This window comes from Heteronotia binoei, chromosome 3, assembly GCF_032191835.1.
Source record: "Heteronotia binoei isolate CCM8104 ecotype False Entrance Well chromosome 3, APGP_CSIRO_Hbin_v1, whole genome shotgun sequence".
Classification (NCBI taxonomy): domain Eukaryota; kingdom Metazoa; phylum Chordata; class Lepidosauria; order Squamata; family Gekkonidae; genus Heteronotia; species Heteronotia binoei.
The window spans coordinates 39,512,137-39,581,070 of record NC_083225.1 but is presented as its reverse complement, the minus strand read 5'-3'; the positions used below and the strand labels follow the sequence as shown (position 1 = coordinate 39,581,070).

General features: G+C 44.5%; 1 protein-coding gene across 1 annotated transcript; it reads right to left on the bottom strand.

Moving 5' to 3' along the window:
* Positions 1-8,917: 8,917 nt before the first annotated feature.
* EDNRB (endothelin receptor type B) lies at positions 8,918-39,256 on the bottom strand. The gene is made up of 7 exons (XM_060233635.1): positions 38,804-39,256; positions 24,193-24,308; positions 23,040-23,244; positions 20,269-20,418; positions 19,281-19,414; positions 15,649-15,757; positions 8,918-9,547 (listed from the first exon to the last, which is right to left on the bottom strand). Exons 1-7 carry the CDS (start codon positions 39,254-39,256, stop codon positions 9,416-9,418), a joined length of 1,299 nt encoding a protein of 432 aa, XP_060089618.1. The 3' UTR covers positions 8,918-9,415.
* Positions 39,257-68,934: the final 29,678 nt, after the last annotated feature.

The following is a 68,934-nucleotide window of genomic DNA, read 5'->3' as shown; positions in this document are numbered from 1 at the left end:
CTCCTGCTTGTTCAACTTTAATTCCAGTAGCTCACAAAGCAGAATTTTTGCTCACAGGACTCTGCAGCTTAGAGGGAACATTGGTGGTAACTAAGAGGAAGGTTTATCGTTTAAATCAAATCTGGTTCCCCAAAATCAAGGGAGGCTGCATGAGTCCCCTCAGATGGCAGAAAGGCCTGCCACAGAAGCTATTTGCATTTTGTCATCTAAATATGCCCTTGGGTTCCCAACAGGAGGGTAAAGAAAAGGAAGGGAAGAAATCTTGGCATATCCTCTAATGAGGATTTCAGCATTCTGGGGTCTCTCATAAACCTATGCAATAATAATATCCACAATAAAGGCCAGGCTTGTGTTTAGAAACACCCCAGGAAATACCCCCCCCCCCAGGAAATAGGCTGCCCCCTTTTAACAGCTCTTCAAAACCTGTTTCAAGTCAACTATTTTCCAGTAAAGAATAACATTCAATGCATGATAACAGACTCTTAATCATAGATTAGGTCTATGGCAAGCAATACACAAATGTTTACATTTCTAAAAAGAGAGCCCAGATGCCTGGATGCAGATTGATCGATTCTTCTGCATACACTCAGAGGCACTCTCTTCAAGTTTTGCAAGAAATAATCTTGCAATTGAAATTATGTTTAGCCCAAGGAGGCCCAGTCTCAAATTAGTCCCTTCCTGTAACATCCTATATGGAATAATAGGACTGCATCTATTCCAATGTAATGCAATATGATTTAACATAATTTATTGCTCCGCTATCCTGTCATGAAGGCCAAAGACCCTGCACTTGATTAAACTGCCTTTGATTGTTCAACTCATCTGAGATGTAAAAAAAAAAAAAGCCGAACAAACCCTGATTATCTGACTTCTCTCTCCTTTTATCAGAGTGGGTTATCTGTTCCTAAGGTAAAGCCTAAGAAACAATTGTCTTCCCTGACTTCTTTGCTTGGGCAATTCAACCCTGGCCTCAAACATGAGCTTGGTTACAGCTGGTCTTTGCTCTTCTCTGCAAATATGTACACCTTAAAGGAGTGCCAATGAAACCCCCAACAACATCTTCACCTCCTCACCTGGTGAGTTTTGGGCTTTCGAGGCTTTTAGTGCCTGCAGTTTCCTCCTGGTCTCACTCCCTTTGAGCCAATAACATGTGAGAGGTTGGTTTGGGTAGAACTCCACTTACTAGGGCGCTTTCACGCAAGCTATATAATGCAGCTTCAATCCATATCAGTGACCATTTGCAAGTGGATTTGCCATTTCACACAGTAAAATCCAGTTGCAAAGTCTATTGAAAGTGCGTTATTTAGTATTTGTGAAAGGGCCACTATAGTACCTCACAGTGCTCACTAGTTTGCCCCGTCTTCCTTGTACTTTCCAACCCCTACTGAACTTGCCTATTATAATTTAATACCTGAAGGCCTACCTACTCCCATAGAAACCTACCAGACTGTTATGATAATCTCCAGGGGCCCTGCTTTGACCATCGATATTAGCACCAAAATGAAGAAGTGATGAATCACCAGAGTGAAGAATCAAACCTGGTTCTCCCAGATAAGAGTCTGCACACTTAACCACTACACCAAATGGGCGGAGCAAGTCACACACAAAAAACCAAAACAGCTGCAACAAAATGACACAATAATAATGTAATGGAAAGGTTATGGTGGAACGGAAGAAGTACTGCCTTAACATCTTTTGCTATTATGTTCCTTAAAGAATTCCGGGGTTTCTTCCATGTTCTTAAGTGGCCGACTTAAGTCATTGCCAGAAACTTACATCACATTTGAGGCGAAAGTATTCAAGCATGAGATCAAAGGTGCAGCAAAGGAAAGGCATGGCTTGAGTCCTGCTGCTTCTTGTAAACTCCACACTGGTTGGCAATAGATCCTAGAATGCCCAAGTGCTGCTATCACAGGAAATGTGAGTTTGTGTCAGCAGAAGAAAGGAGAGTCGAATGGAAGGAAAAGCATCCCTGCGGGTATCATGATAACTCAAGATGTTTGGATTTGGCAGTTAGGTGTGGCTTGGTCTGCAGTTTCTCTTCTTGAGCAAAAGAGGATGTTTGGATATGATGCAACAGAGAAGATGAGGTTCAACAAGGAGGAAAAAATGCAGGAATGTGGAAGTACTTTGGGAATGCGAGATAAAGAAAGGGTGTTTACTTTATTATTAAAACCAGCTGACCCCTGAAGTGAGAGCTTACCCTGAGGGTTCCCTTTACCTCCACCCTAACAAAACAGTAGAAGTGACACATTTTGTTAGCACCTTTTCAATTAAGATCAAAAGTCTTAAGTTATAAGTGATATGGGGCGCTCCTGTTCATTTAGCATCTTTTGTCACCCTTATTCTGATAGCATTGCCAAATAAGCAGAATGACAACTGTAATTTTCATATACTATCTAAATAATTCCTGGCATCATGAAAAATACAGAGACCATTTACACTCCAACATACATTAGTGAATAAAACATAAATTAGTGAACTTGGTGTAACTAGTGAATGGACTTCGTGTTTTTCCTGATTAGGTCTGAATTTTATTTATTTGCTTAACCATACTAATGAGGTACATCCCCCGTTTTCCAAATCTCCTATATAAAATGACTGGATTTCCTCACAGCATCTGATGAACTTTAGTCCTCAGAACCTAATGCTGAAATACATTTTTAATTTTTTCATGGTGACACAAGATTTCTGCTATTGTTCAGTTCCTTTAAAGGCCACATTTAACCTAAAAAGTCTCCGAGGCAGTTTACAACAAAATAAAACAGAGTATTTTCAACTGCTCTGGAATTATTGAAGTAGATGGTCTTTGTACTTTAATCTGTTTTCTGGTAAGGTAAAGCAGATCTTTTTTTCTTGCATGTCAGTTTTCAGATAACAGAAATCAGACTCAATCTGGCCACCAGCAGGCATTGTTTAAAAAAAACCCCAAACCAGCTACATCATGCGTCATGATAACACGTTCCTTTTCAGATTGACACTGTTTACCTTTTTAATGAATACCCCGCAAGGGCCATACAACAGTATTGCAGGATATGTTATCTAAGGATCACAATGCCTGGAAGACATCAGACAGTTCCAGAGCAGTGAAGACGGCTTAAGGGAATGAGCTGAAGAAGGAAGTGAAGAAAGGGCTCTTCACTCCCATAGAATTTCTAAGGCAACAGCCATGTACTTCAAAAATGCTCAAATGGTTATGGTACAAGACTTCCTGGAGTTTCAAGTTATCTACGTGTAAGCTAAAGTGGTGCCAAATGTGTTTGATGATAGCTGTTATTGCAAAAATGTCAGACACAGAACAAGTCAACCCCTGTTGTGTATGGAGCTCCAGAAGCCTATCATAGCCCTAATAAAACTGCGATGGTGTGATAACCAAGTCTAGTAACATAAACATGGAGTTTGCCTACCAACAGGAGAATCCTAAACAGAGTCACAATGTTCTAAGCCCATATCAATTAATCAACTAAACTTCAGTTGATTAATCTATTAATCCTATTGACACAAGTTAGCTGCCCTTTATAACAGTAATAAGTAATTTGGCTGTTACGTAGCAAATTCCTCATCCCTTATTTCAGTAATAAGCTTCTTTGCTTAAGATACTGAATTCTCTTGGATACCACCATCAGAACGAATCTGCTTTAATAAACGGAGTGAAAAAGAAACACCTTAGGCTTTGATTTAAAAAGAAACCATTTACAATATCTTTATTGAGAACTCAATTTGCTTACATTATGGTAACCCTAACAGTTATTTTTAAGTGAACAAAAAACAACAAAAAAATTTACAAATATTTTTACACATTTATAAAATAATCATAAAAAGAGGATTAGCTACAAAGAGCCCATACTAATCAATCTACCTTGGAATGAATTGTAAATTGAAGCTACTATTGTTCCAAAAAGTAATAACAATGTGTCCATGAATGCTCCTCATATTTCTGATTCATGGCAGGTGGGTTTGAGTGTTAATGAAGGGTGATCTCAAATCAGTCAGTCAAGTTTATTACGATTCAAGATCAGAGAACATAATCAAAATCATCAACGAACATTACCTTAATTACATTTGTTACATTGGGTGCATGACATAAATATACTGGGCTTACAATACAATGCTTGGTAAAAATTTGTTAAAACAAACTATATTCTGTCTAAGTAGACATACTTGGGCACAAAATCTGGCTACTTTGAAAATAATTTCATTACAGCAACCTCCAAATGGTTAGATCTACCTGGGGTACTTGGATGTAATTGGAATAATGTATACATGTTGAAAGTTCTGGTAAAATTGGCAATGGACAAAGATGCTTTTCATACAGAATATGGGCATATTTCCCTTCAAGGAGGGCAGAGTGAAGGACATTTAGTCAGATAAAAGTAAAAGCTATGTGGCATTTGGGGAATTCCAATGTATAGAGGTATGTAGATGGAACGAAGTTTTGTTTGCCATTCCCCACTGCCACAACGAGATGGGCTCGAGTTCTATCCAACTGAAGGGAGGTAGAATCTTAAATCAAGAAGCATGATATAAAATACATTTTAATCCCTTCCATGCTTAGCTAACGTCTACATGTCTTTTAAAACACAGCCTGGCCACATTTTACACAGCTCTTGTTTACTGCACTACCATTTGCTGCAGTCAACATATAGGGCCCAATAATAAAGTTAGATTCACTTTAACCAGTCTATTTCCCTAGGTTTCAGCATTCCTGATTCTGTACTGAATAGTACCCACAAGATGTGCAAATCTCCAAATATACAGTAGACTGCATGTTAGAGAGCCAAAGCCAGTAGTTGCTCTCAGGCATATGTCACTTGCATATCCCCAGAATGTGCATATCCCCAGAACATTTGAACATACAGGATTTTCCTTGATAATATGTTTACTGGCACAACCAGCAGTACTATGAGAAATGTGAAGTGGCCCTTAGTAGCATAGGGCATTGAAATCCAGGATTTCAGAGTCCCCCATTGATCTCTTATTACTTTGGTATTTCATTGCAGGGAGTTCTTTAGAGCATTAGAGACACTTTGCTGCACAGGAATATTCATTTGCAGCATTTCCCAAACTTCCAACAATGTAGGAACATTTTTTAAAAAATCAAGTAACATTGGAGCTATACCTCATGCTTACATCTGGACAAGTTTTTTTTTACTTTTAGCAACAGATATTGTCACTTTAGTCACTTACATGGAAATGGTGCCTTTCTGAATTCCATCACCAGATGTTTCCTAGAAAAGTTCACAAAATCTGACAGAACTCTGTATCCAAATTCAGGAAATTTACACAAGCAAAGTTAAAAGGAGAGAGAGTTCTTTCTCAATAGCTGCTTGACTCTGACATTACAGCTGGATACAGATGACCAGTTTAAGCTGCCTCAGGAACCCCCCACGTCCAGACCAAAAAGGCCTGTTCAAATGTGCACATTTGGCTTGGGTCCTTACCCATCTTCCTGTGGCTTCAAAAAGCTACCACTAACAAAGTGATAGCAATTCCCCCAAGCACTTCCCTGCCACCTTTCCTGGCCATCTGAATGGCTGAGGAGTGCATGGGAAGTGTGTCAAGCATGAGAGCGGGTTGACCACTCCTCTCTGGCATGCACAGCCCGTCTCTCTCCTGACAGTGGGGCGCGCACCATCTGACCGCCCTGGCGGCACTTTCTCCTCTGTCGGCTTACATACGGGACGGGAGGCAGCCGCCCCAAGCCACCCATCTGTATCCAGCCTACCTCTTTAGATTGGAAATAGACAGCAAATACAGTATTTATTGTGGCTAAGTATTTATTTTAAAGGCTGCTAGAAGCCAATCCCACCAGGATTGCATTACCTGCCCATCAGCTTGAACTGGACAGATTAGAAGGGAAATATTTTCACAGTATTATCAGCTTCTATGGCATGTGGTAGCCCAGGCTAGCCTGAGCTCATCAGCTCTTAGAAACTAAGCAGGATTGGCCCTGGCTTGTACTTGGATGGGAGACCACCAAGGAAGTCCAGGGCTGCTATGCAGAGTCAGGCAATGGTAAACCACCTCTGAATGTCTCTTTGCCTTGAAACCCCTATGGGGTGACCATAAGTTGGCTGCAACTTCACAGGACTTTCCCCCACAATTTTATTGTGTAGATTACTTAGACAGGAACCATAGGTTCTGGAAAAAAGTTATTCCTATAATATTTTAAAATATTAAAGTGTGAAATTGATATATTTACTACGTGTAAATGCCTAAACATTAGGAAATATATACTCTGTGTCTGTAATATACATCTGGATAAAAGACACTTCACAACCACCACAACCCTACACAGTATCTGGAGGGGAAAAAACATGTTTTGGTTCATTGTATGGCAGGATCTAAAGGTGGGTTTCATATAAGAATTTGTGTGAAATGGCCCTACGCGGCTGACATAACAGTATACTCAACAGGGGAGCAGAATGCCTCCAATACAATACATAATTATTTGGCTGCTTGGTTTTATGCAGTCTATCTCAGGTAACTTTGATTTTTTGGGAAAGCAGTGGTTGAAATAGTGAAAGGTGAGCATCTTAGGGATCAAGTTTGTGCTAAGTTTTAATACTTTCCGAAAGAGAGATAGGAAAAAAATATTATTACACAGTACAAAAGTAGGAAAATCCCGAGGAAGTTATTAAGGCCATTGAATCAGTCCTTTGACCAAACACCAAATGCTAACAAGTGCAATCTTTAGCACAGTTATGCTTTCTAAGAACATTTTCAATGAATTTAGAACAATGTAACTCTGCTAAGGACTGTGCTGGAAAAGTCCTAATCTACTGTCAGTGAAAAACAGCTGAACAGTGGCATCCATTAATGGTTGATCAATTAATGGTTGATCAACTGTTTTGATCAAAACATAATAGCTGAAGTTATAAAGAATCTAGAAAATTCCCAGTTTCTAGAAGTATCTCTTTTTTTGCTGTTTTCTGTAATACTGTTGAACTTCCTTGATATTCATGTTTTTATTATGATTGTATATCATATAAAACTATACATTTCAATCAATATTTAGGGCACAAGACATTTGACTACAGCTATTTCCTTCCTAACAGCCACTTTCAAAAGTTTGTATAAAAACCCCCACAATTATTTCATTGAAATTTTATCTGTAGCAGATCAGTGTATGAAATGAGTTCCCTCTGGTTTTTAAAAGGACATTCCTCACAGCTCCTGAATGGCTGTGGGGGAAATAAGTGGGGTTTCATATAAGTGGGGACTCAAATGTAGTATCTAGTTTGGCCTCAAATGATATTGCCAATAGGAATATAAACCGCCATTGCTCCACTGAAGCCAACAAAATATGAGGTCAACTGCTTGTTTAAAACAGTAACAACCTCGGTGTTTTAAAGGCACTTTATGGGCAAAGTATCTTTTAACAGAAAGGATTGTTCCTTTTTTCCTTGCTGCTTCATAATACAGATGAGAAGGGCCTTTGAAAGAATTGAATACACATCTGGCAGGGACACGGCAAAGGTAACTCCCATGACATTGTGAAATAACAGTAAACCTGTGACAATTGGCCAACTTTTAAAGGCACCCAAAATTTGCTGCTTGAGCCAGTTACGGCATTCAGCTTAATGAGAAAATTACCAAAGATGCCTTCACAATAGTGGATTCTGCCACAGTGTGAGCCACTGACTGACCTTGAACGTCCTATAGACCTTCCTAGTTCTAGTACTTTATAATCTAGAACACCCTAATAGCTTTTAGTATTGGTAATTATTTGTAGTGCTAAATGCTACACCTGTGTTTACTAGCACAGTTTTTAAAAAGAACAAAGAAATCTTCTGTGAGGCACATTCAAAAACACGACCCACCATATTTCATGTTCACTACGCATTCTCCTCTCAATTGGTTATTCATACAGGCATGAATAATGGGACCTGCCCACACTTTATTACTTACTATTCTATGTTAGGTATACCTTACCTAAATATATACAATGCTCCTTAGAAGAACAAGGCCTATGATCTGCTACTCTTGCATACAGATAACTGTAACTGTCCGCCAGATTTCTTCGTATAGGTAACTTCTCTGCCATAGCACTGCCAAGGATGTTTTTGCTTTGTTACACCCCAACCCCCCTTCTGCAGCTGTTCTTTCTGAAGCTTCCTCATTATGTGCAGTTGTCCACCTTTCGGGTTTTCTCCAGCTCCACTGCATGTTTTCCCGAAGCTGTGCTTGTGCAATCTTTTCTGAAAGATTGTTACACCTTACCTGAATCTTTCTTGAAAGACTGTACCCAAAGTGGGGTTGCAGGGTTGCCCCTGCCACTAGGCAAACTAGGCAATTGCCTAGGACGCTGGCCTTCAGGGAGCACTGAATTGGGTGCCCCCATGTGACCCAGTGACGTTATCAGCGTGAGGGGGGGAAGGCGCCAGAGGTTAGCCTTGCCTACAGTGCCTATAGGGCTGGCCATGGGTTGGGGAAAGTGTAGATCTCTGTACCTCCCCCCCCCATGACATCTGGCACCATCCTACCACCACTGTGCCTTTTGCTAGCTATTTTGTAACTGGTAGTAGATATGTTGCTATACTGCCTTAAAAAAAAAACACCTCAGTGGTAAGGGTGGACAGAAAAGGAAGGAATGAGGGGATACTGCAGGGAATCTCTGGTGTGGAAGCTCCATTGCAATGGTGAATGCCGAACGAGATCCTCTGACAAGCAATCGGTTTGACTTACAACCTTCCTTCTGAACCATGCAGCTGAGTTTTTATGAATGACTGAAATGCTGATGGGTCAAGAACCCTTCTGGCAATTAAAAAAACCCCCAAAACACATTTGCAGCATTTCTCCTGGTCCCTACTCCATTCCCTGTTAAATACCTATATTTCCTTACTTAATGGGAGCTAAGAACTAATTTGGTCTTTAGTCTGACAGTATCCTTTTAATTTTGCTCTCTGTTACATACTTTTTTTTTTTTAAATGTGTTTTTACTAAAGATGTGATGCAGAAATAAACTAAATACCGGATTATATTTTAGACGGATGTACTTGTCTCTGTATTTTTACAATAAAAAAAGAGGATACAGTGATTTATAGACAATGCTGGCTCTGTTCTGCCAACTATCATACTATGCTATATATGAAAAATCATTACGCAGCCTTCCAGGGCTGCTCCAATGAATACACAGTAATTTATGAGATTTGTGGACGAGCTGGAAGTGCTCATTTCTGAAGAATTTAAGTGCTTTAACAATGGTTTTTTTGTTTCTCTCAGTGATGCTCCAATAGTTTCAGACACCATGCACAGATTATGAGAGGTACAAACCCACTTGCTTTGAGGTGCAAATGTCAAACATAAGGGTTTTAGAAACCCAAGTGTTTTTATTCTTCACAGTTCTTGTCACCCCCGTCCAGAGGAAAGCGCTGGAAACAGCACTCAAGAGCAGAGGGTAATGCCACCTCGTTTAAGATGAGCTGTACTTGTTACTGGAGCGGAAATTGTCATATCCGTGATCATTAGCTCTGAACTTTAGGCAGGACTGTTTCTCTTCCAAGGACAGCATATCTTTGGACTGACACCAACAACACAGGCACAACTGTGGAAATAGAAGAGAATCCCCATTAGAAGGCTCTCAATCGGCGCAACACACCAAAAATGCAGAACTGCTCCTGTTTATTTCTGACACAGAATTCGGAGCCATTTTTCATTCAGTCCCACAGCAAAGGCTATTATCTGCCTGTCTATCCAAGAGCTACAAATGCATCTTCCCCCATGCGCTGATCAAAGAATTCACACAATGGGATCAGGGTACAGATTTCCACAAATCTGTGCGAAACATCCAGTTTGCATAAAAATATGAAAAGCTGAAAGTAATTGGGAGCGGGGACTATGAAACTCTCAAATCAGTGAAATATGTAGATGTTGGGAGGGGGGGGGGAAAGAACTTTGGTGGCATTTAGGGTTTTCACAGCAACCCAAAATGGTATGAAGATCATGATATTAGATTTATATCCTGCCCTATACTCTGAATCTCAGAGCAGTCACAATCTCCTTTACCTTCCTCCCCCACAACAGACACCCTGTGAGGTGGGTGGGGCTGAGAGGGCTCTCACAGCAGCTGCCATTTCAAGGACAACTCCCGCGATAGCTATGGCTGACCCAAGGCCATTCCAGTAGCTGCAAGTGGAGGAGTGCGGAATCAAACCCGGTTTTCCCAGATAAAAGTCTGCGCGCTTAACCACTATACCAAACTGGCTATGCAGAAACCAGGGCTGCAAACAGGAGGAAGTAAGATTGGAAGATACTAGGAGTGGGGAGAGAATGAGGGAGGAAGAGATTCTGTGGAGGCTGCAAAAGTGTGTGTGTGTGGGGGGGGGGGCGGGGGGAGAGCCAGCAAGAGTGTATTGGAAGGAAAAGAGCAAGAGGCCAGAGGGAAGAGAAAGACCTCCTGGTGGCAGCGCTGGTGTGTGTGTGTGTGGAGCCAAATCATAGGAGGGGCAGAGCAATTGGGGTGGAGTCGGGGCGGGGGAGGAGTGGGATTCCCCTTTGCTGTGAGTCCTCATGGGTCACGAGTCCCGACTCATGCTCTCTTGAGCCTTCTAATACAAAAGTGGCTGCCCATGATTACAGCCACACTAGCAGCAAAACTAAGCATTCCCAGAAGGTAGAATTTTCTTGGTCTGTAGGCAAATATGAATTTGTACATTAACCAAAAATCAAGCTACTCCAAGACTCAGAATTTAGAGAGCCGCTGTTAAAGGGGAGAAAAAGAGGATGAATTTCTAGACACCTTGTAGGACCCAGCTTGTCTCATAGAGGGGACTACTGAAGGGCCAAGCCAGGTACAGGGGTGGTTCACACTCCCTGACTCCTCTTTGGAGGAGATTGTTGTGTGGGTTCCAGATTGGTACAGGAATCCCTTGTGCTAGTCAGCAAGCCAAAACATTCTGCCTGGTTGACTTGTGCTCAGGGGTCACATGGACAGCCTCTGAGCTTCACAAGCCCACTGCTTGCCTTAGTGTCTTACCCCCTGGACCCAGGGATGCCTCCAGAACAACTGTGTTTGAATGATCTGTAATGGAATATCATTCAAGGAAGGTGCATGATCCACAGCAGTAGTTACTGTTTGCTTGTTACATAACAGTCTTTAACAGACTTTGAATGATTGTATTAGATTAGATATAGCAATGTCTCTATTTATGTTTCCATTGGTTTTCTGTTTGACTTTTAAATGTAATACTGTTGGAATAAAAATTTAATTTAAAAAAAGTTACTGTTTGCTATCAACTGGCTGGATTTTTTTTCGTTTAAAGCTCATGCCTTATGATAAATTTACATAACTTTTGAGGGATCAGAAGCATTTTCGATTGTTGTTCTGTCCCTCTACTATAATTGAAGTTCCTTCCTTCCTACCTGCCTGCAGCACTGTGTGCCTATTTACACAGACACTACCACTTTAATCTTCTACATCCTTCTAACATAGCCTGGCTACTTCATGACCTTAGGACCTGCATACATCTCAAGATCCACTGACACCGCAACTCTTTTATTTTATGACTCTTTATCAAAGACACGGGGATTCAGGAAAATGAAGCTGTGTAGATTCAGCATTTATTAAGAACAAGAAAAAAATAGAGAAGGGGGAAAAGCTATCAGACATATAAGATTAATGGGACTGCATGGGACAGAATCTTTCTGCACTATGATTGTGGCTGAGAAGCGTCAGCAGCACAGCGCATGCGTCAAGGAGGGGGGGGGAAGACTGTTATGCACACAGCAGGATGCAGCTGGGCTGGGGAGTGAGTTGCTCCTTCCTTCTTCCGGTGCCGCTTGCCTTGTCTCTTTCCACGCGCACATGGGTGCCAACACACATGCACGCCTGAGGGAGGAAGTGAGGTGTGTGTGAGAGAGCTGGACAGGAGCCAAGTGGAAGAGTCAGGAGCGGGAGAAGTTCAATTGGAGGAAAGACAGGCGTGGCCTAACACTTCCTTGCATGCCCGAAGCCTCTCTGGGGGGTTATGTTCGCTCAGGACAGGGCAAAGACAAGTGAGCGGTTTCCCTATCAACACATGCACAGATGGAGAGGCTGCTCCGTCCCCTTCTGGCCTCCTTTCAGATCAGAGCAGGGGAGCTGCAGTTGCCATATCGGGAGGCGAGAAAGAAGATATGAGAGCACACGCGATGTGCACCATAAGTAGCTACTCCCCTCTGCTCCTTGCGTTGCTTAGCTCAGTCCAGACGAATAATCCTATATGCCTTTCCATAGTCCGTTAGCTTGCCTAGTTTTTCCCCAGCCAATCCATTTGCCCATCTGTGGCAGTCAAAAGGCTCTTTTTCACTCTCTCCCCAATAAGATTCTGGAACACCACAGATTTATCTTTGGACCCAACATAAAAACAACAGGAGTTCTTGCTTGGGAGCCTTTGGCTCTAACGAAGCAGGATAAATAGCCCACAAGAAAACAGGTCTGAAAAAGAACCCTGCGTCCAACCCAGATGCAAAGGGCTCTTGTAATCAATGGAGAAGGATAACTACACAAGGGGAATTTCAAAGACTGGGGGGACCAAGGGACCCAAACTGGGTGGCAGGAACCCAAAGGGACTGGACACATTTTAAGTAGAAAAGCTCAGTCAAGTCATTTCTTGCAGTTCACCAGTGAATTGTGACACATCACAAGAGTTAAGCTACCTCTAGCAAAATTCCTTTCCTTTGCTATGTTATGTGAAATTCTGTGATCTGTTTAATTGATTTCTCCTTTTTTATTCTGCAGTTCTGCTGGGAAAAGTTTTTATACAGATGCTCTGTAAGACTGTGTTCATCTTCTCCGTGTGTATTTGTGTGTGTGTTATTGATCACAATGTACATACATTGCTACATATATGCTCTCTGACATCTAGGGGGAGAGGAAGTGTAGCATTTGCCTCGAGTCTGCAATGCTGCCTGTTGTCTTGGGAATGCAACCACACTTGTGTCAGTGCCTAGCAAGCAGAACCAAAGAACAGAATAGCTCAAGCAAAACTGGAGCTATTGCTTTTATAGAATCAAAGCTTTCTCCAAGCCAGCAAATTGATTGGTGCAAAGACAGACCTATTGGTGGTATCCTCTTCAGTGGCAATATCAGTAATTCTGCTGATTGGAAAATATCCTGATCAGTTACATTATCTGCCTCATTTCATGTCTCACTCCACCTCCCCGACTTCCATGAGAACCCCTAAAGCAGTCAAGCCAACACCAGAAGAACAGCAAGATCCAAATGTTATCAAAAGTTGTTCCATTTTAAAATCTAGTTATTTGATTAACTAACATCAAGACATGCATTCCCCATTATTTGGATAATGAGATACAGCATTAGAAAAACTCTACTGTGTGGTCTGGGTGAACCATAAACTGCAGGGTAATGAGAATGAATGCTACTAATTTTATGTCTTCATTTTTCTTTTCTCTGCTATAATTAAAAACTGCTTGTAACTGATTTCCTGCTAGTGGTTTATTTCAAAGAACCCCTGAAAATCCATTTTTGTGAGGAAAGGAAAAAGGAAAGGTCCCCTGTGCAAGCACCAGTCGTTTCTGACTCTGGGATGATATTGCTTTCACAATGTTTTCACGGCAGACTTTTTACGGGGTAGTTTGCCATTGTCTCCCCCCCCCCCGCCCCAGCAAGCTGGGTACTCATTTTACCGACCTCGGAAGGATGGAAGGCTGAGTCAACCTCGAGCCAGCTACCTGAAAACCTAGCTACCGCCGGGGATTGAACTCAGGTTGTGAGCAGAGCTTAGGACTGCAGTACTGCAGCTTTAACACTCTGCACCATGGGGCTCCATTTTAAATTTTTGTGAGGGTGTTGATTAATTCTTGCTAAGATATCCCTAGCTCCTTTGCAGAACTACAGCTTCCAAGGTCCTGAGACAGGGAATCACAATGAAGAAACAAGCCTGAAACTGGCTTACATTTCTAGTACGGGCAGTCAACAGGGAGGGAATTGTGAAGGTTGTTGTTTTGTGACATGGAGGAAATTGTGAACGTTGTTGCTTTTGACTCAAGGGCGACAAACACATGATGAAGGTATTCCGTGACCAGTGTTCTCTCTAAGCTGAGTTTGTGTGAGCTAGCTCACAGTTTTTAGCCTCCGGCTCACACATTGTCTTAGGTCAGGAAGGGTTGCCTCAAAGCAAACTAACTTTTGCAGAAGCCCAGCTGCTTGCTCACAACTTTAATGCTAGTAGGCCATGAAGTAGAATTTTTGCTCACAAGCCTCCAGAGCTTACAGGAGCATTGTCCATGACTAGAACTTCAGCCACATTGAAGCACCGAGTCATTACTGACCCATGGGTGATGTCACATCAGGACATTTTCATGGCAGACTTTTTATGGGGTGGTTTGCCATTGCCTTCCCCAATCATCTAAACTTTACCCTCAGCAAGCTGGGTACTCATTTTACCAACCTCAGAACTAGAGAAATGGGGTTCAACTCTTCCTCCAGTACCATTTCTGGAATCAGAAACAGGCTCCTATTGCTGTATGCTAAAAGCAGATGGTGGGGAATGACGTTACTCATGTTGTGACTGTCTTTTTCCTCTCCTTACTGAGGTTTAAAAGCAGACTGGCAGGAACATTTTTGACTGGCGTGATAGCAGGGACACCACTGCATCAATCCAGAACAGGGGTCCCTTATGGCTGCTAAATAGGTCACAATCAGTGTTCCCTCTAAGCTGTGGAGTCCTGTGAGCAGAAATTCTACTTTGTGAGCTAATAACGTTAAGAGTTGTGAGCTACTAGCATTAAAGTTGTGATCTACTGCATAAATTAGTTTGCTCTGAGGCCATTTTTCGTGAGATAACACAAAAATATGTGGGCCACAGCCTAAAAAACTGTGAGCTAGCTCACATTAACTCAGCTTAGAGGGAACACTGGTCATAATCACACATCTGAAGTTCCTTTCATGGAACTCCAGCATCCTTTGCCATCTGGCCCTCCAGTGAACCTTAGCATTTTCAATCCTCATGTCAAATGCAGTATTTTAGCATGGAAATCATAAACACTTGTGGATTCTACCCAGTGGTACACTACTTCATTTATTTTCCATTTTTAATCATGTTACTTCTATGTTGTGGACAATGTGCCGTGAACTATAAAATACGAATTGAAACCTGCTGAGCTGTCTTTTGGACTATGAAATGAGCAATTACTCATCTTGAGCTTCACTGTTCATTATGGCGGAAGTATATTTACTAAGCAGGAGTCAGTAAAACTCACAGATTGTTACTTCACCCCAGGAGATGAATTTCACCAGCAGATATGAGACTTTCTCATTGTTGTTGACTTGTAGGGTTTCACCTTCAGCAATCAAGTATGGGTCCTAGTTGCATGCTAGTCTTTCTCTATTTGTGGGGTACACACAGGGGTGGAATTCTAACAGGAGCTCCTTTGCATATTTGGCCAAACAGCCTTGATGTAGCCAATCCCCCATGAGCTTACAAAAAGGTTCTTGGTAAGGATTGTAAGCTCTTGGTTACATTAGGGGGTATGGCCTAATATGCAAAGGAGCCCCTGCTAGAATTCCACTCCTAGGTACGCATAATTTAAACCCATCATTCTGATCACTTCTGAGCCCCACACAGCAAAGTCTACAGTGCAAAGGTTTCATCCAGGGGTGTCTACTTTCATTTCTACAGTAAGCAGCTAGTAAAGACTCCTTACCTTAAAGCAGTTCTTGAATCTTTTGCTTACAAAATAGAGAGCGATGGGATTAATGCAAGAATTCAGAGATGCCATGTTAATGCCAATGTAGTCCATGACCAGCAAAAAGCTGCAAGACAATAAAAAAGAAATGTTACTGCTTACTTTAAAAAAACCCACAGAGAAAGTTCACTGCTTTGTTCCCAGGCCCCACTCGGCAGTAAACAGGCAAGCAATCATCTGTGTCAAAATGCTGAAGCAACAAATAAATATATTCCTTATTATAATTGTTTTGAAGGAACTCTTTGAATTCTTTGTGTTAAAACATGCACAGCCTTTAAAGCACACTATCTTCAGAAATAACATTATAGAGATCACTTTCTCTTGTCTTCCCAGAACAAACTAGTGATATTACTCCAAGGTGTAAAAAGAATTTTCTACAATGAATGAGAAACAAGTCCCACAATTATTAGAAAAGTTCCTCTGGGAATGCGATCACACAAAACAAATAAAACACTTTCAATGCACTTTCCAACTGGATTTTACTGTGTGAACTGGCAAAATCCACTTGGAAAGTGCATTAAAAGTGGATTGAAAGTGCATTATTTACTGTGTATGATCGCACCCTCAGAATGTCAGAAGGGGAAAGCACTAAAGATGGTGACTGAAAGCTGAAGGTTTTGCTAAGAAATTAAGAAACCAGGAGATAAAAGAGGAGCCAGCCAGCAGAAAAATCAGGAAGTCAGGAATCCTGGAGGAAATGAAAAAGGGTAGTGAACTGGAATTTATTTGTTGGTTAATGAAAACACAGAGAGCAGGACATTCTCTTCCTAGTCTTTCAACTATGTACCCCCCCACCCTGAACCTAATCCTTTAGAGCCCAGGGCAGGGTTGTCAGGGAGCTGCCAAGAATGGCCAAACAGAATGAAGCTGTTGGTGCAAAAAGGGATCAAGAAAAACATAGTTGCCGTAGGTATTGGCTTGGTCAGCAATGCCAATTTGTACATCAACAACGTAACAGCAACACTGTGTTTGGACCAGAGACCTGGGTACCTTGTAGGAGTTTCCCATGAACAGTATATATATATAGCCTATGCCCATTTAAGGTGGACTAGACCATGATCTGTTGGAGTACTATTAGGCTCAGAGCATAGGCCAGTCTTAACCCTTGGAAAGAACAGGACTTGTGGTTCTTTGAGAGAAGGAATATAGAGGTTGCATCAAAAAGGGCACCTTCAGATCTTGTGAGAGACCAGCAGGAAAATATGTATCACCCCTCTTCTATCCAAAGAGTCCTCAATGTGTTGGTCTGGGCATATTCCCCATATCTCAACACTTCCTGTAACCATGAGATTTCTTTGGCTCCATTCTACAAAGTGCTGTCTACCAGCATAATTCTTTAGTCAGGGAAATGTACTGCGTGTTGAATCAGAAAAGCTCTCTTTCTGCTTGCAGTAGGCACTTCTGCTCATAGAAAAGGGGGGAAAGAGGGCCTGCTATCACCAGGGAACCATTTATGAAGGTATAAATGACTGGCATGGGAGGGGGAGGTTGCCATTTATGCAGCACAGTCCTTCCCATGCCCCACATAAACCAAGATAAAATCTCCCCACATGCAGTACATAACAGTAAAATCCATCAGCAGCAATACTATATTACTACAAGCTGTGGAGCCACCATACTCATCATCAGGGGGTGAAATCCTTCCCCCATCACTGCTGATTCCCCTTATGGTTGGGGTGGTGGTGGTCTTGGGTGTGTGGGGGGAATGAACCTAGCACCCTTTTCCGCTGCTTGGCCTGGCTTTTGGCATCTTCCATTGCCACTGCCAGACCCAGCGCAGTGACTGGCATCTTCCACCACTGCTGCTAGATATCCTCCACTCTTGCAGCTGGGCCACAGTGGCTGCCTGTGTCCTCTGCCTTGTGGCTGGGCTGCACGGCTGCAGGGAGTCCTCCTCCACCAAGTCAGGCTGCAGCAACTCCCAGGCATGTTCTAATGGTGGCTGCCGCTGGCCAGGCTGTGAGTGCTCTGCTGTCACCAGGCCATGCAAATGTATTTTTTTTCTGGGGGGGGGGATTTAACCCCCTATACATTTTATATTTGATTTCAGATTTTTCTGCAAACCTAGGAAGTCCCTCAAAAGTTTGAAGAAGGATCTGTTTACCCTCAGTGTGGCCCCAACTGGCAAATTTAAGTATCCACAGATAGAGGCCACACATGGCTAATAGTACATAGATATTATGTTCCACCTGTAAGATTACTAATGTAACAATCTCTACACCACGGTGGCTAAACTGTGGCTCAGAATCCACATGTGGCTCTTTCACACATATTGTGTGGCTCTTGAAGCCTCTACCACCCAGCTTGCAGCAGGCATCGGTCTCTTTAAATAATTTCGCCAAGCCAAGACAGACAGTGGCTTGGAGAACGCATTTAAAGATAAAGTTGCTTTCTTTCCACCTCTCCCTCTCCCCTCCTTCATCTGTTTTACTTCCTTCCCTCAAACATCTGACATTTATTCTATGTGGCTTTTACATTAAGCAAGTTTGGCCACCCCTGCTCTACACATCATGGGCACTGTCTCTTGCAAAATCACATACCAAAAAGTATCTAAATACTTCTGTTACTAAAAATGTTCGCCCAAGAATCACAGTAGCTATAACTGCAACTAATTAACGTCTAGCTTGTGTCTACACTCCACATTGGATCTTACCAATATGAGAATACGCCACCGGCAAAAGTCATCTTCAAAAGCAGTCTGATTTGGATAGTTCAGGCAAGCCCAGTCTTGTCAGATATTGGAAGCTAACAGGGTTGACTCTGGCAATTACTTGGATGGGAGATCTCCTTGAAATACCAGAGGCAGGAGGCAAAGGCAGACTGTATCAAGCCATCTCTCTGAATATCCTCCATGCTTCCAGTAGGGGTCAATCTCCAGAGGTCACCATGACTTCCAGGTGCACACGCACATTCACATGTGCACACACACACACAACCTCCCCCCAAACAAATAAATTTAAAAGGTGGTCAAGCCTCTGAGGTCCAAGACTGAGCAGTGGAGCTGTAACATCTCAGGATTCATACAGACAGACATCCACACGCAATCACCTCTAGAAGCACACAGGGGCTACCTCCAAACTCACAACCTATCTGGAATACATCAACTGCAGTAAACAAGCAGGGGACTCACAAATACTTTCTAGAGGAATTGGAATCATTTCCCTGTTCCCTCTTTATTTCTTGTTGTCTCTCCTACAGACTGCACTATCTGTATTTTACATATCTTATTTTTCTGCAAACCTGGGGAATCCTCCTGGTTTGTAGAAAGATATGCCCCTATCTGTTCATGAACCCATTGAGCCACACTCTTAAGATCATTCCTCAGAATTAGATGGTTCCTCCATCTGACGACAATCCACTTAGTAATGGATAACAAAGGTGGCACTTCCATGCACTTCTGGCCCAGGCTGCAAGTACATCAGCAAACAGTTCTGCATACTTTTGGTAATAATCACATAGACTGCTGGTTCAATGAACTGGCTGCATAGTCCTCATTCTAAATATGTCTTTTGGGAGAATAAATCACAATGTCAGCAGTCTCTCGAGAGCAGCTAAAGAGCTCTACTGGCATTCCATTAGGACTGTCTTACCTCAAGAATTCACATCTATTGGGGTCACTGTCGTTGTAAACGGTGAGCTTCAATATTCTACTAAGGTGAAGGGGCAGCCAACATAATGCGAAAACAAGCACTAAGCAGAAAACAGTTTTGGCCACTTCCCGCCTCTGAAAACAAAGAAGCAACATTAAAAAGAAAAGAGCATAGACATTTGAGTGAAATTCAAAGTAGCTGCATTTCCCAGTTGCAAAGTAATCTCTGACAGTCTGAGACATAATCTCTATGATTGGATTAATTCTGTTTAGCCTACACATATCAGAAAATCCCTCCCACCAAGATCCTGGATTAACACTATGAAAAAGCAAGGGGATTAAGTAAAAGATCAGAGATGCTGGAGAGAGGGAGGGAGGGAAAAAGACTTTCTGTCCCTCATCCACTCCAAAAAGAAAATCTGTTTGTGCATTTTGTTAGACATTGCTCTTTGATCTCCTTTCAAATGTTCCAACCACCAAAGTAGTAAAAGTATGGAACTTTTGACTGTTAACTATCTGCAATCATTATATACATCACTTTATAACACTGAACACTTCTCGTTTTGCTGGCTGGCTATATGCACACACAAACACCGCCCCCCCCCCTTAACCATAATTATTAGAACTGGGAGACCAAAGATAATAACAATGATCAAACAAGAGGATTTTACTATGATCACTTTTTATCTTGTCCATATAACTGCTTTGGGGCATTTATCCCAGATCCCAGGAAGTTACAGCACCACCTCATCTTTTCATGGTGGTCAGTTCAAAGATGTGTGCCCTCCCCTCCCCCGTTTCCCACATGAGGCCTAGTTGTGGTAATTCATCATGGGGCACATTAAAGATTTCATATCTTCTTCAATTGCTATCTCAAGTATCTACAGAGAAGTTACGTTTTGCTTAAAACAGGGTGTTCAATGCGCTGATCATAATTAATTTACCCCCCCCCCCGCCTCCTTTCAGGAAGGTTTTGAGCACCTTCTTACCTGTTTCAAGTGGTCGTTTAATGCAATCTGCATCCCACTCTTCTTCCTTAGCATCTCGCAGGTCATCAAGGTATAGAAGATGGCAGTGGTTGCCAGTGGCAAACAGAAATAAAAGCTGAACAGCCACCAATCTTTAGCTTCCTTGTAGAACTAATGGGGGAGAGGAAGTGTTAAGAATTTACTTCTACAAGTTGGGATAAAAGCCTACCTCTGCATCAGTGACATATATAACTGCCATCACATGCCCAGATTAATTGATCAGCGCTCACAGCACCCCATGAAAAGAACTATTGAATAAATACTTTTGAAAACAATTTCAGGGGGTAGCCTAAATCAGGGGTGCCGGATCTGACATAAATGACACCTTGTTAAGCCGGGCAATGTGTGTCATAAAATATAATGCCAGGAAGCAGAGATCCAAACTTTATAAAGGACACAGAGGTGTTTTCTGTTTTTTAAAAAGGTGCTTTCTTTGTATCTCTCTTGTGGGATTGAGGGAACTGGGCAAAGGTAGCTCTGGCTCTTTCCCTCCCTCCCCAGGGGACGAGGAGGGGGAGGAGCCTCAACCAATAGAAGAAAGAGAGGCTTGGCTCAGTAGCTCTGCTGTGCAATTGAGAGAACCTGGCAAAGCAAGCTCTCCCTCCCCCCCTAGGGAGGAGCTTCAGGCAATAGAGAAAACAGGCTTTGCTCTGTAGCTCCTGTGCAATTGGGAAAGCATGGCAAAGCAAGCTGTGACACAGAAGGAAGCAAGCGAGAGGGAGAAGGAAGCAGACTTGCTTGAGGGCCTGATAGGAGACCTTTGGGGGGCTCATTCGGCCACCGGGCTGCATGTTTGACACCTCTGGCCTACATGGACGGCAAGATTAGAGTCCAGTAGTACATTCAAGCCCCTGACCTGGGTATCCCAGGTTAGCCCAATCTCATCAGATCTTGGAAGCTAAGCGGAGTCAGCCCTGGCTAGTATTTGAATGGGAGACAATCAAGGAATCCCAGGGTCACTACACAGAGGCAAGCAATGGCAAAACAGCTCCAAATGTCTCTTCCCTTAAAAACCCTACTGGGTCACCATAAGTCACCTGTGACTTGACAGCAAGAATGTGGGGGGGGGGGCATGTTAAAGACAAAGGGAGCTTTGACTCTCAAAAGCTTATACCCTGGAAATCTTGTTGATCTTTAAGTTGCTACTGGACTGTTATTTTGCTCTTCTAAAAACAAGTCAACAAAGGCTATCGATCCTTCTTATTTTTATTAGTTCCTCTTCTCAAAGGAGTGCACAATGACAGCCTGAAAAACTCCAATTAACAGAAGCTTTGTGGCCTAGTCACCCAGGAGAGAACCGGGCTACACTTTATTCTCATTACATGGGAATCACAGCTGCCTATTCAGAATCCCAAAGAGTTCTTTATTGTTTACTCCGCTTCCAGGAGAATGAGAGCCCAGATGGCTCACATTCACATGAAGTGAGCAGTGGCTCTGTGGTACAGCAGATTCCTTGTGTGTAGACAGTCCCTGCTGGTTCAGTCCCTGGCATCACTCCAAGAGAAGGTGTTGAAAAAGATCTTTATTTGCCTGAGATCCTGGAGAGCCAGTCAACACTGATTAATTATCTTGTTGTGGGTCAGGCAGGGCTCAGCAATAGCAAGGACTCCTCAGGGGAAGAAGAGCCTCACATAGTCAGCCTTGAATCAACAGAAGTGGACCAGCAAGACAATGAGATGCAGGCTTATCCAGATTCACACCCAACAGCTGGTGCAGAGCCACTGACAGCCTCCAGCCCTCATGCAGCAGGTGAGCCTCAGTTAGCTGTTCCCAGCCCACCAATGTTTCTCACATCCTTAGAATGCTGTAGACAAAGCTGCAGGAAAGGAGGCAAAGTGCACACCTCATGGCCTGATGTCTGCTGCTTGCAGGATTACTTCTGAGCTGCTGGTTGCAAGCATGACTATTAGGCATAGGGCTATAAAAACCAGCCAAGAGAGGTTGTTGGGTATGGAAGTAATATGTATGTTGGAGGCTGACCTGCTGCCACTGCCTTGCCTGACTCCCTAGAACTCTGATTCTCTGACCGAATGCTTACTGTCTGCTCTCCTGACCTTGGACTGAATGACACTGGACTTCGGAACCTGCCAGCCAGTACAGGTCTGTTGCTATACATGTTTGTTATGAAGAAAGAAGCAGAGATTGTACTCCTTCCTTCCATTATTTTCTCTCTGTGTGGCATAGTAGTACTTGGGTGGGAGACCACCAAGGAAGACTAGGTTGCTATGCAGAGGAAGACAATGACAAACCACCTCTGCCCATCTGATGCCTTGAAAATCCTGTGAGATGGGACTTCATGGGAGGGGGCCTTAATGAAACCCACCACAAGCCCCATCCCTTGACACCAACCCTTGAATAGGGTTGACCCTTGACATCTTGGCCTCTCCACAGCCTTCAAAAACAGATAAGGATACAGAACTGCCCCCTGGTCTCCCTGTAATCAGAGTGCTACAAGAGTTTGCTTTGCACACAATCCATATACGGTTTATCCTAGTTTTTACTCATCATATATCATGAGACAAGTTATAGTTACACACTGGCTTGTGTTACAAGAACTCAGAACTGAGAACCATAATGTTAAATGTGCCCCAGAGGCTACCTAGTATCTAACTAATTAATGCCCAATATTTATAAATGGTCACCTCTGCCACAACAAAAAAAAGGACTTCATACAGTTTGAACCTCTAGAAATCTTATGGTGCAGTAAGCCAGGTTAAGAAAGGGTACCTTACTTGCATGAAAGGTGTTTTTTGCTGTGGATTTAGTAGGCAAGTTCGAATCTTCTCTCCTCTGTATTCTATAGAAATCATATCAAAGCCTATCGCTTCAGGAACGGCTAGGACAACAGATGCGGTCCAGATCAATACAATTTCTACGGCTGTCCACTTGGGCACTCCAATTCCTTTGATACGGCTCCAGGAAGCTACTGCCCGATACCTAGATTTAAGAAATGAACAGTGATTAGTTCAGATTAGCCAGTGAATTAGGACTAAATTCTGCTGTTCCCAACTAATGTGACCATAAACTCTGTTTACATGAATGACTGCATTGGTTTTATACAGGGGTATCTCTCTGAAAAATGGTAAACAGGATCTTCTATTCTCCTCTGAATCAAACTGGAGAATAACAAAGGCCCATGCCATGTCCTTATTGGGAAAAATCCACTGCCATATTGATCCTTTGCACCAGTAATGTGAAAATAACTGAGGCTTGTGGGAGAAGCCTGTGGTAAGGCTCCTTCTATGTCCTCACTGTAGGATCTCAAAGACAAAAACTGGCTTGGATCCTATGAATGAGTTCTGTGAGTCCTTGTCTCTGCCGTGGAGCATGCTTCCTCTTGAGCTAACACATCCCTTTTCCCTTTGCACATCTGGAATTGCTAGAACAAGAAGAGGCATGATGCAGACAATCCAGTGCAGAAAGGACTTTTTCATAGGATCCAAGCCTTTATGCTTACCTTAGATGTACCATCAAAAATTAATTAATTAACGAGCTACACCAAGAAGAAGACTGCAGATTTATACCCTGCCCTTCTCTCTGAATCAGAGACTCAGAGTGGCTTACAATCTCCCTCCACAACTGACACCCTGTGAGGTGGGTGGGGCTGAGAGGGCTCTCATAGCACCTGCCCTTTCAAGGACAACTTCCTGCGATAGCTATGGCTAACCCAAGGCCATTCCAGCAGGTGCAGGTGGAGGAGTGGGGAATCAAGCCTGGTTCTCCCAGATAAGAGTCCACACACTTAACCACTACACCAAACTGGGGAGGAGGAAGGAAATTTCCATGCTGCTATTGGAAAATTTAGTCTGCAATCAACTCAATGTTTTAAACATTGCTTACACCAAATGTGCATATTTGGTTAAAAAAAAAGTATTGGTTTCTCACCTGTCAATACTGAGAGCGCATAAACTTAACACCGTGATGCCTACTGATGTCTTTTGAATGAAGGGGACCAGTTTACATATTTCTACTCCAAAGGGCCAGTTTCCTCCAGCATGGAGCTGTTGAAAGGCAAATGACCAAAAGTTAAAAGGGGAGAGACACTTAACATCTCTAAAGCCACTCATTGGAAAATGAAAATGTTTCACAGACTTGAAGAACAGCAGGGAAAAGGGGAGAAGTGGCAGTCCCAGATGAGGTAGGGGAACAGAAAACATTATGAGAATGTACATGACTTTTTGTTTGACTGAGAGAGACACAAATTTATTCAAACAGAATATCTTGTTGAAGGCTGGACTGTGCCAATTGTAACATGTGGTGAACTGGCAAACCAGACTGTCCAGATGACTGAGTATCTGTGATTATGTTGTATGAGGAGGATGAAATGGCTGGTAGACTTGGTTCTCTGCCAGGCACATAGGGCCCCAGCAAGCCTGTCCTGTCTTCAAGTGGCTATACTAAGATTAACTTTTATACTGACTGTATTGATTGATCACATCATGATCACACATGCCTGGCTTTAACTGAAAGAAGAAAAATGGCACAGACAATTGACTGGAAAACATGACTATCTAGAAGGGGTGTCAAACATGCGGCCAGGGATCAGATCAGGCCCCTGGAGGGTTCCTATCAGGCCCACAAGCAAGTCTGATTTCTTCTCTCTCTCTCTTCTGAATCACAGCTTGTTTTGCCAGGCTTGCCCAATCGCACAGGAGCTACAGAGCAAAGCCTCTATTTTCTTCATTGGCTGAGGCCTCCCTTGTGGAGGAATGGGAGGAAGGAGAACTTGTTTTGCCAGGCTCTCCACTGCACAGCAGAGCTACTGAGTCAAGCCTCTCTTCCTTCTATTGGCTGAGGCTCCACCCCCTTCTCATCCCCTAAGGGGGGAGGGAAAGAGTCAGAGCTTCCTTTGCCCAGTTCCCTCAATCACATGGGAGAGATACAAAGTCTTTAATTGTGTTTATGTCCTTTATAAAGTTTATATCTCTGCTACCTGGCATTACATTTTATGACACACATGGACCGGCCCAACAAGGTCTCATTTATGTCAGAGCTGGCCCTCATAACAAATGAGTTTGACCCCCCCCCCCCGATCTACAGGAATCAGATAGGCAGGGGATCTTCACATTCACCCGAATGTGAATTCACAGGCTGTCTCTAAGATATTAACAGTGCCATCCTCAGCTGAGTCCCACGTGCTAAGCCCACTGACTACAGTGGACTTGGAAGGGTGTTTAGGATGGCACCATAAAGCTCAGCAGCAAGGAGATAACATGAGTGGCACCTACAATCCCTTGCTGGAAGGGCAGAATACGAATATAATAAGACAGAAACTTTAGGGCTCACCCAAGGAGGTCAGGAAAGTTCCCAGTGTTCTGGCTTTCTACAAACTATGCAAAACCAAACTATTCAAGAGGGCTTTTCTCTGGAGGTAACAGGGTTGCTGTGCATAAAATGGTTTTACAAATTTGCTTGGATAAATGGTTGAGGACCCTGGTTTGCACTGGTGTGTATTGCTTATCATTAGTAGAATCCTATTGTGTAATTTCTCTACTGACTAATGTCATGTGAATACTTATGCTATGTTTTGGTTCTTTCTGGTAGTCTCAGACTTCTGAAATCCTAATGCATTGGTTACTGAATGTCCAATTTTGTTGCTTGTACTGGCTTAGTCTGGGTAACCCACCTTGAGTCCTTGTGAGAAAGGGGGACTATAAATAATGCAATTTTTTAAAATAAATAAATAAATAAATAGAGCTGTCAGCTGGTTGAAGACTCTTACAGTACAATTCCACAAATTTACTTCAGTCTAAGCCCAGTGACTTCAATGGATAGGACTGCTCTGTTCGTTGAGTAAATAGGCTAACTAATTTCATTTTAAAATGTGCACATTACCAAACTTTCAGCAATGCCTTTTTTAAAAAATAAAATAAAATAAAGCAATGTCTTTTTGAGGCACTGAAGCATGAGATAATTTACAGTTGAATAAACAAAAATGATCGCATGTGGTGAAAAGGAAAGATGATCTGTCATATTTTCCAGTCTCTAGCACAATAATTAGCCAGGAACAAAACAGTTAAAACCCCCCAAACTGACGTGCCATTAAGAATGCAGGAAGAACTCTGCTGGATCAGACAGGTGGCCCACCTAGTCCAGCTTGCTGTGTGACACAGTGGCAAACCGATTGCTGCAGAGAGCCAAAAACCTAGGCACGGAAGCTGAGGCCTGAAGGTGCCTACTGACATTGTTATTGAAAGGTTTACTGCCTCTGAATGTGGAGGTTTCCCTCAGTCACCACAGCTAGAAGCCACTGATAGACTGTGACACTCTTCCTTGTTAAGGCCATATTGTCCTTATCATATCAAGATCTTCCCCAGAGTGGAGGACCCACAATGCTTCAAACCGGAAAGGGGAGGAAGCTGCTCCACCTGATTCCGCTTCCCTTCTCTGTTTTCTACTCCCACATGCCGCCTGAGCCAGGAATACTTCATCCTCCCTAGCATGTTGCAGACACTCCTTAAATAAGCCACTCTTCCAATATCCTCTCAGAGCTGGAGAGCCAGTTTGGTATAGTGGTTAAGTGTGCGGACTCTAATCTGGGAGAAATGGGTTTGATTCCCCACTCCTCCACATGCACCTGCTGAGTGACATTGAGTCAGTCACAGTTCTTGAAAGGGCTGCTCTCTCAAGAGCAGTTCTCAAATGAGTTCTCTCAGCCCCACGATCTCACAGGGTGTCTGTTGTGGGGAGAGGAAGGAAAAGGAGAGTGTAAGCCGCTCTGAGACTCCAAGTGAAGTGGGGAGTATAAATCCAATCTCCTCTTCTTTCATCCAATCAGGAAGTGTCCCAGAGCTTGCCTCAGACACAGCCACCTCATGGGTTGTCCCGCCACCCCACAGGCTTCATGAGAGGATGGCCTCCACATGGGTCCCAAACTCAGTTCCTTAGCCCAGAGTTTGTGACCCTGCCCTGCCTGTTTTGGGTACATCTGGGCTCAGCTGAAGTGAATGATGGCCATGTATGGTTTGCCTCAGCCAAGGTGAGTTGTACCCAATATTCCCTCTAAACTGTGGAGTCTTGTGAGCAAAAATTCTACTTCATGAGCTACTGCCATTAAAGTTGTGAGTGAGCACTTTGGCTACAGCATAAATTGGTTTGTACTGGGGTCATTTTTCCTGAGCTAAGACAAAAATGTGTGAGTGAGAGGCTAAAAAACTGAGCTAGCTCACACTAACTCAGCTTAGAGGGAACACTGGTTGTATCTGCAAGTCTGGGACAGATTTCGGCACTGGATACAAACTTGTCTTCTACGAATCTCTTGAGTTCCCTTTTTAAAGCTGTTTGTCACTACATCCAATGGCAGCATATTCCCACACTTTTAATAACTTGTGTAAAGAAATATTTCCTTTTGTCTGTCTGAATCTACTGTCTATTAATTTCATTGGGTGCCCTCAAGTTCTACTACTTTGGGATAGGGAGAAAAAGTTCTTTCTGTTTACTCTCTCTGCACTGTGCATAATTTTATAAACCTCTATCATATCCCCCCTTAGTTGCGTTTTTTCTCAACTAAACACTCCCAGAATCTTCAGCCTTTCCTCATAGAAAACGTGCTCTAACCTCTGAAATCTTGGTTGCCCTTTTCTGTATTTCTTCCAGCTTGGAGGTGTCCTGCTTGAAATATAGTTGACCAGTACTTCACACAGTAGCTCAGCCTTATTAATTAAAACTGGCTCATGCTGTTTAACAAACTATGAAAGAAACACACACTCTCCGTTTACAAAATAGTAGCAATGTGTAATACAAACTGCATTCACCAAAACACCTTGAATAAGCAGTACACTAATGCAATTACCAAACCATCCCATGCACAATGTAGCCACTGTCCAGAATTCATAATGATTTGTGATGAGTCCGATGAAAAAACAGAACCGGTCCAATTTCGTTTCAGATGTGCTATCATTCCTCAAGGGACCGTCTTGCCGTATATTTTGGAACAGTAGACTTAAAGTGCCAAAATTTCCTGCCTTCCTTAAGTTCTTATATTTTTAAACAGACAGCTGACCTAATAAGGGAGCTGAAGGAGCCCACAGCCAGAGGACAATGGCCTGGGCCTGGGATTTAACTGTGAGACTGATAAGAGGAAGATGGTTTTAGCTGACATTATGCAGAAAGAGCTCTCCTGGTTGAGGAATGAGATGGCTGAGGAATGTATCTGGATAGCTGGCAATGGAAAAAGCCGAGTGAAATATATAAGCCTGTACTGGGGATCTGTGTAAGAGGCAACGGCCATGATCCATTAATGTTTACTCACAAGTAAATCCTGTTGACACAAGTTTAATAAGCATGGCTAATTCCGTGCTTAATTTGTATTGCCTACTGATTAAAATAGTTACACTTTTTACTTGTTTACCTTTATTTTTATTCCACTTTTCACCCCAATGGGGACTCAAAACCACCTACATCATTCTCCTCTCCCCCATTTTATCCTCACAAACAACCCTATAAGCCAAAACTCCTGGAGCTTACAGTAGGCCCTGTACTAAGAGCCCTGTAAGCTCCAGGAGGATTGGCTACATCAGGGGGTGTGGCCTAATATGCAAAGGAATTCCTGCTGCAAAAAAAGCCCTGCCTATAAAATAGGTTAGGCTGAGAAAATGTGACTGGCCTAAGGTTCCATGGCCTAAGCGGGGATTCAAACCTGGATTTCACAGATCCTAGGTCAAAACTTTAACCACTACACCATGCTGGCTCGCAACACAAATACAATCTAAATACAGAGTATTTATGCCCTGACTTTCCTTTGTGACTCAAAGTGGCTTATAAATCCAAATGTAAAACAAAGTAGAGGAAAATTCCAACTACTTGCCCTTTAAAAGTCCCAGTGTACAAAACAAACTTGCAGAGCTTCCTAAAACTTTTAGAGATGGTGCCCTCCTTACCTTCTCAGGGAACCCCTTCCCTAGAGTGCAAAGTGTAACAGAAAAATTATGGGCTCTAATGGATGCCAGGTAGGCTACTTTGTGGGGAACATCCAGTGGGTGGCAAACTAGGAACCCAGGGCTTTTTTTTTTGTAGCAGGAATTCCTTTGAATATTAGGCCACACACCCCTCATGTAGCCAATCCTCCAAGAGCTTACAGGGCTCTTCTTACAGGGCCTACTATAAACTCTTGGAGGACTGGCTACATCAGGAGGGTGTAGCCTAATACACAAAGGAGTTCCTGCTACAAAAAAAGCCCTGCACAGGACATATGGGGAAAGACAGCATAATGTTTTGCAAATTCCCAAGACCAAATGATGTGGTATGAATAAACAATGTACTCTAAAGATTTTGTCCTTATTTGTTCCAAAATTGTGACTGGCAGAAATCTTTAAAACAAACAACCAGCTTTTGATTTTAGAATTCTGTTTGTGTGTTCTTTTCACCCATTCTCCTGAAAGATGCCCATGCTTTATCAGAGGCTTTTTAGTGCATGTTATACAAAGATGAAAAGAAGTCTAACCACACGAGGAAAAAAGTGTGTTCATAGGGATAGTATGGGAGCAATTTGCAAAAGATATCTCAGCCATGGTGCAATGGACTACACATTGAAAAGATTAAAAGTCCTGTGTAAACAGATGAAGGACTGTGAAGGGTTAGTTCTTCACAGAAACGAGCCTTGAGTGACAAACTACTCCTTGGAATCTGATTGGTTAGCATTCAGTCTGATTTCAGCTCTCACTGAGAACAGTCAAGTACTGACAGTGTCTGAATTCAGCCCTTACTGAGAGCAGTTTAATGTAGACAGAGTACTGGGGAGGCAAGAGTGGATAGTTAGAAGATGACTCCCATTCGGGCAAAGGGAAGAGGATAGATCTTCTAGTGAGAATTTCCCTACCCACTCAAACAGGGATATAGCTCTGAAGAGTGGAGAGATCCCTGCTTTAAGAGAGTTAGAGACTGCCTTGTGAAATGTTAAGAGTCAGTTAAAACTCAAGTACTGGTGTGTTTAGAGAAGGGACTTGGGCACTGGATAGTGTCCCAGTCTTCTGGAAACCAAAAGAGTGAATGCTCAAAGAAAGTGCACTGCTGGAACAAAAGCCTCTCGTCATAAAGATCCTAAGCCACTGTGAAAAGCTTATGAAACCCTCAGTAGCCTGAAACAAATGTACTAAGGTCTGTGCATATACTTATTTACATCAGAGTTCTATACTGAGTTACTTCAGAATTTTTACCCCTGACTTCACCTGACCTTCCCCCCCTCTATGGTGAATAAAGTAGTTTGTTGTTTTTTAATTTTAAAAATCCTTGAGTGTCATTTTAGTAGTTTAAGGGGCCCCTCAACCCTTCTCTCAGGTCCCTCAGCAGCAAATTATCATACTGTGACAGGGTGGGACAGCCAGAGTTTCTTTAGCAAAGAAGAAATATATATATAACTAGGGTGGCTCAATCAGAGAAAGGGAGGAAAAACGGAAGGAAGTGGATGGGTGTGTCACACATGGTTTCCCAACATGCATACAGGAAGCCGGATACACTTTTCTAATCATAACTATCACCAAAGGACTTTGTGCACTGATTATACTTATAATTTGGCTCTCTTCCACTGTGGGACTCAAGAGGGCATCTATGGAGTTCCAAGGCCATTATTCATCCAAGCACTGATCAGACCCTAAAGTGCTTAGCTTCTAGAAGGCTGCAGCAGATGATGCCGTAGGATCTCTTCTAGTAGCAACATCTGGTGTTATAGAATATGGGCTGGCACAAAGAGTTACAATGAGAAAACACGTTCCCTAAAGCCCCAGGGTAAGTATAAGAAGTACAAGGTCAGCCTTCCTAACAAAATGTACAGAAGTATCTTGCTGACTCAGTTTTTACATCAGAGGAGATGTAACTTGGGTTACTCCTCGTCATCCAATGATTTTGTAAGACTATCACCTTATTAAGACTGATGGCTGGGATAAGTAAGCACCGAGTTACAAAGGTGATGAGCTAATTTCTGTGATTTATGATTTTGTTCCAAGGAAAGGAACATTAATCTTATTAAGACCACCAGTCTTAATAAGGTGGTAGTCTTTTTTATATTATAAAAATCAACAGTACATGTACTGATTTATGCAAGGTATACCAAGTATCTACCATGTGCAACTTGCAAGCTATAATTTGAACTACTGACCATGCCATCCTAAGCAGAGTAACCCCTTTCTAAAACCACCAACGGAAGGAGAGTCAGCAACCTTCCTCATTGTCTCTTCCTTGCAGCAGCCATATCTGACCCCAGAAAAGTTGATTCCTAGGATCACAGGTCTTGTGTGGGTCAGGAGGTTTCCATGGGAAGGGGATAAAATCCTCCTCCCTGGCTCTTCTATCAGCTGAGCTGGCCCCCTTCCTACTTTTTACTGAAACCTTTTGACCCATGTAGTTAATACTCCACAAGAGTCTTTGGATGTCAGCAGCAATACTCCCTCTAAGCTATGGAGCCTTGTGAGCAAAAATTCTACTTCGTGAGCTACTGGCATTGAAGTTGTGAGCTACTGCTTAAAAATTATTTTGCTCCGGGCCATTTTTCCTGAGCTAAGACAAAAACATCTGAGCCAGAGGCCAAAAAACTGTGAGCTAGCTCACACTAACTCAGCTTAGAGAGAACACTAGTCAGGACAGAGTCAACTTTATTGTGGTCAGAAATTGCTGATGAGAAAGGGCAGCGGGTAAGATTCATGGTCTTTGTCTGAGCCTTGAGCTGGATCCAACCCACTATAACTTATAAAGATCGAATCAAGTGCTGAATGATTATAACTTAAAATCACCAGCTCGTTAAAATGGTCAGTAACTGCCATCATCAAATCACTTAGCTCAGTTTCACAGCTCTTAACCAAGGGAAAAATCTGATAACGGAAACTAAGTTTACTCAATGCATGGAAAATGCCTTACGCCCTAATTCTAAATGCATGGTGATAGTTTGGTAAAAAGGGCTAATGTGAACAGTACTACATTAGAGAAATGAAATGAAGGCAGAAGCAAAATATTACCAAATTTGATAGTGGGATCCAGAAGAGCTGGGTAGCAGGAGAGGAAGGGGGGGCCGAGAAGGGAGAGATTGTTACTAATGGCACAGGGCAGAAGGCATGGAGCAAAAAGTGAGGAAATGGAAGACACTGATTAACCGATAACTTTGTCAGTAGTGGAGTAAGCAATACTGAAAGATTTAAGGACAAGTATACGAGTCATGAAACTATTGCAAAAAATGGGTAGCTTTACACATTTGGCAGCTGCAAATCCACACTTTCTGTCTGTAGGTGCAGAAGGGAGACAGCCAATCTAAGAGAGCCAGTTTGATGTAGTGGTCAAGTGCACAGATTCTAATCTGGGAGAACCGGGTTTGATTTCCCACTCCTCTACATACAAGAGCAGAAGTGACCTTGGGACAGTCATAACTCTTTCAGAGCTGTTCTCTCAAGAGCAGTTTCTTTCAGAGCTCTCTCAATCCCACCCACTTCACAAGGTATCTGTTGTGGGCAGAGGAAGAGAAAGAGATTGTAAGATGCTCTGAGACTCCAAGTGAAGGGCAGGGCATAAATCCAATCTCTTCTCTTCTTCTTATAGTACAATTACAGTGCCAGCTCCACAGTGCAATCCTATTGCCTTCAATGGACTCTGAAGGGTATAACTCTGCTTAGGATAGTACTGTTAATGCATCTGATGAAGCGAAGCCACAATAAAATTGCTCAGCTTTAAGGATGCCTTTCTGTTCCCTCACTGGGTGTATGCTCCCCTTAACACGTGTAGTTCAGAACACAAAATTCATACACGTTGTCTCATGCACACACAACAATACAGATCTAATCCAAAAATTAAGGTGCATCAAGGCCAAAAACAAAAGATAAAAAGAGAAGGAACTGTCAGCCCATTGTAAACCTGTGTAATATTTCAAAATACAGATGTTCAGATTTTGTCTAACTCAAGGGGTGGGGTGGGAAAGAGATCTCTGTTCTGAGCTTTCCCATACTGAATGTAAACAGAAGACTAAGCTGAAAACACTCATGATAATTTCCCACTGGGAAGGGGTCTGGGCAGAAGGAAGGAAGGAAAAAGATATCAACAAGAACCATTTCTTATCATAAATGCCCATGGAAAATAATGGGCTGCTCCACTACTCCATAGCATCATCCTTGCATGGATGAACCACTTAGCTACTTATACTTTGCCCATTTCAAGAACTGTGTGAAACTGGGGGTATGGAATGGAAAGCAAAAAGCTTGATCCTCCCTTTCTCCCTCTGTAAGAGATCTGGCTTTTGGTTTGATCTCCATGGGTGGAATTCTGATTTCTTGCAACCATGAAAGGTTGCCCTATGCACAACTGGAAGGTATATTACATGGGGAAAGCCAGGTTTATGAAACATCCCTATCCCTGGGTGAACAGAACTGGCCATTTGCCAAAGGGTTTTTTGACCTGGGTGTACGAGTTTGTCCCTGGGCAGTTAAGTCATCAGTATGGGTTCTCTATACCATCTTGCCAAGTGATAAGGAGGAGGATGCTAATGCTTCCCTGCATTTTCCATATCTCTAAAATGATGTTGACTCAGCCTTCCATCCTTTCGATGTCGATAAAATGAGTATCCAGCTTGCTGGGGAGAAAGTGTAATGACCGGGGAAAGCAATGGCAAACCACCCCGTAAAAGGCCTGCCGTGAAAACGTTGAGAAAGCAGCGTCACCCCAGAGTCGGAAACAACTGGTGCTTGCACAGGGGACCTTTCCTTTCCTAAAATGATCATCACACTGCAGGATGACATGCACTAAGGGCACACAGTGGTAACCTGATAAAAATGGTGATCTGTAAGCATTCATTTGCTGCACTGTGGTAGAGACCGGGAAAGTGGAACTGGCTAAGGTTTAGCACTGTGTGTGGGGGAGACTGGGGCTGCTTCAGTCGCCTCCTTCAGTCGAGCTGGCAGAGGCAGCTGATCTACCTCCCCCTCCCCTTTAAAGACCTCTGCTGATCAGCTGATTGATGGGGGTTTTTAAATGAGGGGTAGAGAAGTTGCTGCCGCACTGCCCCTTCCCTCCGCCTGGCACCTGGGCAGGCAAAAGGAGCAGCATGGCTGCTCTGCCTTGCTCTGAGGCTGCCTCCCTTGCAAGGTGCCAGAAAAGGTGTGCGCAGGTGTCATTTTGCACCCATCCAGGGGTGGAATTCTAGCAGGAGCTCTTTTGCATATTAGGCCACACACCCCTGATGTAGCCAATCCTCCAAGAGCTTTTGTAAGCTCTTGGAGGATTGGCTACATCAGGGGCGTGTGGCCTAATATGCGAAGGAACTCCTGCTCAAATTCCACTCCTGCACCATGCTGGGGACCCCCATTCTAGTATGTTCAGAAGGTACATGAGATACCTTCCAACCAAGCAGGTCTAGTTTCAGTTTACTTTATTCCGGTCCACGACAGCACAGTACAAACAGCAGCAACCACAAGGAAAGGAAAGGTCCCCTGTGCAAGCACCAGTCATTTCTGACTCTGGGGTAACGTTCACAACATTTTCATGGCAGGCTTTTTACGGGGTGGTTTGCCATTGCCTTCCCCAGTCCTCTACACTTTCCCCCCAGCAAGCTGGGTATTCATTTTATCGACCTCGGAAGGATGAAAGGCTGAGTCAACCTTGAGCTGACTACCTGAACCCAGCTTCTGCTGGGGATCAAACTCCGGTCGTGAGCAAAGCTTAGGACTGCAGTACTGCAGCTTTAACACTCTGCGCTACAGCAGCAACCACAAAGAGATGATTAAAAGACACGAGTACATAAAATAATTTTTTAAAAAGATTAAGCATTGATGCAAATACCAAGGTATTAAAAATAAAATAGTACTAATCCAATCTCTTCTGATTTAGTACATCTACAAGCAGGCCGAGTCTGGTTAGTGTCAGGATTGGGGGGAGGCAGGTTTCCTAGTGATTCTACATGCACTGTCTTGATTTCCATGATGGGCTATATATGAAATAAAAAGTACAGCTTATGTCAAGGCCATCACAGCCAAGACTCTACTACCACAGTTAATAATAATAATAAACTTTTATTTATATCCTGCCCTCCCCGCCAAGGCAGGCTCAGGGCGGCTAACAAGACATGGTAAAACCATGATACCTTAGGGCAGGTGTCTCTCACCTTAGGGCAGGTGTGTCTCACCATCCCAGCAAGGCACAGCACGGTGCAGCAGTGTGGAAGCAAATAGTTCTAAATCCCGCCCCACCCCCTGGTCTTCCTTGACTCAAGTTCAGAACATACTTCTACGGGGAGGCTGTTTGCTGTGTCTCTGCGTGAGCTCTGCAGCAAAGGGGAGCCAATTTGCACGGAAACTGTGAGCTCAGCAAGTCGGTTTGTGCTGGAAATTCAACCTGCCAGCAGCACTCAAATGATGGGGTATCCCAACAGGTCCAGACAGAGACTCATCCATGTACAATAATGTAAATGTTAATTTCCTTTGACGTATTGTGTTTAAATGTTGAACAAAATGGACTTGAAATGCTGATAATGTATCAATATGCGGATGACACCCAGCTCTACCTAATGATGGGTGGCCAGTCTGACTGTACCCCGGAAAATCTAGACCTGGCACTACAAGCCGTGGCCTTCTGGCTCAAACTGAGTCGGCTGAAATTGAATCCGACGAAGACGGAGGTTCTCTACCTGGGTCGGGGCGGTCCGGGGAGAGAGATCCAGCTGCCGGCCCTTGACGGGGTGCCACTAATACCGGTCCCCAAGGTCAAGAGCTTAGGCGTGCTCCTTGAGTCCTCCCTTACAATGGAGGCTCAGGTGGCAGCCACTGTTAGATCTGCCTTTTTCCATCTTCGGCAAGCACGGCAGCTGGCCCCTTACCTGGACCGCAGCGACCTAGCGACGGTAATCCATGCTACGGTCACCTCAAGAATAGATCACTGTAATGCTCTCTACATGGGGCTACCCCTGACGCTAACCCGGAGACTACAACTAGTGCAGAACGCTGCGGCGCGGCTGTTAATGGGGCTACCACGACGGGAGCACATTCGGCCAGTGCTGAGAGAGCTGCACTGGTTGCCTGTTGTGTTCCGAGTTCGCTTCAAGGTGTTGGTATTAACCTTTAAAGCCCTTTATGGTCAGGGACCTGCCTATCTACGGGACCGCCTTTCCCCATATATCCCCCAGAGAGCACTGCGATCAGGGACAAAAAATCTGCTGTCCGCCCCTGGCCCAAAAGAAGCCAGGTTATCCGCAACAAGATCTAGGGCCTTCTCGGTGGCAGCACCAGAACTCTGGAACACCCTCCCAGAAGCTATAAGGGCCCTGCGGGATTTGTCGGCGTTCCGCAGGGCTTGTAAGACCGAACTGTTCAGGCAGGCTTTTCTGGTTGACTGAAAATGGGCTGCCACCGGACATCCTACAGAAGCTGGTGGTCATAGTCAGAACCTAATACCGCCAGACTAGACTGAGATATCGTAATAGTTTTTAACCTGATAAATGTATTATGGTTTTATATGTTTTATGAAATTGATTGTTTTTATGATATTGTAAGCCGCCCTGAGTCCGCTTGCGGAGAGGGCGGGATATAAATATAAAGTAATAAATAAATAAATAAATAAATGATAATGTAACACATCCAAAAAGAAAAAGACAAGGCATATCTGAAAGCGCTTATTGGCTTGAATTGGTCAGGGGGGAGGGCATGGAAGTACAACAAAGCTCGACAGTTTGGGAATGTGGGTAACCATTAATGATCTCTGTGGAATGGGAAAAGGGGAGTCAGCATGTACCTGCCAATCATGCAGCTGGGCCATCTAGCAGAACCCCTTTATGCCCTCTGAGGATGTGATAATTGGAGCCTATCAGGAGTCATCCAGACTACACCAGGCTATCTAGGGAACTGGAAGGACTTCCGCAGGAAATGTCTGAAGCATTCTTCAGTTGAGAAAGAGATTTAGTACAAGGAACAGAGGCAGCCCAAGCCATCCGTTCCAAATGTTATCAAAGGAGCTGCTCAAGAGCTATTCCAGATCAGACAAAGGAAAGTCAAGCCAACCAATGCCAGAATAGCATCTCCTAGGAGGGGGTGGGATATCAGCGTTTCAATATTTACAGATTCACAGGGCTGAATGGGACTACAAATTTCATAAGCCACAACTCAACCTCCACAACACGGGATCCTCCAAACGGAACTCTCTTCCCTAGGAAATCATTCTACACAGCTGAGGCGGAGGGTAACTCACAGTAGCCCCCCTCCCACGTCTCTGGAATTAGAAAAAAACGGTTTTCAGGGCAGAGGGCATATACCACTGGGCAGGTTTAATCATTAGCTCTTCCCTGTTCACTTTCAAGTTTTTCTAAACGTCCATGTAGGCACTCTGGATAGTTGATGGTTCTCTGTGTGACATCTGGGTGTCTTTGAAGGGCTTACTGTTTTTTTTTTTGCAAAAGGGCTCAAGCCTGTGTGGAAACCCAGTTCCTTGACTAAGAAGCACCTTGAAAGAGGCACATGACACAGTGGTTACAGTGTCGAACCAGGATTGTGGAGACTCAGGTTTGAATCTGGGCTCGGCCACGGAAGCTTGCAAGGTGACCTTGAGGCAGTTACACACTCTTAAGACCAGCCCACCTCCCAGGATTGTTGTGAAGATAAAATAGAGGAGGGGAAACATCGGATGAAACGTCAGGTCCCCACTGGAGAGAAAAGTAGGCTATAAATGATGTACATTAAAAACAACAAGAATCATTGTTGCTGGACTAAATCTGAGAAGCGGTTCAAATATTGCCATGAAGCATGTTGGGTGATCTTTGGCCAGTCCTTTTCTCTCACTCAGGGATGCCAGACTCCAGTTGGGACCTGGGGATCCCCCAGAATTACCGTACATCTCATTTCCAGACTACAGAGATCTTCTTCCCTTTAGAGAATGGATGCTTTGCAGGATGGGCTCTATAGCATTGTGCCCCCTGAGGTCCTCTCTTCCCTGCACTCTATCCCCAAATCTCCAGGAGTTTCCCAACCTGGATCTGGCAAAAAAAACCCCCCCCCCATTCCCTGTTGGTGGCCATGGCACCCGGCAACCCTACTCTCACCCTAACCTATCTCAAAAAGATCCTCAAGACTGAAGCCACTCTGAACTTGTTTGAGAAAGAACGGGACAGAACTGTAAAGCAGAGGTGGCCTAACTTGCTTAACACAAGAGCCACAGAGAATAAAATCAGCTGTTTGAGCCACAAGACATGAATGTCAGATGTCTGAGAGCCAGCTGGCAGGCTGGAAAACAGATGAGGGAAGGAGTTGGAAAGAAAGCAACTTTAAATGTGTTCTCCAAGCTGCCAGCTGGTGGAGGCTTCAAGAGCCGCACGATGTGTGTGAAAGAGTCACATGTGGCTCCCGAGCCAAAGTTTGGCTACCCCAAAAGACAAAATCCTCAGTCTGGCTGAACTGGCTGCAGCTGAGGTCGACTGCAAAGCCCTCTGCGCATGTTCAGACGCCCCTTCCTCTTGATGCTCCCTTCCGTCGCCCCAGCTCCAAAGCATCCCCAGCGTCAAGAGAGGGGCCCCTCGGGAAAGGGGCTCACATCGCTAGCCACTCACCCTGTACAAGTTGATGGGGATGTCGATGATGATGTGGAGCAGGTCCCCCAGGGCCAGGCTGGCGATGAGGATGTTGGGCCCGTTGCGCATGCACTTGTTCTTGTAGATGATCCGCAGCAGCGTGGAGTTGCCGATGATGCCCAGCACGAAGACCACGCAGGCCACCAGCGTGTTGACGTACTTGAAGGACTCCTTGATCTCCGGCCGCCGGGGGCACATCGGGTAGGGGCGGGCGAGGGCCGAGCCGGGCGCAGCCGGGCGCGACAGGTTGGCGCCCCGCCGCTCCAGGCCTCCGGTGGCCGGGGCGGCGCTGCTGGTCCCCCCCAGCAGGGGAGCGAGGCTGGGCTGCAGCGCCCCGTCGAGGCGCGGCGGAGGGGCGCTCCGTTCCACCGCTCGGCTGCAGCTCAGCAACACCGCCAGGCTCCAGAGCTTGCCCAGGCTGCGCCCGCCCATCCTCCGTCCCGAGAAGGCCGCCTTCCTTCGCCCTAAAGGGGGAGAAAAGCGAGCCGGCAGAGCCGAGATCAGGAGACGTCCCCGGCCCAAGCACGTGCGCCCGCCCGCCCGGAGCCAGGGAGCCGAGGCGTCTGCCGAGCCCGCCTTGCGCGCCGTCGGGAAGCGCCGAAAGAGGGCGGAGGGAAGGAGGCTCCGGCCAAAGCGAGGGGGGGGGGGGAAGCCCTGCCCAGCTCTGGGGCTCGTTTACGGACGCTTTGGCGCTTTGCCCTGGCGGCGGCCCAGGCGGGGACAATTCAGCTGGCTCGCCAGGCTTCATCCGCTAGCTCCGAAGGAAGGTGGAAGGAGCACCGAAAGAGCAAGTTCAAGCAATTTGTTTCTGGAAATCACCCCAAGCCGTTCGGCAAAAAGGCTTTGCAAAGCGTTTCTCCTTACTGAGTTGAGATTTTTTTTTTATTTAAAAAATCAATGGTTTAAATTAGCGTATATTTTAAAAATTAGATTAAAATTAGATTTTTTGTTTTAAAAATGGCTTAGTGCAGGGGTGGCCAAACATAAGAGCCACAGAAAATAAATGTCAGATCTTTGAGGGGCACAAGACATAATGTCAGATGCTTGAGAGCTGCAGCGAAGGAAGGAAAGGAAAGGAAGGCAGGCAAATAGACGGGGGGAGGGACTAGGGAAGGCGAGGTGGAAAGAAAGCAACTTTAATTTTTAAATGCATTCTCCAAGTCACCAGCTGGCTTGGAGAAATGATTTAAAGAGAGAAACGGCTTCTCCAAGCTGGGGGCTTCAAGAGCCACACAATATGTGCGAAAGAGCCACATGTGGCTCCTGCGCCACAGTTTGGCCACCCCTGGCTTAGTGGGACAGCAGCCTTCGGTGGCGAGAGACGCCGTTTAGAAACGGTCCTGGAGGTTTGCTCGTGAGCAAATGCACCGAAATTTACTTCCCTGATATTCAAACAAGGGGGCCAGACCAGTGTTAGCAAGCAGAGAAGACCTCACGTGACGGATCCGTGGACAGATGCCGAATCGGAAGCGCCAAGCATTTCTATCCCCTTCCCCTCCCTCTAGCAAAGAATGTCACACGCCGTCTGAGCGTTGAGCGCTATGGTTTAGTCGCGATTTAATTGCTTTTCTGACATGGACAGTTTTTAGTAGGGAAGCCGGGAAGCAAGCGTGATTGCGCTGAAAACCCGTGTTTTATATGACGGGTGCAAATTGTCCCAGATCAATGAGAGAGAGAGAGAAAAAAAATCAGCTTTCATAACAAAATTCTGAGATAGTTATAGGAGGATGTGCCCCGTGCAAAAATCTGCCTCGGGTAGCCATCTGCCTGGATGGTTACTTAAAAATACGCATAGATTATTTCTCTGCTTACAGTTCCTGATTGCACTTGGCAAACAACGATGGAATATTTCAGAAACTGGAGGACCAGAGATGTCTTTGCAGAGCATTCTCCTTAGCTCTCCCAGAATTTCCTGGCTGAGATTTATTTTCCTCGCATTGTTTTCGGGAATAGGATCTCTTTGGCTTTCCACACAGTTTTGATGCCACACTGATTTCAGTGAGACCTGCTCCGGAGTCACATTTGATTGAAATCGGTGGAGCTGCAGAAATACATTAAAATTTAACGAAGAGAGACACTGGTTTTTTTTTTTTTTCTTAAAATGCACCTTCGTTTTCTTAAAACGATCTTTTACCTTGCAAACTGGAAAAGGATCTATTCAACTCCTGGCAGCTCAGCAGAGTCCTTTCTTGCTTAACAGTCCATGCACTGGAGAGCTGGTGTTGTGCTGATGGGCAGGAATTAATGGCTGGAGCTTCCACTTGCTGTATGCAGTTAAATCCTGGCAAACGAGGCTGGTTCCTCAGTTTTCAAAAACACTTGCCTTTCCCCCCATCAATCACTGGCCAACTCCACCCACCCACTCCCTCCAGTTGAGCAACAACCCGCCTTTACGCCTGTCAGCTCTCCGCTCCAGTCAACCCCACATTTCCAGCCAACCTGGGTCTGCAACAGGGGGACAGAAAATCTGCTTCTAACTGGGGAATATATGCAAATCATGAGAGCTGGGTGCCATCAATCAGTGTGGGTGATGGAGAGGAAATGTTCCATTCTAAGCAGTTTCACTCTTTTTAGCCCAATGAAGACAACTGGCTTGAGAAGGTAGTTTCAGAGGGTAGCTGTGTTGGCCCGTGGTAGAACATTGCACCCCTTTGGAGTCTGGATTTGGGTCAGAGTTCATCTGTCATGGAGAAGGAGGAGAACAGATTGGATTTATACCCTACTCAGAATCTCAGAGCAGTTTACAATCTCCTTTCCCTTCCCCTCCGCACAACAGACACCCTGTTAGGTAGGTGAGGCTGAGAGAGCTCTGAGAGAACTATTCTTGAGAGAACAGCTCTGCAAGAACTGTGACTACCAGGAGTTATTGTGTGTGTGTGTGTTTGTGTGTCTGCACCTGGAAGGCATGTTGACCTCTGGTGACCTCTACTAGGGGCCTGGGGGGATATTCAGAGAGGTGACTGAATAAAGCCTGTCCCTGCTTTCCCGACGTTTGGTATTCCAAGGAGGTCTCTCATCCAAGTACTTGCCAGAGTCAGCCCTGCGTAACTTCCGAGATCTGACAAGGGCTGTACTAGCCTGTTGACGCAAAGTAAAACAGACAACTTAAAGATGAAAAATAATTATTCCAGCAGAAGTTGTTGTGAGTCAGGTCTCCCTTCATCAGAGGCATGAGTTGTGGATCCATTGCAGATATATTTAAAGTATAATGATACTAGCAAAAGTCGAAGAGGGATACATTTTGTTAGTCTTTAAGGTGCCATCAGGCTTCTGTTCAGTCATGGAATGCATAAGGCTATCTTTTTGAAAGTCCAAAGAGGAAAGAATTTCCTGTTTAGTTCAAGGAACTCAAGCTTTTAAATTCCCCTTTTGGGTTTCATTTCAAGATTTCCCAGAGCACACGACGTGTGTGTATGCACAAGCAAAGTGGCTTCAATGAGCAGGTCATTCTTCCTGGCTGTGTTCAAATGGCTCATAATGAGGTTGAAGGAAATCTGTTAACTGTAGCTACAGCCAATGAAAAACACTTGTGAATTGTTAAGAGCAATTCACATATGTGACTTGGGAGCTGTGTGACTAGATCAGTTGCTTGACACATCTGATTGCTTCCTACAGACAATGCTAGAATGGTGTAGAGCAACAGCCTCCTAGAAGCAGCTTCCATAACTGTGCAGATGTTATATGAACCAACCTTTAGCAGTGGCTTATGCATTTGTTTTGGAGATGCAGAGTCTCAAGATACAAGCCAAGGTATCCACATGCCATTCAAAGACCATCGCTTTTCATTAAGAACTCAGAACTCACATCAGCACAAGCCTACCCCAGTCCGTCTCCTTCAGGATGGCAGTCTTTCTCAGTAGCAACCAAACTGTATTCCTATCCAGGCAATTGTATACTCGAACAGCAAAGATCTCCCCTGTCTGTGATGACCTCTGGACCTGAGTGGCAGGTGATCAGCAAAACATTTCCCTGGCTCAGGAGCCACATGTGGCTCTTTCACACATATTGTGTGGCTCTTGAAGCCCCCACCACCCCATCGGCCGGCTTGCAGATGACGTCTCTTTAAATAACTTTTCCAAACCAAGCGAGCTAGTGACTTGGAGAATGTATGCTTTCTTTCCACCTCTCCTCCTTTCCTTCCTTCCTTCCTTCCTTCCTTCCTTCCTTCCTTCCTTCCTTCCTTCCTTCCTTCCTTCCTTCCTTCCTTCCTTCCTTCCTTCCTTCCTTCCTTCCTTCCTTCCTTCCTTCCTTCCTTCCCACATGTTGTGTGACTCTCAAAGTCCCCACCACCCTGTTGGCTGGCTTGGAGAAGACATTTGTCTCTTTAAATCACTTCTCCAAGTCCTTCCAACTCTGAAACATCTGACATCTATTTTTTGTGGCTTTTACGTTACTCAAGTTTGGCTACCCCTGCCTAGCTGATGCTTGATATACAGATTTCTGGCCTGAAAATCATTTTTGTTCCTGGCTGAGATGAGAAAATGTATTTCATAAGAACATAAGAGAAGCAATGTTGGATCAGACCAGTGGCTCATCCAGTCCAACACTCATACAGTGGCCAAAACCTAGGTGCCATCAGGAAGTCCACCGGGGGGGGGGGGCAGAACTTCAGAAGCCCTCCCACTGTTGCCCCCCCAAGCACCAAGAATATAGAGCATCACTGCCCCAGACATAATGCTCCATCTATACTTGGTTGTTAACAGCCACTGATGGACCTCTGCTCCAGATGTTTATCCAACCCCCCTCTTGAAGCTGTGTATGCTTGTTGCTGCCACCACTTCTTGCAGCAGTGAATTCCACATGTTAGTTAAAACACAGTTACAGTTACATAGGATTACGGTTAAATGAGACAACAAAACTGTGTTTTATTCCTGATATTTTGTATCTTAATCTATTCATTGCCTTTTAACCTATTGTTTCTTAACTTTTTTATATGCCATTAAAGGTTGATTTGATTTGATTTGATCCACATGTTAGTTACTCTTTGGGTAAAGTACTTTTTAAAATCTGTTCTAAGACTACTCATTAATTTGAGTGCCCATGAGTTCTTGTATTGTGAGTAGAGATTGGCACGAACCAGCTCACAAACAAAAATTTGTCACAAATTCTGGCCAGTTCGTGAAGCCAGGTTCATGAACTGAAGAGCTGTCCATGAAATTTTTATACAGTTCGTTGTAGCTCATGAACAGCAGAAAGGGGTTTAAATGGTTCAACAAAGTTTAATACTGGGTATAAGCAAGAACTGAGTAACTTAGCATGTGTAGATGCACGCTTCTTCAGATACGTTGGAACAGACTTCCTCAACAATTACATATAGATAGAGAGAGGGTGTGTGCGTGTGGGTTAGTTGCCAGGCCTTTCTGTCAATTACTCCGCCCACCCTACCCCCATGAAAAGCTTGAGGAAGTCTGTTTCAGCGTATTGGAAGACATGTGCATCTTCACAAAAGCTCATACTTTGAATAAAACTTTGTTGGTCATAAAGGGACCACTGGGCTTAAACTTTGTTCTTTTGCTTCAAACCAACCCAGCTACCCACCTGAATCTCTCTTCTGAGAACAGAGTTTTGTGGAGCAGAGGTCCATCAGTGGCTATTAGCCACAGTGTTTTGTTGGAACGCTCTGTCTGGGGCAGTGATGGTCTGCATTCTTGGTGCTTGGGAGGGGCAACAGGGTGAGGGCTTCTGGTGTCCTGGTCCCACTGATGGACCTCCTGATGGCACCTGGGTTTTTTGGCCACTGTGTGACACAGAGGTCGTTTTCGCACTTAGCGTTTGCTCCCCTTATTCCGCGGCGCAATTATGTCCGGATCATTTTTCTCGTTTTCGCACATTGCCTCTTTAGTGGAGTCGCTTTCCATGAAGCCCCGGCTCAAATCGTTTTCGCACTAGCATCGACTTGCGTTCGATGCCCTGTCAATCATTTTTTTTTTAAGCGCAAGTCTGGTTGCGTAACTACGTAACAACGTAACAAGAGCGTCACGTGTGCCGCTTCTGCTTATGGATTGGCTGCAGCTGTAGCATCCTCCACAGCCCTTTATGTGTTAACAGAAGCATTCACAGTGGAGAATCTGGATGTCAACTTCCCGCCACTGATGGTGATTGGCGGGTGCTCAGCATGCTCCGCAGAGTCGTCTGGGTGTCCCCAGTCGCCTCCGCTGGCTGCGTGGACTAACGCTATAATGAAATGGTTGCGCCATAATGAAATGGTTATGGCGACACACTACACGTTGTTCAAACTGGAGAAAGCTTTTACATTTAAGCCTCCCAGCACTAGTGTGTGTGTGTGTGGCAGGTTCTTCCCTTCCCAGCCTCGCTCCCTCCCGGGTGGCGAAGCTGGGATTTCCTCCGCGCTCTGCCCTTTCCCCGGCTGGCGCTTGCAGCTGCAACGGCGACCTAACGAACTAACGAAATGGTTGCGCCATAATGAAATGGTTGCGTTATAACGAAATGGTTATGGCGACACACTACACGTTGTTCAAACTGGAGAAAGCTTTTACATTTAAGCCTCCCAGCACTAGTGTGTGTGTGTTTGGCAGGTTCTTCCCTTCCCAGCCTCGCTCCCTCCCGGGTGGCGAAGCTGGGATTTCCTCCGCGCTCTGCCCTTCCCCCGGCTGGTGCTTGCAGCTGCAACGGCGACCTAACGAACTAACGAAATGGTTGCGCCATAATGAAATGGTTGCGTTATAACGAAATGGTTATGGCGATACACTACACGTTGTTCAAACTGGAGAAAGCTTTTACATTTAAGCCTCCCAGCACTAGTGTGTGTGTGTGTGGCAGGTTCTTCCCTTCCCAGCCTCGCTCCCTCCCGGGTGGCGAAGCTGGGATTTCCTCCGTGCTCTTCCCCCTCCCCGGCTGGTGCTTGCAGCTGCAATGGGGACCTAACGAACTTACGAAATAACACAACAGCGGAAAAGCAATAATATCGCTATTACGCAAGAAATATGAAGTTAAAAAAAAATGGCCGTGCGGGCACTTTTGGGAAGCGCCGCGAAGGGCTGATGATTGGCCAAGGGGGTGGATGGGGTGGGAGGACGGAAAGGGAGAGGGTGACGCCCACAAAGCAGTCGATCCGGCGTGGATGGATTTCCCACAGCAAACTCCGCGGAGTGGATCCGGAGGTTTTCAAAAACTCCGGAAGCAGGTGGATCAAGATACTCCGGCGTGAAACCCCTGCAGCACCGGAGCAAACCACAGCGCTGGAGCAACAGGTGCGAAAACCAGGAAAAGATCCGGACGTAAATGGGGTGCTACGCCGGAGTAAACGCTAGTGTGAAAACGGCCAGAGTGTTGAACTGGATGGGCCATTGACCTGATCCAACATGGCTTCTCTTATGTTCTTTTGAGTGGGACTTTGTGGGGTTGGAATGCTGTGTACTAGTGCTCAGATATCTGCTGAACAGTCTCCTCCCTGGCCAGGAGATTTTGCAACCCCCTGTTTGCAACATGGGGCCCTAAAAAAATGGCCTGCCCATCAGAATGACGAGCATTTTGTAAGTGATCGACAAGACATTTTACAGCGTGAGCAATTATGCTAAGCTTTTGGCGCCCCGTATGCAAAGTGTCAGGCTTCATTTAAGACTAATAATGGTGCTATTTTATTATAGCCACTTATCCATGGAAAGATATATGGTAATCCCTAGTTCATAAACTTGAACAAAGTTGTAACTGAGAACTAGGGAGGTGAGATTTATAGATGCTGCAGGAGAGACTAAGCAAAGACATACTCTGGAAATATGCGTAATGGGATTTGAAACCCTGCTGGCACAGGAATAGGGGCTGAACTGGAAAAAAGCCATTCATTATTCCCTTTGGCTATTGATAGTGGAAACAAAGATGTCTGGGAATGCCACTGCAAATACATGTTCTTTTCAAATGTTAAGGGAACGTGGTATTGATTTCCTTAGTGTTCTTTCCAATACCACTGTTTTGGTTTCCACTGCCTTGTGCAATAAGTATTCCTAGATATTTTGCTTTCATAGTAAAAATGTAATCTTTTTAGGTCTGCAGTCCTATGGTTCTTACTGGGCGGTAAGCCCCATTGAACACATAGGCTGCTTGCAGACTGGCAGTTAAAGCTGTCCCAGGTATGGCAGGCAGGAGGATCTAAAAAGTGCATCTACATGCTCACAACTGCCTGCTGTCCCTGTCCTGCCCCTGAGCCATCCCTGGATTACCAGGAGCCAGCTCAAAAAGTGATGCCTTTTTGCTGGGGTGCCTCCGAGGAGCCTCCCTGGCCACCTGGATGGCCAGGAAGCATCCGGGAAGCTGTGGACAGGGCATGTGAGTGCTCCAGATGCTCCCTGGAGCGCCTGCAGCCCATCCCTCTTTCACGGGCCATCGAGATGCTCCTGGGCACTCCTTTTCCAGTCTGCTCACTTTCGGGTTGGCTTGATGTCACCAGGGCTTTTTGTTTTCTTTTTTGAGCAGAAACGCACAGGAACGCAGTTCTGGCTGACTCGGCGTCAGGGGGTGTGGCCTAATATGCAAATGAGCACCTGCTGGGCTTTTTCTACAAAAAAAGCCATGTGAAACAATGGTGATGTCATGGGGCATGGCCTAATATGAAAATAAGTTCCTGCTGAACTTTTTCTACCAAAAAACCCCTGGATGTCACCCTGGGCCGGCTGTTAGCGGCCATAGAGTCCTTACTTTGAAGATACAGGTATTTGTTGAATCAGTTTGTAAAAACATCAAGAAACTACTAGGTGTCATACAGCAACTGCAAATCAACAAACTGAACATATGTGAAAAGGGGGAGAGGGAAAGAGAAAAGAAGTTAGGACTGACAGTTTCTCAGGCGATTTATGGGCTAGCTACTGCTAGTTACTATCTATTTTACCAGAGAAATGAAATGGGGACAATGAAATTAGTAATATACTAAAGAAAATGACTGAAACTCTATTTGGAGCTCTGTTTTGGAGGGGAACTAGGGATGCCAGTCCTCAGGTGGGGGTGGGGGATCCACCAATTTCATGTGGGATTTTATTGCCGCTGGACTTTAAATGGTTCTTGCAAGCTGCCGCCAATGGTGCCTGTGATGGGGCTGCATCCCTAACATGATGATGTCACTTCTGCATGACTTCATCATGTTGGGGACGTCCCCCCCCCTCCAGGAACACCCCCCAAAAGTCCCCCTCCCAATGATGAGGCAGGACCTGGTAACCCTAAGGGGAACCAAAACCATGTTTTGACTAAACTGATACAGTGTGATTTGCCAGCTGTACAGCTGGATCCCGCCTAGGTTTGCTTACCTCTTGGTGGGGCTTGGGTGTCTCCTGGAATTTCTAGACTACAGAGATCAGTTCCTCTGGAAAAAATGTCTGCTTTGGAGAGTGGACTCATTATATCCCACTGAGATCCCCTCCCTTCCCAAACCCCAACCTAGGCTCCACCCCCAAATGTCCTGGAATCTCCCAACTCAGAGACTGGTAATCCTAGCCACCTAAAACTTCTGTGGCCAGATCGGATTTCGATCCATGGAACATGGCTTCCTCCTGCTGCAGCCCCAAATGCCTCCTGAAATGCTGTTCCTGTAGGATGGATGATCCCCCAGAATAGCCTGGGGGAAGTCAGAGGTTTGCTGAAGGAGACAGTAATGGGCAAAGATCACAACAGTTCATTCACATGCAGAAGTTTTAGGTGGAATCCTCTTGTGAGTACAGGAGGGTGTGAAGGGGGGTGGGTGGGAAAGAGGGTATGAATTTGTGGCTTTTCCCTAAAATTATCAGTCATGGTTTGGTATTGCTTTGAAACCAACCCAGTATATAGCCATCAGGTTGCAGCTGATTTCAAGTAACCCGTAGGGGTTTTCAAGGCAGGAGACATTCAGAGGTGGTTTGTCATTGCCTGCCTCTATGTTGCATCCCTGAACTTCCTTGGTGGTCTATCTAACCAGGGCTGAGACCTTCCTTAGCTTCTGAGATCGAACAAGATCAGGCTAGCCTGAGCTATCCAGGTGAAGGAAGCCCAATAAATATGTATCTGTAGAATGTGTTCAACACTAGTCTAAAGCCTTAAAGGCAAAGCTGCGCGCACCAGTCATTTCCGACTCTGAAGTGATGTTGCTTTCACAACGTTTTCACGGGGTGGTTTGCCGTTGCCTTCCCCAGTCTTTTACATTTCCCCCCCAGCAAGCTGGGTACTCATTTTACCGACCTCGGAAGGATGGAAGGCTGAGTCAACCTGGAGCCGGCTACCTGAACCCAGCTTCCGCCAGGATCGAACTCAGGTCATGCCTTGTTAATAATCTGATATATGCCAATAAAGGCTTGTGTTTGTTTGTTTGTTTGGATACTTTTAGCATGTCTAAGAATAAACATTACCTGATTTCATCTGCAGCCAGGCTTTTTTTTCCTGAATAAAGATGTGCTGGAACTCTCAAGAAGGAAATGAAGGAGAAAACACTCAGGTGCCCTCATGAACTTTTAAACATTTGTTGAGAATTTTGTTTCCACTCCATTCCACTCCATTCCCCCAGAAAAAAAAAAGCCCTGATCTTCAGTACAAACATACAGGGTAGCTCATGAGTCATGACTTGCTTAAGTCCTCCCAATAATAAACGTCCTGGCTACAAACAGGGATACGGAAACTGATCTGCTCTGTATAAATCCAGTTCTTTGCCCCGTGCCGCATGAAGTCCACCAAATTTATATGTAAATTTTATTGGGGGGAAAATGGATTTTTGGGGGGAGGGGGACCCACAAAATGTCACAGCACGAATTTGTCCAAAATCCAAATTCCTGCTCTCCTAAATCTAAATGTTATTTTCAGCATTCCTAATTTTGGGTAGGATTGCCAACTTCCAGGTGGAACCTGGAGATATCCTGGGATTACAGCGGATTTACAGGCTACAGAGTTCAGTTCCCCTAGAACAGGGGTGGCCAACGGTAGCTCTCCAGATGTTTTTTGCCTACAACTCCCATCAGCCCCAGCCATTGGCCATGCTGACTGGGGCTGATGGGAGTTGTAGGCAAAAAACATTTGGAGAGCTACCGTTGGCCACCCCTACCCTAGAAAAAAGGGCAGCTTCAGAAGGTGAATTTTGTGGCATCACATTTCTGCTGAGCTCCCTCCCCTCCCTAAACCTCACCCTCCCCAAGCTCCACCCCCCAATAGCTGGGAATTTCCCAACCCAACCTGGAATTGTCAGTACATATTTTGGGTGCTGTCATTTAAGGTTTTGGGGTGTGTCTGTCAAATAGTTGAATTTAGCATGTCAATGCGTATAATTATTGTTTGAAATTATCAGCAAGAGCATAGATGTAGTGGCAGAAGTAGACATCCCATCTCCAAAACCCATCGGTTTCCCTTTCCTCTGTGAGGCCTGGATGGCACCGTGTTTAGCAGAGAAGAGGAAAGCAGGAATAGAGTGTGCATGTTTTTCCTCACTAGACGCTTCCCTCCACCCTCCCACAGCTGCTTTTCCAGCAGCAATGTCTGGAGACCTGCGTTTCCATTCCAAACATGCTCTAGAACAGGGGTGACCAAACTACAGCTCAGGAGCCATATGTGGCTCTTTCATCCATATTGTGTGGCTCTTGAAGCCCCTCCCCCCATCAGTTGGCTCAGAAAGGTATTTGTCTCTTTAAATCACTTCTTCAGCAGCTTGGAAAATTAAAGTTAAAGTTGCTTTCTTTCCATCTCTCCTTCCCTCCTCCATCTATTTTCCTTCCTTCCTTCCTTCCTTCCTTCCTTCCTTCCTTCCTTCCTTCCTTCCTTCCTTCCTTCCTTCCTTCCTTCCTTCCTTCCTTCCTTCCTTCCTTCCTTCCTTCCTTCCTTTTCAAACATCTGACATTTATTCTATGTGATTCTTAAATTCAACCTCCTCTGCTCTTACATCGAGCCACCTCTGCGTTGCTCTTGCATTCAAACACCTCTGCTCTTACATTGGCCACCTCTGCTCTAGAACTGGGTGGGGGGTGGGGAGATGCTTGTGGAGGGCGCTGTGGGAGGGTAACCAGTGGATGGGAGAATGGTTAAGCACTTTCTTCCTGCCTGCAAGGAACAGAACTGTCCCAGATCTGCTTTGCAAAAGAGAAGTAGCAGTTCTGAAGATGGAAATAGAATGTGGATCCCTCAACACACAAAAGCCCCTAAACAAAAGATTTGAGCAGTCAAATTCTGAAACGTCGCAGATTTTAAACCTGAGTTAAATTTTCCTTACTTTGTATTTGCTTTGACCATTGGCAAAAGGTTTAAGCATGCTCGGCATCGAAGACACAGGTTTCTGAAGAAATGTTATATATATTTGAAGATACTTTGAAAAGGAGGTTCCTTTGCGTATTTATGGTTTCTCAGAATCTAGCATTCAATGTGCAGCTGTGGACTGTTATTAGTACTAAAAGAGTTTATAACATAATCGTGTTTCCATCGAGAAAGAAAAATTGGTCATAGTGATACGCCTCCTTCTCCCCATGTATGGTAAAGGTCCCAGCTCCAGATCTGTATTGTACACAATCTATATATAGTACAAAAGGGATAACACACACTCTGAGCCAATTTGGGCCAAGAACTCCGTCTCCAGATGATGTTTGGGTATAAAATGACCCCTGAAGGCAAACTCTAAATCATGACTATTGACATTTGTTATTTTTTTGGAAATTATGTAACAGATATAGCAGATAGAACGAACAAAACCAAAAAAGATTATTTTATTTTTAAAAAATCATGTTGTGTGTATGAGACTATACACATTACCATGAAATCAAAGTTATTGAACATGGCCTTATATTAAAAAAGAAATCTGGATCTATTATATATTTATCACTTTCTTGGGGGAAAAAATACATCTTGCCTTCTGCTTCAAGGCTGTGTTTACAGTCATAAAAGCCATAAATGCAAAAATAATAGAATCAGTGAAGCTGCCATATAACAGGAGTAGCAGTAGCAGTAAGCATAAAATTAAGACTCTCAAAAATAGTAAAAGTAGAAACAGCAACTTTGAGCAGACTTCGGCGGATGGTGGAAGACAGGAGGGCCTGGCATGACTTTGTCCATGGGGTCACAAAGAGTCGGACTTAACTGTGCGACTGAACAACAACAGCAACAACAAAACAAAGCAGGAAGATAATGGCTTGGATCCTGTCTAGAACTTCTGCAGCTGTGTCTGGAGGAGGGGGAGTTTTAGCTGATTCATCCCTTGTTCAGGAGACCTCGGATTCTCACCCCACAAGCTATGCCTGGGGATCTCCTGGCCCCCAGGAACAGTATTTCAGCGAAGGTGTAGTGTGCTGCCACGGAGCAGAGTGGGGACAATTAAAGTTGCTGTCTTTGCACATCTGGAAATTGTAGGTGAGATACAAGCCATATGGAGCAGAGGTTCATCAGTGACTATTAGCCACAGCATATTGTTGGAACTTTCTGTCTGGAGCAAGTGATGCTCTGTATTCTTGGTGCTTGGGAGGGGCAACAGGGTGAGGGCTTCTGGTGTCCTGGCTCCACTGATGGACTTCCTGATGGCACCTGGGCTTTTTGGCCACTATGTGACACAGAGTGTTGGACTGGATGGGCCATTGGCCTGATCCAACATGGCTTCTCTTATGTTCTTAAGCCATTATACCACCTTGCATCAAAGGCCTTCAATAAGGAATAGATTGTAACATTCCTATTTGCATATGATGGTCTCTTAGAGAGCCAGTTTGGTGTAGTGGTTAAGTGCATGGACTCTTATCTGGGAGAACTGGGTTTGATTCCCCACTCCTCCACTTGTACCTGCTGGAATGGCCATGGGTTAGCCATAGCTTTGGCAGAGGTTGTCCTTGAAAGGGCAGCTGCTGTTGTGAGAGCCCCACCCACCTCACAGGGTGTCTGTTGTGGGGGGAGAAGATATAGGAGATTGTAAGCTGCTCTGAGTCTGATTCAGAGAGAAGGGTGCGGTATAAATCTGCAATTCTTCTTCTTCAGAAAATGCTTCCACACAGAAATCTGTGTATACATTATGTATAAGGAGTGCGCACATACTTCCTTTCCCATATGTTCTGAAATAAACTCATGCACCTTTGCCACAGATGATGGTGCACTGTTAGCTTACACAGTTTTCCTGTATAGAACGAATCTGTGTAGGAAGTTGATGCATGCTGAGCTTGTAAAGCAGTGCTGGGTTAATCTCCCAGGCCTGCTGAACTGATGGCCTGCTAAGCTGAATTTGGCCCACTAGTACAGTAGCATTGGCCATCAGGAACTGTCTGTCTGGGAATGTGAGCTGCAGGGGGTCTGGTTTGGTGGGACTTTATCTTTCTATGGAGAGGAAGAGAAGATTTTTAACATCCCATTTTCTCTACCTTAAGGAGTCTCAAAGCAGCTTAAAGTTGCCTTCTCTCTCCACAACAGTTTCCTTGTAGGGATGCCAGCCTCCAGGTAGGACCTGGGGATCCCCTCAGAATTACAGCTCATCTCCAGACTACACAGATCAGTTCCCCTAGCGAAAATGGATGCTTTGGCTTTGTACCTATTGTAGAGTGGGTTCTATGCATTGATGAGTCGAAGGATAAATGATAACAAGCTCTTTGTTAGGTACAGCATAATGGATGGCTGCACTACAAAGCTGAGAACTAGGCCATCTGTGGATTCCCATGCAAGCACGTTATTGGGTCATTCAAACCGGCAGGGCTTGTGATTGGTCCAGGGCGGCAGAGATTTGGAACCTGCAGCCCATTGTTCCCAAGTCCCCAAGCTCAGTCCGTATGGCTCCAATGAGCCAGGCAGGAACACCCAAAGTCTTCACTTGAGTCCACATACATAACAGTACCCCACTAAGGCTCCTGTCCCACCTGGCCTCCAGCCCCAAATCTCCATGCATTTCCCAGCTTGAAGCTGGCAACCCTACTTGTGAGGTAGTTGGGGGTGAGAGAGTTGTGAGAGAATTGTGATTGGCCCAAGGTCACCCAGAAGGTGCGGAATCAAATCCAGATCTCCAGATTAGAGTCCACCGCTCTTAACCACTACACCCATGCTGGGCGTTTTCCACAGAGGAATAGGTTTTCTTCCATTTCCCCTTCCACAGTCCCTGTGGCAGTCATCCCCTCCACACCATTGTTAGGTTTTTCTTTAAAAACAACCATCACCAGGGCTTTTTTTGGGTAGAAAATGCCCAGCAGGAACTCATTTGCCTATTAGGCCACACCCCCTGACATCACCATTGTTTCACATGGCTTTTTTGTAGAAAAATCCCAGCAGGAACTCATTTGCATATTAGGCAAATGCATATCCCCTGATGCCAAGCCAGCTGGAACTGCATTCTTGTGCATTCATGCTCAAAAAAAGCCCAATATCACTGTAACGTTAGAATGTTATAATGTTCTATCTGTCAGGTTGTCTGAATTCCCAACCTTAAGTGGGTTTTTAAAAAAGTTTGATGTGAAAATAAAAAGTGGGAAGTCTCTGCAATGAAAGGGCTAGAGGCCATTGGAAATGGAGAAATCTGGACTTTCTCACCTAAATGTGTGCAACCATGGCAAAGCAGGTTTGGGAAAGATTGTGGGAAAGACGTGGTAAATCCAGAAGATGCGCAGAAGCACCACAAATGTAAATAAATGGGGAAAAACCAATTTCCCAATAACATCCGAGCTGGGTCGCGCCACCCGTATGTAAATGACCCTGATTTCAGCAGCACTGCCATGGGATCTGCGTGTACATCCTTGGTTTCCTCCTTCATTTCCAAGAATGTCCTTGAAAGCAAGATGTTTTGTTTCAAGGGGAATGTCCCAGCTAATTAAATTATGCAGCAAAGTACACTAACCATGATCTTTGTTGCTTTCACTTTTAATGTGCCCCTTCTCAGGGTTTCATGGCTCCGGACGCTCATCTGTCATACTTGCATTATGAGAAGAAAGGGGGGGGGGGAAATCAAAGAAGACAAGAGAATCTAGCTGGAGAAGATAAGCTTGGACACCATAACATTGAAGAATGCAATGTTTGGAATAGTTTCTGGTGCTCAGTGATATGAACCTTAACAGCTTGTTTGAAGAGGAGGGGAAGAACCCCTTATTAGATATTATACAGTTCAAAAGACATTCTGCCAGATAAGATGTTTGAGTGGGAGGATGGGGGGTGGGAGCACACGACAGCCAGGGGGACAAAATGAGGCATGACTTGAGTCTTCTGGAGATGTTAAAATGTTAAGTTGCCATTTCAGTCACTCAAAGTGGGATCCAACTTGGCAGCCTTGTTCTAATGCCATAGAGTCCATCTTCCAAAGCAGCCATTTTCTCTGGGGGAAATGATTTCTGTTGCTTGAAGATCAGTTATAATAGTGGGACATCTCCATCCCCCACCTAGAGGTTGGCAGTTCTCAGGGGTGGAATTCTAGCAGGAGCTCCTTTGCATATTAGGCCACACACCCCTGATGTAGCCAATCCTCCGAGAGCTAACAAAGAAGAGCCTTGTAAGCTCTTGGAGGATTGTCTACATCAGGGGTATGTGGCCTAATATGCAAAGGAGCTCCTGCTAGAATTCCACCTCTGGCAGTTCTTAAAACCCTCCTTTTAGCTGCAGTTTGGGAGATCCAAGAACAGTATCCTCCCATTTCTACTTGTACTTTTGTCTTGCTTGGATCAAGGAGCTTGGCTGTAATCCTAAACAGGTTGACTGTGAACACAAAGTTTACACATTGAGTTCAGGTCTTCCTCACAGTTTTCTATAATGAAGAAGGAAAACATGAATAGCTTCTAACACGGCATGCTGAGCCACACATGAGCATGTTCCTTACCTACAGCAGTGTGTGCTTAATCTGTTTTTAACTCCCTCTCCCTGAGTTAATCCCTTTCTTGCAAGCAGTAATAATACTATAATTGTTGCCTTGCCCAGTCCTGTCTATTCTGTACTGACATTGTCCCTGACCAGAAAAAGAGAAATTGGTTCTTAAAAATGTATTGCAGTATGAAAAACTCATGCTGTGAGAACCAGGGCAGGGTAGTGGTTACTGTGCCGGACTCAGACCGAGAAGACCTGTGTTCAAATCCTCAGCCATGAAGCTTGCTGGGTAACTTTGAGTCAGTTGTTCTTTCAGTCTCACCTGCTTTACTGGGCTGTTGTGACAATAAAATGGAGGAGGGGAGACTTCATGCTTGTTGCCAGGAGCTTCTTGAAGGAAAGGGAAGTTCAAAGTGTCCTACAGCCTACCAGAGCTGGCCCTGACACTAGGCAAATTAGGCAATTGCCTAGGGTGCCAGCCTTCTGGGGGTGCCGAATTGGGTTTCCCCCATGTGACTCAGTGATATTGTCAGTGCGGGGGATGCCAGAAGTTAACCTGGATGCCAGACAGTCTAGGGCCAGCCCTTCAACCTACACAGAGAGAAAATTCTATTGTGGTCTGTGCTCCAATGCTTTGAGAAATTAAAATAGTTTTGTGTCACTTCATAGCTTAAACACTTTTATGGATCCTGCAAGTGGGGCTCACTTGCAAATCCATTAGTATTTATTTGTTTGGAAATGTATACTCCACTTTTCCAAAGTCTGTAATGATCACAATAGAAAATATTCAACTGCCGCATATAATACCAAAAAAAGAGTCCCTTAAAACAATACATCGGGGAGGAAGGCAGCATGATATAGCCTGATCTCGTCAAATCTCAGAAGCTAAGCAGGGTCGGTACTTCGAAGGGAGAACACCAAGGAAGGCTCTGCAGAGGAGGGCAATGGCAAACCACCTCGGCTTCTCACTGGCCTTGCTGGGTTGCCACAAATTGGCAGTGCATGATGGCACTGGACACACAAAAACAATAAATCGGCAGATGAACCAAGCCCTGCGAATATTTTACAAGCCACATTGTAAATCAATAGAGTCTGAACTCAAGTTTTCCAGAACCTTTTAAAAACTTTTCTGTGTCCTTGCATGACCATTCCCTCTTTTATATGTAGTTTATGTAGTTAGAATGCAATGAGCCGGCACCTAGAAAGGTAATGGAAACACAATTTATGCCAGTAAATTCATTGTTCCTATTTGTGCAAAGTAGATTCTAACTCAAAACAGTTCTAGCTCCCCACAACTTCCAAATCATTCTTCACTTGTAACAACCTGATGGAGGAACATCGATTAAACAAATGCTGTGAAAATACATCGAACATCTGTCGTAACGGGTTTGTTGGCTGTTGTGCTTGAAATTACCCAAAGGCTTAATCTCAGCTCTCTTCATGTCTTAGATATTGCGTGTTGTCTGGAATGACGACTGGACGCAGGATCAAGCAAGTTTGAACTCAAATAGGGAGTTATGTGAGGTTTAGAAAACTGGAAACATAAACAGCAACACAGCTGTGTTGAGGGAGTTTACACATCTGGTTTGTGCAGCGCAATTTGGAAGGCTGATGTTGAAACCTGTCTTTCGTTTGCACCCTGTTACTTTCGTCCCTTCCCCAGAGATTACATTCAAAGCTGAGAAAAAGACGTGGACAGCAAATTTCAGTAGAACCACCTGTTTGCATTTCAGCCAAATGTGGTTTATTCTTACTGTTTTATCACATCTAATATCATGTTGCCCAATGTGGTTTTGAATAAAAACAACCATGGAGAACATGACCTAGAACTAAAACAGCATCACTGACAAGAATAAAACATCAGAGTACCACTGCAAGACAGAAGATTGCAACCTTTCGACCAAAATCTCTTTTCAACAGCTTTTCTGGTCTTTGACTGTAATAAATATCTATATATTTTCAAGAGCTCTGCTTTGCACCCTTTCCTCTAAAAAGCAGCTAGACTTCCCAATCGCTAGGTCCCAGTGGGTATCCTCTGGTTTTGCAGGCTTCTTCCTGCCCCCAGTCAGCTGGTCAGTGTGGGGAAGCCCTTCCCCAACAGCCACTATGTGCCTTTCCACTTTGGAGGGCTAAAAGAAGCTTGGAAACTGCTTGCTTTTTAGAAGGTGTGTGTGCCTTTAAATCTGTAGGAGCCGGGCTGAATGGGGGTGGGATGAGCCAGCTCAACAACATGGCTGCTCCTAGTGAACTGCTAGAAATGAAGGGAAACTAGCACAACAAATGGAAAGTTTATTTTACATTCCTTTCAGAAGTTGTTTGCAGGATAAAATAGAAATTAAAGAGTAACCTTTGGTTTCTCTGTGTTAGTCTGAAGAACTTTCCTGTGCGTTCCTGCTAAAAAAAAAGACCTGCTCTTGTTGGTCTCTAAGGTGCTCCTGGACTTGAATCTAACTGTTCTCCTGGAGGCAGATTAGTCTCTGTCTCTGTCTCTGTCTCTCTGCCATCAAGTCACAGCTGATTTATAGTGACTCCCGTAGGGTTACCAGATCTGTGTTGGAAAATACCTGGAGACTTTGGGGGCGGATCCAGGAGACAGCGGCGTTTAGGAAGGGGAGGGTCCTCAGCATGGTACAATACCTTAGAGCCCACCCTTAAAAGCAGCCATTTTCTCCAGGGGAGTTGATCTCTGCCTGCTGGAGATCAGTTGTAAAAGCAGGAGATCTCAAGGTCTCACCTGGAGGCTGGCAACCCTATGACCCTGTGGGGTTTTCAAGGCAAGAGATGTTCAGAGGTGGTTTGCCACTGCCTGCCTCTGTGCAGAAACCATGGACTTCCTCAATGATCCCCCATCAAAATACTAAGCAGGGGCAATCCTGCTTAGCTTCTGAGATCTGATGAGATCAGGCTAGCCTTGGGCTGCCCAGGCTGGGCAGTTAGTTTTCTCTAGCATCCCCTTAATATGGTATACAGATATTTCAAAAGTACTTCAGGAAGAGCTGGATTTCTGTTGCTTTGATTTCTGTTTGCCCAAAGTGACTAACAATCATTAACATGTGAAATGGCCATACGCTGAGTCAGTCCCTCCGTCTGTCAAGATTTGTATTCTCCAGTCTGAGGAGTAATGACTGCAATTTCCGTGAGAGGTTATCCAGTCACTGACTACCGGATCAGGCAGGGGTGGTGGCAATGGCATGGGGAGGAGCTACGATATTGGCTGCTCCCACAGGGCTGGAACATTTTATGTTAACATCACAGTGTGGGAAGGAGCTAGGGTTGCCAACCCCCAGGTGAGGGCAGGGGATCCCCCGGTTTGGAGACCCTCCACCCGCTTCAGGGTCATAAGAAAGCGGGGGGGGGGGGGGAAGGGGACGGAAATGTCTGCTGGGAACTCTATAATTCCCTATGGAGATTTATTCCCATAGAAAATCATGGAGAATTGATCCGCTGGTATCTGGGGCTCTGGGGGGGCTGTCTTTTGGAGTAGAGGCACCAAATTTTCAGTATAGCATCTAGTGCCTCTCCCCAAAATACCCCCCAAGTTTCAAAAAGATTGGACCAGGGGGTCCAATTCTATGAGCCCCAAAAGCAGGTGCCCCTATCCTTCATTATTTCCTATGGAAGGAAGGAATTGAACTCCCTTTGGAGTTCAATTATGCTTGTCACAGCCTTGATCTTGGCTCCACCCCTAATGTCTCCTGGCTCCACCCCCAAAGTCCCCAGATATTTCTTTAATTGGACTTGGCAGCCCTAGAAGGAGCCATAATTTAGTGGGTATAAGGTCAGTAAGTTTTGAGGCCTTAGATGGCTTCAGGAACCATTTTGTGGTCTGCTTTTGGGTATAAATGAAATTAAGCAGAAGGAAAAAAATATAATAATCCCAATTCTCAGGATGTGGATAATGGCTGAATTAAAGAGCTGTTTATAAGAGAGAAAATAATCTTTCAGATATCATATTTGTGCAATCCTCTAAAAATCTAAATGGGAAATCATAAAGAAAACCTGCACATATTAGGACAGCGCTTATTCCCACAGATTCCAAATGAGGATTTTAAAAAAGAAAGAGACAAAATAACCGTGATTTTACATGAACAGAATAATAACACTTTAAACAATGCAGATGAGGGTGGGACTCTCCGCAATTCTAAATAGAGCAAGAAGAACGTCATTGTACTTCCCTTGATATTCCAGTGTGTATCTCTGGGGAAATAAAGGCCCTGTTACTTACTCACTTAATTCCTGTCATTGTACTTTGGGAGTGTATTACTCTAGCTGGAAATCTATGAGAGAAAGCCTGAGGTTATCATCTTTGGGGTCATTCACAAGCTCTGAAATTGCAGGCATTTATTTTTGCAAGGTGAAGCTGGTTATAAATCAGGGTGGACAAGCTGAGCAGTGGCTGATGCATGGCTAGAACATGAGGGATTTCCCTCTGGAAGATGGATAAAGTAGGAGGCCCTTACTGTACATTGATGAATGACCTTGTTTTCCAACAGTTCCCTGCTCACCCAAAGTGATGAGCTGCCAAAATGCCAGCTTAATCCCACCCTCCCACTTTTTGGTTAAAAAAAAAAGGCTGTGGAGAGCAAAACTCAAAACATTATGCACTCATTATATACTTGAAAAATACTGATTCCCTCTTTAGAGCAGACACCGAATTTAGCATGTTTTGGACATGGAGCCATTTGGTGGGACAGTGATAGAACCGTGAGAGAAACTTGGTTGTCTCACAGAATCAGTATGGTGAGAGCTACCACTACTGAGACTGGTATAGTGGTTAGGGTGTCAAACTAGGATTTGGAAGACCAGGATTCTTCTCCCTTGTAAAATCCCTGGATGACCTTGGGCTAGTCATTGTCTCAGCATTGTTTCTCTACCTCACAGAGTTGTTGTGAGGGAAAAATGAAGGATGAGAGAACCACTTATGCTGCCCTGTGCTCCTTGGAGAAAAGATTGAGGTAAAGGTTGAATGAGCTAGGTATGTGTATCCTGGAGAGGAGACAACTGAGAGGAGATATGATAACCATCTTCAAATACTTGAAGGGCTGTCATATGCAGGATGGTGTGGAATTGATTTCTGTTGCCCCAGAACCAATGGATTGAAATTAAATCAAAGACTCTTTGATTTGTCTAAATTTGATTCTAATTTTGATTAGACAATATTTTTGTCTAAATATTAGGAAGACCTTCCTGACAGAGCGGTTCCTCAGTGGAACAGGCTTCCTCAGGAGGTGGTGGTCTCTCTTTTAGAGGTTTTTAAACAGAGGCTAGATGGCCATCTTTCAGCAATGCTGATTCTGTGGACTTAAGCAGATCATGAGAGGGAGGGCAAGAAGTGCTTAGTTCTGGTGGCCCTTTCTTACACACCCAGGGAAATGTCATTCACCATGTTGAGGTCAGGAAGAAAATTTATCCAGACCAATTTGGCCAGGGATCCTCTTCTTTTTGCCAACTTGTGGGCATGGAGTAGGGGTCACTGGGGGTATGTGAATTTTCCTTATTGTGCAGGGGTTTGGACTAGATAACCCTGGAGGTCTCTTCCAATACTGATTCTATAGAATAAAAACATGTGTGACATATCCTAGTGCCAGGACAGGGCTTGGAATTTACTGGCTTTTAAGATGTCAATATTAATTGATATCAATTTGGCTAGCTTCTCTATTTCTGACTACCACTAATCCTCCCATCTGGCTAATTCGCATAAGGATTTCTTTTTTGTGCTTAAGTACATAAATATGTCAATTTTCTCATCCCGATCTTTTTCGATCCAGCTAGGCTCTGTCTTCTGTTTTACAGGTGCCTGCCTTTGGTTTTGTGCCGCTACTTTGATTTCATTGGCAAACTGCATTTTCAAAAATTTACAATTTTGTTAGTGTGGGTGGACCTTTATTGTTTGTGAAAGATAGTTGCTGAGAGGCCTGCTGGGAGATGGGAATACTAAAGGTAAACAAAGGATAGTCAGATGTATTCAGACAAAATAACGTTTCAGAACACCTGGCCTATCTTTCAGAGTTTTCTGGCAGGCATAGACCTTTCCTCTGGATTGTCACAAAAAACAACTCAGGGACAAATATAAACAAGCGAACAAACGTGTTCAGAGACAAGTACACAAGTTCAAAGGTGCAAGGTTATTTATTTCCCATTGCTTCCTGAGAAAATCTCGAGGTGCTCCATTAATAGCCAAGTCTATGGCAAAAGTCCAAAGCTTCGAAGGATGTTAACTTATTATAAGTTCTCACAGTTCTAGGAGAAGTGCTGAAGGAGAGGTGAATGGACTGGGCAGACTCCTGCGCTTTTCTCACCTTTTCTTTTTCTATTTTTTGAAGTATACCTAGATATCTTGTAGTTCAGCACCAGATCATTACATACTAGTTTAAGTAGTATTTCCTTTTGCATAGGGAATCCTGGAAATTGGTTTTCTGAGGAGGGTGAAGAGAAAATTTTCAGCACTCTCACTCAACTACAGCTGCCAGGATTATCTAGAGAAAGCCACAGAAATTAAGTTGTATAAACCTTTTAATTTTGATCATCTTATGTTATTGTTATGATTTTATTGGGTTTTGTCAGCTGGCTCAAGCTTGTCTCTGGAGAGGCAGCTTATAGATGAGAGAAATAAAGTTCTGTAGATATGTCCCCTAGCTAGAGTTGCAGACTCTGGATAGGAAAATAGTCAGTTTATCAGTTTATTGTTGCGGTACATAACCAATAAAAACAATTTAAGAAGCCAATCCATTCAAATCCAATATACAAAGCACTCAAACATTTAGGCATGGTTGTTACAGTAGCACAAAAATGTTCAGAAAAGAGGGCTTTACAGATTTTAAAATATTCAAAAAAGATAAAAATGGTCAACTTCAATCCTTTATAAAATCATCTTGAATTCTCCTGGCAGCTGCCATAAATCTGGCGCAATCATACGTAATTTGGGGATTGGAGTCTGCTAGCAATATATTTCTAGTTCTGAAGTCCAAAAGGCCCTGGCATCTGGATTGGAAAATATCTGGAGGCTTGTGGGTGGAGCCTGAGGAGGGCAGCGTTTGGAGAGAGTGGGACTTCAGTTGGGTGTAATGCCATAGAGTCCACCTTCCAAAGTGGCCATTTGCTCCTGGTGAACTGATCTCTGTCACTTGGAGATCAGTTGTAATCCCAGGAGATTTCCAGCCACCACTTTGGGATTAGGTGAAAATACACAATAGGCTACACAGAGGAATGAAGTTGCAACCAAATGAAACAAACCTCTCTGTGAAAAATGTTATTCCAAAATATAATTCATACCAGGAAAAGAGTGCATTTCAGCAACCTCATGTAGTCTGTAAAATTATGAGTTTGCTGAAATGCACGTTTTTCCTGGTATGAATTATATTTTGGAATAGCATTTTTCACAGAGTGGTTTGTTTCATTTGGTTGCAACCACCTTGGGATTTGCAACCCTACCCCTAAAAGAACAAAATCTAAGCAATCTATTACTTTAGGGATATTTTCAATAGGTGAGTAAGATCTGAGCACCTAGCTTTGATGTCCCAGTTTGGCTGAGAAGATCAAACTGTTGCAGGTGGTAGGACCTTGTTGGCCTCTTTAATATCCTTGTACCCAAAGAGAGAATGCCGCTTCTCCCATTGTATGCTGCTTCTGGTCTCATTATCCGTCTTTTCCCCAAGGCTGACCAGTGCGATTTATGACTCAGTGTGGGTTTGAACCTCAGTCTCCCTAGCTGAACACTCTCTAATGTCTATACTGCACTGGCGATAACACACTGTCTAATCTATCTAGCTGGTTCAGTTTGGCCCCTTTCCCCATTAGGATGAGTTCATAGTTGTTTACTTAAAAATAATTTGGCTTTTGATGATTTCACCTCATTTATTAGGGGATATGGGGATCGGCAGGCTACAGACATTAATTTTGGGACTCGCCGTATTATCCTCACTCAGCACATCTCATTAGTGGATGTAGGCCCCATTGTTTCTCCTCCATCTGAGGCTGAGGTGGGAAAAGGGATTAATGCACACGCACAGGCTTTTTTTTGTAGCAGTAACTCTTTTGCATATTAGGCCACGCACCCCTGATGTAGCCAATCCTCCTGGAGTTTACAGTAGGCCCTGTATTAAGAGTGCTGTAAGCTCTTGGAGGATTGGCCACATCAGGGGTGTGTGGCCTAATATGCAAAGAAGCTCCTGCTTAAAAAAACCCCCAACCCTGCACATGCATATTTTTTGCATGTTGATTTCACAACATTTAATGGTCCTGAGCTAATTGCGAGAATGATCTCCACCCAAAAGTATTGCCTATGTGGTAATGCGAGGTACCTGCCTGCGACTTTTGATCTGTAATGGCAGATTCATAGATGTCACTGCTTGACACTGCCAGAGCAATATATGTGAATTATTCCTGTTTCTACATACCGCATGAGTCTTTGCTATTTTGAATTTCTCTTCATATTGGCAAGTGTGGAAAATCCATAATGTCCGCTCCTATGTTGTATACACCAATTTTTTAAATTTTAATTTGAGACTTATATCCCACAAGACCAACGCTGGATTCATCTTGTGAACAGTGTCACAGCAACTTATTTCCCACCACCTTTTGATTTCAGTGACCCCTGAGGGAAATTAGTACCTTCCAGCACCACTGGAGCACTAGCGGTGCCAACAATAGTAGACCACACAACATCGCATGTTGTGCTTGGCAAGCAGTGTAGCCAAAAATATAGTTTTAGATATGCTGTGTGCCAAGCTAGATTAAAAACCCTGCCTTTGTGCTTAAATACAGTTGTGGCTACCAAGCAGTCAAAATACACTTGTATTTCAGATTGGGAATAATGACCTGGTGAGAGAGACAGCTTTTTGTGTTTGCTATCTTTGAATGACAGCCAAATCACAGAGGACTCACTCTTCATGGCCTCCAGGATCATATCCAACGGTTGGGCACAGGGGTGGTGCCCCCTTTAGAATCTGCAGCACCCTCACCCGATCTTCCCTAATCTTCCCTAACTGGATGGGCCATTGGCCTGATCCAACATCGCCTTTCTTATGTTCCCTTACAGTGAAAGGGCAAATTGGGAGAGTTTGGGTGGGAGTGATGCAGATTCTATAGGAGGCACCACCCCTTGGCCCACCCTGCTGGCTTTGGCTCTGACAGTTTCTTTCCTTTAATGCCTTCTAAATGTCTTCATAGCAGGTAGACTGAATGCATAGATGTGTGTGGTGAGAGACGTGAATTTGGATGCAGAAAATATGTTGCAGTGCAGTTCTGGCTGCAGTGCAGTTCACTTCCTCTGCCACTAGCACTTCCATTTGCATGAGGGCTCATTAAAAACAATTGATCTTGTACCAGCGGCAGTCCTAGCAGTGGAGTAAGTGAGCTGTGCTGCATCTGGTGTGAAACTCACAAGGACAAAATTCACAAGTAGCAACGGGTTCCATCTTGATGGTTTCCATATTGGTTTGGCCTCTCTATAGTTTGAAGATAAGCTGTAATTCCAGGAGATCCCCAGGGCTCACCTTGAGGCTGGTATCCCTACCTTATACAGATACAGACTATTGGTCCATCAGGGTCAATATTGTCTATTCAGACTGGCAGCAGCTCTCCAGGGTCACAGCTGGAGGTCTTCACATCACCTACTCCCCAGTACTTTTAACTGGAGAGGCTGGGGATTGAACCTAGGACCTTCTGCATGCCAAGCAGAGGCTCTTTCATGGAACTTCTGCCCCTCAGTTGTCTCAGCGACCTTGGCAAAATCCTCCCACAGCAGGCATATTTAGAAGGCAGTCAGCAAGATACAAGGATGGCTGAGATATCATGGAATGATATCCATGTTTGGTGACTGAGTTTGGTGACTGCTGAAAATTCTGAGTTGTGGTTCCTGGGGAACTGCTGTGTGTTTGGTTGAGTGGGCTGAAGGTGAAGGTGATTGGTGCTGATTGATTAGGAGTGACTGTGTTCCCTGTGTTCTCTTTGCATTGTTAAGCTGCGCCTCGCCAGAGGTGTGAGCCTTTGGCGCGAGCTAAAGGACTCTTGGCCTGCGGCTCTTAGCCTGGGGGCTCTGTAAGGACCAAGAACCCAGATCGCTAATTTCCTTGTGCTCCCAATAAGGTAAGTTGACTCTCCAGAAGGGGAGCCACATAAGCAAACAGGATTTAAAGGGGACTGTATATTTTTGAAAAGAGCTATCATGAAGGTAAAATGCCAGCAGGGGGGTGGGGGCTTTCCAGTGTTTTGCACTGAGTGCCACATGTATGACTATCTGCCCACCTTTGACAGAAGTCTTGGGTGTGTGCTTGATGCAAGGAGCTCCTGGTCCTCAGGGAATGAGTTCGTACCCTTGAGGCCAAGGTGACTGACCTGAAGAAGTAGAGGCAGTCAGTTAGGCACTCGGGGAAGACTCTCGGGGGCGTACTAGATGAGCCCTGCTCTGAACGTGGCAGCCCTGTTGCTACCAGGGAGCATGAGGGTTGAGAGGAAACAGGGCACCATTCTGCAGATAAGGGGAATGCGCCCTCAGAAGGCACCTCTTCTTCAGTTGGTGAGCGGGAATCCTTTCGCGCCAAGGAACCATCCCTGGGCTGAGAGAGAGATAGTAGATAGGCTGATAGACAGCGCTAAGGAGGAGCCAGTGGTCGTGGTGCATGTTGACACCAATGATGTGGGGAAATGCAGTCGTGAGGTCCTGGAGGAAAAATTTAGGCTGCTAGGCGGGAGACTTAAGGCCAGGACCTCTAAGGTAGCCTTCTCAGAAGTGCTACCTGTTCCACGTGCAGGGTTGGAGAGACAGGCACAAATGAGAAGTCTCAATGTGTGGATGAGACGATGGTGTAAGGAGGAAGGGTTTAAGTTTGTTAGGCACTGGGATGCTTTCTGGAACAAACGAGAGCTGTACAAATGAGACGGTCTCCACTTGTCCCCAAGTGGAACCAGGCTGCTGGCGCTTAAAATCAAAAACGTGGCAGAGCAGTTTTTAAACTAAATCTTGGGGGAAAGCCGACAGGAGATGAAATGTCTCTGGTTTGGGAGGACTCATCTTAAAGAGATGAAGGGTTAGCTGTTACTTTTCTACTGGGTAACGGATCAGAGTTGTCCACTGAGATGATGACAAACAGTATGGACTGTCTGCCAAAGTCTTGAGGTGGCAGGAGGAAGGTTGTGGGCCTAGCTTGCCTGGGAAATTATAGATGTTTATATGCAAATGCAAGAAGTGTTCGAAGTAAATTTGGTGAGTTGGAATGTTTAGTGTTGGGAGAAAACATAGACATTGTGGGAATTTCAGAAACTTGGTGGAATGAGGAGAATCAGTGGGACACAGTGATTCCTGGATATAAGTTATATCGGAAGGACAGGGAGGGAAGGGTTGGAGGTGCGGTGGCTCTGTATGTCAGAGAGGGTATACGGTCCAGCAAGACTGAGGTAAGAGAATTAGATTCCCTTCTAGAAATGCTTTGGGTTGAAATAGAGGGCCCAAAAGGAAATTTAACTATGGAAGTTTGTTATCGCCCACCAAATCAAAAGATAGAGGGCAATTATCATATGATGGAAGGATTAAAGATAGCGGCTAAATGTAAAAACTGTGTTGTAATAGGTGATTTTAACCACCCGCAGATTGATTGGGTCAATATGTGTTCTGGTCGAGAGAAAGAGATTGAGTTTCTTGATGCTCTCAATGACTGTGCTATGGAGCAGATGGTCTCAGAACCTACCAGGGGTGGGGCGATCCTGGATTTGGTCCTAAGTAATGCCCAAGACTTGGTGGGAGATGTAAAAGTGATCGCACCGCTTGGGAGCGGTGACCATAACATTATTGATTTCACTGTTTGTATAAATAGGGAGTTGCCCCAAAAGACCGGCACAACCACGTTTAACTTTAAAGGGATAAATTCTCTGAGATGAGGAGGCATGTGAAGAGGAAACTGAAAGGAAAGGTAAATACAGTCAAAACCCTTGGGGAAGCTTGGAGGCTATTTAAAACTACAATCCTAGAAGCGCAGATAAAATATATACCACAAGTTAGGAAAGGCACAAACAGGTATAATAAAGGCCTGCATGGTTAACAAACAAAGTAATGGAAGCTGTAAAAGGTAAGAAGGACTCCTTTAAGCGGGTGAAAGCTAGTCCAAGTGAGATTAATAAAAGGGAACACAGGCTGTGGCAAATCAAATGCAAGACTGTGATCAGGCAGGCAAAAAGGGACTATGAGGAGCATATTGCAAAAAACATAAAGACCAACAATAAACATTTCTTCAAATATATTAGAAGCAGGAAACCAGCCAGGGAGGCAGTGGGGCCCTTGGATGACCAAGGGGTAAAAGGATTACTGAAAGCTGATAGGGAAATGGCTGAGAAGCAGAATTCATTTTTTGCCTCCGTCTTCACTGTGGAAGATGAGAAGTGTTTGCCCGCTCCAGAACCACTAATTTTGGAAGGGGTGTTGAAAGACCTGAGTCAGATTGAGGTGACAAGAGAGGAGGTCCTACAACTGATAGATGAATTAAAAACTAATAAGTCACCAGGTCCGAATGGCATACATCCAAGTGTTCTGAAAGAACTCAAAGTTGAATGTGGATCTCCTGACAAAAATATGTAATCTTTCATTGAAATCTGCCTCCGTTCCTGAGGACTGGAAGGTAGCAAATGTCACCCCCATCTTTAAAAAGGGTTCCAGAGGAGATCCGGGAAATTACAGGCCAATCAGTCTGACTTCAATACTGGGAAAGTTGGTAGAAACCATTATCAAGGACAGAATGAGTAGGCATATTGATGAACATGGGTTATTGAGGAAGACTCAGCATGGGTTCTGTAAGAGAAGATCTTGCCTTACTAACCTGTTGCATTTCTTTGAGGGGGTGAACAAGCATGTGGACAAAGGGGACCCAATAGATGTTGTTTACTTTGACTTCCAGAAAGTTCCTCATCAAAGGCTCCTTAGAAAGCTCGAGAGTCATGGAGTAAAAGGACAGGTCCTCTTGTGGATCAAAAACTGGCTAATTAATAGGAAGCAGAGAGTGAGTATAAATGGGCAGTCTTCGCATTGGAGGATGGTAAGCAGAGGGGTGCCGCAGGGCTCGGTACTGGGTCCTATGCTCTTTAACTTGTTCATAAAAGATTTGGAGTTGGGAGTGAGCAGTGTAGTGGCCAAGTTTGCAGGTGACACTAAATTTTTCAGGGTGGTGAGAACCAGAGGATTGTGAGGAACTCCAAAGGGATCTGTTGAGGCTGGGTGAGTGGGAGTCAACATGGCAGATGAGGTTCAATGTGGCCAAGTGCAAAGTAATGCACATTGGGGCCAAGAATCCCAGCTACAAATACAAGTTGATGGGGTGTGAACTGGCAGAGACTGACCAAGAGAGAGATCTTGGGGTCGTGGTAGATAACTTACTGAAAATGTCAAGTCAGTGTGCGATTTTTGGCCACTGTCTGACACAGAGTGTTGGACT

Excerpts from the sequence above, each read along its gene's own strand:
- EDNRB (XM_060233635.1), bottom strand. The coding sequence starts at position 39,256 with ATGGGCGGGCGCAGCCTGGGCAAGCTCTGGAGCCTGGCGGTGTTGCTG. Across the intron at positions 23,245-24,192 it reads TGCGCTCTCAGTATTGACAG|GTATCGGGCAGTAGCTTCCT; the intron begins GTGAGAAACCAA and ends TCTTAAATCTAG. Across the intron at positions 19,415-20,268 it reads TAAACGACCACTTGAAACAG|AGGCGGGAAGTGGCCAAAAC; the intron begins GTAAGAAGGTGC and ends CTTTGTTTTCAG.